This window comes from Pan troglodytes, chromosome 23 (assembly GCF_028858775.2).
Source record: "Pan troglodytes isolate AG18354 chromosome 23, NHGRI_mPanTro3-v2.0_pri, whole genome shotgun sequence".
In the NCBI taxonomy this organism is placed as follows: Eukaryota; Metazoa; Chordata; class Mammalia; order Primates; family Hominidae; genus Pan; species Pan troglodytes.
Genome location: NC_086016.1, coordinates 7,455,557 through 7,527,645, shown reverse-complemented (window position 1 = coordinate 7,527,645; position 72,089 = coordinate 7,455,557). Strand labels below are relative to the sequence as shown.

Below are 72,089 nucleotides of genomic sequence, written 5' to 3'. Positions count from 1 at the left end.
GGCCCTGATGGGGTTGCCCTCTGTGGTCACGGAGGTGATCAGAAAAGATGCAGAATGGAATTGCTGCGAGGATGAATGAGATGACTGTCAGCACATAACAGGCAGCTGGTGAGTGTTCAGCGATTACCCTCAGTAGCTGCCCAGAGGCCAAAACCACCCACCTGATAGTGACTTTTCCCAAGCCAGGAGGAAGAGAAAAGAGCAGGTCCCACTCACCTGAATCTGATCAGTGAGCTGTGTTGAGATGTGCCTCTCATCTAGAAAATGGTCCTTCACGCAGAGCTACTCACAGACACTGCTGTGTGTCTCTAACTGCTCCACAACACAGAGGCAATGGGGACTCAGCAACAGTGACACTGTGGGGTGACACAACCCACCACCATGGGAGTCTGCTTGGGTCAACAGGGCCCAGAGTCAGTGTCCTCTATCCCCTGAACTGACATGTGTGTATGCAATGTATTTGTGTATGCATGTGTGCCTGTGTGTGTGTGTGTGTATGTGTGTGTTTGTCTTGCTTCTCTGGACAGGCCTAGCTTCTCCACTCATGGGTGCACCCAAGTCCTCATCACTGTCACCTTAGAGCATTAGAGCCTCTATAGGTGCTCCCCAATCTCTGCCCACTCCACCCATGGTGGTCCTGGGGATGCAGACAGAGGAGGGGCACTGCATAATGCTGAGAGGGCTGGCACCCTCTCTAGGTGGAACACAGGTCATTTGTAAAGTTGTAGGTCTGCCAAGCAGTATTGGATTCAACACATCTTCTCACCTTCTCTTTCCAGCCACCCTCCAGGGTGCCCTGACTCACTTTCCCTGCAGATGGAGGCAAGGAGGCTCCACAGACAACCCCCCGCCTGAGGTCACATAGTGGCCAGCAGGCTAGGTACTGACCAACTGCCCCTGACCAGGTTCCCAGTGATGAGTGATGAGGCCCCTAATGACCACTCCTCCATTGACCAGGTCCCACTGATCAAGTCCCCACTGACCATGTCTTCCTAACCAGGCCCACACTTAATAGGCCTCATGGGCCAGACCCCACTGACCAATTTTCCACTGACCTGGTCCCCATTGACAAGACCGGGTTCCCACTGACAAGACCACAATTTACCAGGTTGCTGCCCACCCGACCCCCCACTGAACAATTCTCCATGAACGAGTACCCAGCTGACCGAGCCCTCTCTGACCAGGCCCTCACTGACCAGGCTCCAAGCCACTAAGTCCCCACACTGACCAGGCCCGTGATATATTGTGTATGCCCCACCAACCAGTTTTTCATTGTTTATGTTCCAACAGATCAGACCCCACTAAAAAAGCCACCACTGACTAGGTCCCCCCACTGACTAGGCTTCCAATGACTAGGTCACCAGGTCCCCACTGATGAGGCCTTTACTGAGGAGGCCGCCACTAACCAGGCCCCTGCTGATCAGGTCCCAAATGACTAGGTCCTGATGACCAGGTCATTTCTGACCATGGTCCACTGACCAGGCCCCGGAGCAACGGGGTTCAAAGTCTCATTACAGTGTCCCCCTCAGCTCATAGACCCTCCCTCCCTGCATGTGTGCCCAGAGGTCAGGCCCTGGGGTTTTTTTTGGGACATGGCCTTTCCTCCAAGATACAGGGAGAGACAGTTGGTCTCAGGCTCCAGGTTCCCAGCTCCACACTCACCCCAAAGGCCCTCTGGGCCCGTCTCAAAGGAGAAAGTGAGGTGGCCTGACACTGCCTGGACACACCATCTACCCTATTCCTGAGTGTCAGAGTGTGAAGAAGGGAGGGACATTTGGCAGATAAGGCACGCTGTGCTGTTGGGTCTCTCAGGGCCCTTCCCACAGAGCCCCGATCTAAAGACACAACACAGAGGCTACAGGAAGACTAATCCAGAACCTCTGAGACAGCCAGGGTCCACATGAGGACTCTCCCCAGACAGCCAGAAGGCCCTTTGCTAGTTTCTTGGTACCTCAGTGGATGTGGCAGTGGTTCTTCTGTTGGGGACCAGTGAGTACACACTGGGGAGGGCTCACCTGTGCTTCCTCAGTGGCTCCACCTCTGCTTCTAAAAAAAATTACTCATTCCAGAGCTGGAGCAGAGAAAATACAAGCTGAGCTTAGAACATCTTCTGCCAGAAAGTAAAAAAGTGCCGACAGAGTAATGGAGACAAATCAAAGAGACATAAAGTCAGCTTGGAATGTCTACTACTGGCCTAATCTTGGGGAATTGGAGCATCAGAATCATGAGCTTTCCTTCTCCCTTATTTATTGGTTTTATTTCTCCATGTAGAACAAAGAAGAGAATAAGAAAATAATCATCTGGTAACCATCATAGTAATAATTGTTCAAACACAAGTCATCCATGAAATGCTAAATCTAGTGGGTTCTGAGGAGTAACCAGATATTTACAGAGCCTCAAAGTATCTCCATACAAAATACAGTTGAACTACAGAAAGAAAATTGTAACATTAGCACGGACAAACCTGGCAGGTACTCCTTAACTCTCCTAAGTAATAAAAACTGTAAAATGCAAATAAGCCTTCGATGACCTTTACTAACCTTTACTAAAGTATCAATGATGACTTAGTTGTTTAAACAGCTGACATTTGGGCAATTTGAGTATGTCAAACTCAATAATACTGGTTTTCATTTGCAAGATCCACTTAAAACTTAAGGAGGCCAAAAAACATCATTTAAAATACCCTATAAATTATAATCATACATATGATACAAAAATATCCTACTTCAGTAAATATTGGAATGTTATATATTTTATGAGAAACAATTAAAATGTGTAAATAGCCCAGTAATAAAATTTTATAATCTTTTAAATCATCATACAATTTTTCCTTAAGACTTTATGGTTAAATATTCTCTTCATTAGATGTGGCTTACCCGTGGATTCTAGAGAAGAAAGTAGATGGGAGCAAGTGTCCAATACAGCAACAGCTGGAAAGAAAAATAAAGAATTTTGTTCTTTACCTAAAACACTTCAGTTAACTAAGTGTGAGTTTAAAAACTAAAGACTTGAGAACTTTATCAGAGTTAATAAGAATGAGAAATATGTATGTACATTTACAATACAAAATTACTATTTAATAATTTACACATGGCATTAATTCTAATTGTGTTTAAATATCAGAGCTTTTTCAGTCTTCATTCATGTAATCAACAGCCACATGCTAAGGTACTAGAACCAGCACTGGAATTACAAGATGAAGATGGCATGGTCCACCTCTCAACAGTCATAAGCTATAACCTAAAAAACAGACAGGCAGGCAATGTCCATATAGAGTCATAGATACCATGACAGGTATACAGCAGGGCACTACTGGAACACAGAGAAGGGACATCTACCCACTTTTATGTCAATATCATGGGCTTTCTGGTGGAGGAGATAACATAGGTTGATACCTGAAGGACAAGGAAAAGCTTCCCAGATAGAGGGAAGAGGTAAAGGCAAAGAGCCTGAGGTGAGGAAGAGCCCTGCAGAGTTCCACTCCATCCAGTTTGGTGCTAGAGCAAAGGGCAGAGTGCAGTAAGTGGTGAGAAACAAGGCTGAGTAACTTGACAAGAATTACATTGACATGGGTGTTTTTATTTCATGGTGAAAAATTTGGAACTTTTCCTGAGAACAAGTGTAAGCCAATGACACAGTAAATTAGAGGAGATTTAAAATGTCACCTGTCAAGTGACTGCTTATGAAGGGTTATTGCTCAGCTAAGTATTTCTGAATGAGTCTTAGGTCTGTTGGCCTTCAATCTCTACTGAAACCCTGAGAACGTGATGATACATTTGTTTTCTGAGAATCGTTTCAGTGTGCAGGCTGACAGTTCCATGAGGATGGCAAAACTTAAGAAAGTGTAGAGCCAGTGAAAAAGAGATGCACAGACTTCTTGGGAACTGTTTAAGCTTTGGAACATGATGAATTTATGGTGCATAAGTACAGTCTCTGTGAAAGTTTTTGTTTTCACATCTTTCATTAGATGTGTGTAAGAAAAAAAATTGATGTAGTATCTACTAACCCAAGAATGAAAAGGAATGCCATTTGCTATTTACACTTTATTTCTAAAATAAACCTAAATTTAATTAATAAATTTTGTCAACGTACTTCTCTTTGTTTCTCTAATTATTTATTCTACACAGTCCGGCCCCATCTAAAATAAGTAAAAAAAAAAAAAAATGTCTAAATTAAACAAGAAACATTATCATGAAAATCATGTATCACTTACAAAATGTGGCCTTTAGTATTTTTAGTGACTAGACATAACTTGAAGTTTGCTTAAATAGAAAAATAATCACATAAATAAAATAAAATTTCTACTCATTTTAAGTTTAGATAACAGAGGATGTATATGTGTAATGCTGTTTAGAGTAATCTGACAAAAATGCAGTTAATATTGATCTATTGCATATACATGATTTTAGAAAGGTAGTGTTTTATTAGTACAAAGGTTAAACAATGGCCAGACATGGTGGTTCATACCTGTAATCCCAGCACTTGGGGAGGCCAAAGCAAGCAGATCACAAGGTCAGGAGATCGTGACCATCCTGGCCAACATGGGGAAACCCCATCTCTACTAAAAATACAAAAATTAGCTGGGCGTAGTGATGTGCACCTGTAGTCCCAGCTACTTGGGATACTAAGGCAGGAGAATTGCTTGAAGCCAGGAGGTGGAGGTTGCAGTGAGCCAAGACTGCACCACTGCACTCCAGCCTGGTGACAGAGTGAGACCCTGTCTCACAAAAAAAAAAAAAAAAAAAAAAAAAAAAAAAAAAGATTAAGTAATTAAAGCCATCTTTTGCAATGAATGCATTGCTTTGAAATTCTTAGAAAACTCTGCCTTTATAAAAGTTTAATCCATTTTTTAGTTCAATAAATTTTATCTTAAAAAGAAATTTCTGTTCTCTACTTATAGTAAACTTTTCTTTTTTTTTCTAGTTTGTATTCTAAATTAACGTGGTACCTCTGTAAGTTTCTTCCAAAGGCATATTGAGGGATACCGAGGTTTGCAGTACAATTAAACCCATCACACAGGTTGTGAGCATAGGACCCAAGAAGTAGTTTTTCAACCCTGGCCCACTCTGTCCCTCCCCGTTCTTATTTCCCAGTGTCTATTATTCCCATCTTTATGACAATGTGCACCCAATATGTAGCTCCCACATGAGTGAAAACATGAGATATTTGGTTTCTGTTTCTGCGTTGGTTTGCTTAGGAGAGTGGATTCCAGCTGTATTCATGTTGCTGCAAATGACGTGATTTTGTTCTTTTCATGGCTGCATAGTATTCCATGGTATATATGGAATTTTCCAATCTACCTTGGATTTTCAATCTACCTTGGATGTACCTGGATTGACTCCACGTCTTTGCTATTGTGAATAGTGCTGCAATGAACATACATGTGTATACATCTTTTTGTTACAATGATTTATTGTCCTTTCGGTATACCCCTAGTATAGTAATGGGGTTGCTGCATCCAACAGTCATTCTTAGTTCTTAATTTCCAAACTGCTTTCCATAGTAGCTGAATTAATTTACATTGCCACAAACGGTTTGTGTTCCCTTTTCTCCACAGCCTCCCCAACATCCTTTTTAAAGTTTTAATTTATTATTTGTTTTTAACAAAAGTCATTGTGACTGGTGTGAAATGGTATCTCATTGATGTTTTGTTTGGCATTTTTCTGATGATTAGCAATGGTAAGCATTTGTTAATGTTTGTTGGCCACTTACGTGTGTTGTTTTGAGAACTGTCTGTTCATGTCCTTTGCCCATTTTTAATGGTCTTATATATTTTTCGCTTGTTGATTTGTTTAGGTCTCTTATGGATTCTGGATAATAGGCGTTTGCTATATCCATACTTTGTGAATATTTTCTTCCATTCTTTTAGGCTGTCTGTTTAATCCCGTGATAGTTTCTCATGCTGTGCAGAAGCTATTTAGCTAAATTAGATCACACTTGTCAATTTTTGTTATTCTTGCAATTGCTTTTGAGGACTTAGCCATAAATTAATTGACAAATATGATAGCCAGAAGAGTATTTCCTAGGTTTTCTTCCAGGATTTTTATAGTCAGATGATGTACTCTTATGTAAGGAAAGCACAAACCTTTTTTTTGTTTTGTTTTGAGACAGAGTCTGCATCACCAAGTCTATAGTGCAGTGGTATCATCTTGGCTTACTGCAACCTCTGTCTCCTGGGTTCAAGTGATTCTCCTGCCTCAGGCTCCTGAGTATCTGAGATTACACCTGCCTGCCAACATGCCTTGCTAATTTTTGTAATTTTACTAGAGACAGGTTTCATCATGTTGGCCAGGCTGGTCTCAAACTCCTGACGTCAGGTGATTCACCTGCCTCGGCCTCCCCAAATTTTGGGATTACAAGTGTGAGCCACCATGCCTGGCCAAGCACAAAGCTTTTAACATAAAAATGGAAATGAATATTTTAGTGTTTTGTTTAATTCATAAAATGCAATTATTTTGGATTCTACTAAATAATAAACATCCATATGTGGCAAAGTGTTTGGATGCCAATCATTCAGTTGTGATTATGAGTGGGAAGAATTGAGATGGTGCAAATAAACTTTTTAAAATTTTTTTTAATTTTCAAGATGGAGTCTTGCCCTGTCACCCAGGCTGGAGTGCAGTGGTGCAATCTCAGCTCCTGCAACCTCCGTCTCCCAGGTTCGAGCAATTCTCTGCCTCAGCCTTCCTAGTAGCTGGGATTACAGGTGCCCACGACCACACCAGGCTAATATTTTTTTTTGTACTTTTAGTAGAGATGGGGTTTCACCATCTTGGCCAGGCTGGTCTTGAACTCCTGACCTCATGATACACCTGCCTCAGCCTCCCAAAGTGCTGGGATTACAGGCATGAGCCACCACACCTGGCTGGTGCAAATAAACTTTAAAAGTGGCATGGGCCGGGTGCGGTGGCTCATGCCTGTAATCCCAGCACTTTGAGAGGCTCAGGCAGGCAGATCGCAAGGTCAGGAGTTCAAGAAGAGCCTGGCCAATATGGTGACACCCTGTCTCTACTAAAAATGCAAACATTAGCTGGGTGTAATGGTGGGTGCTTGTAGTCTCAGCTACTCAGGAGGCTGAGGCAGGAGAATCACTTGAACCCGGGAGGTGGAGGTTGCAGTGAGTGGAGATGACACCAAGACACTCCAGCCTGGGTGACAGAGTGAGACACTGCCTCAAAAAAAAGAAAAAAAAAATGTGATATGAACCACAGCTAAACTACAATCAATTAGAGAGTAAGCCAAAGCATCTCAAAGTATATCATCAGTTATCAGGCAATAACATGCAATTTTTCTAAAACCTAACTTAAATGCAGCTTTTAAAGACATTTCAAACGTGTCAATTTAGTCACATTTATTGAATAAAGTTAGCAAATGGATATCTCTTGAAAATGAGAGCTCCAGGGAATTAAAAAATGTAAAGTTCCCATTTCCTTTCTGTGTTAACACAGCTAATTATGATCTTTACTTCACATGCAAAAGTTAACAGAACAACTCAGTATTTCTCCAAATTATAAACAAGAATTACGCTAGAGAAATGAAACCCTAAAGAGAAACGGTCATATAACTAACCTCAGTCAAGTAGTTCTGGCAGTTATTTGATGTCTGAGGTTTGAAGTAGGAATTCTTACGGGCATTTGGGGAATATATTTTCTCTTGAGTCCTATACTAGTAAGATTTTCAACACAAGGTGACTCTCGACCTCGCCTTGTAGGAAGAGTGCTGAGAAAATATTTCACCTGCTCTTTCTCCATAAAGAGCTGATACTGATCATTGCTATTTTCTTATTCGATCTGTAAAGATAGCAAAGACAAATGCTTAATATTTCATTTTTCCTTAAATGATTCTTAATGACTTGCAGTTTTTAAAAACTTACCCTGAGAGTAAACCAAATTACCCACTAAATAGTGTTTTCACACAGAAGATGTGTGTAAGAGCATACCTGTTGTAAGGAATTATAATTTTAAAATCGTTCTAAAGAAGCACCATTGTTTCTAAGGTGATTTCTACTGAACAAGCAGTTCAAACAAAGTAGACAGGGAAGAGAAATGGCTATCAGTGATGTATGGCTCAACAGGTAAAACTTCCTGCCTTCTAAAATGGCTCTACTTGTAAGATTCTGAAGATTCCATTAGAAATACTTGTATTTAAAGGGTAATAATGTGGGAAAATGAATATGTTGATTTGCTTCATTATAAGAACCACTTCACTAGAAATAATTATATCAAAACATCATGTTGTACTCCTTAATGTAGGTTAAGAAAACTAAAATGAAAGAAAAAAAAAATCTAGGAATACTTGTGTTTAGTAAACCAGTTTTAGATTTCACTCTTGTACATTTCACCCATTATCTAGGACCAATTAAACATTTGGCACTGAGGAATAATTCAGAGCAACAACTCCTAGGGGAGAACTAGATTGTCTGGTTGGTGATCAAAAAGAACAAAAGCATCTCTGAAGGCAATTAGCCCCCAACACTGTGACCAAGGCCCTGGAGGTGGGGCATGTTCTTTCTGCCTTCCACACACCGCTTCAGGCTGAACAAGGTGTTATTTTTTAACCGCTTTGTGAATTACACTTCTTTAAATTCCTGTGATATTTATTCCCTATTTCACAAGGGTGCCTTTCTGCAACATCTTGAATATGTTACACAAATAGTCTTTCTTGAGGCACCCTCTGGTGATGATACTAAAGATCACAATCAAAAACAATTGTGCCCAGAGTAGCAGTACCACTTTGCATTTAGGTTGTGATCCACTGAAAAGTAAATTAAACACATTAATATTTCTATTTAGGGAAATTCTGACAAGTAATTTTATAACAAGATCACTTCATTAATTATAAAGCTTCAAAAATACTTAGTGAAAAAAACTAACAGATCAGGTTAATTACATGAGACTTTTCAGGAAAAAAAGCCATACAAAAGCAAAAAAAAAAAAAAATGAGAGGAGAGACAAAAACTATCTTTGACTAACATTTTAAAGGTAAAATTATTTACTAACATTATTTTTCAAAATTACATTGTCAAATTAGCATTCACTTCCTTCTAATCTCCTGAAGCCATCTCACTAAAAATTATGCTTTTGAAACAAATTAATGAGCTTAATTCATTTTCTATGAGTGTATGTTTTGACTTACTTAGTTAATTTTTTTGACATGGAACTGTTAGCTTTCAATGCTGCTGCAAAGGCTTCCTTATATTCTTCTAACTCAGTTGTAACCTCTTCATAAGCAGTTTTCATTTTGTAGAATTTACATTCCACATCTTTAAGTGTGAGTTCCTTCTTATTTAGTGAAGCTGTATTATATCCTTGTTTAACTGCTCTAATTGTTTTTTATATTGTGCTTGTTCCTAAAACAGAGGAAAAGAATACACTTTTAAAACAATTATAACCTAATTATTATGTTTGTTGCCTTTCATTTTGAGTCAGTGATTCAAAGAGTATTTTTGAATATGTTAAAAAAGAGGATGAAGTTTAAAATATTTCAGCAATATCAAAACTAATAACTGAATTCAGAATTAAGTCTGATTTGTAAAAATTTGAAATCGTAATTATGCTAGTATTAATGTAATCTGGTCATATAAAAAGTAATAGAATCCATTCATAGTTTTAAAAAGTGATCAATGAACACTGTAGCTTAAGACCAATTCATAATTATCACATAATTTCTAAATCACAATTTTTTCCTATGCCAACTGGTCTTAATCATCAAGTGACTCCATAATGAGAATCATTACTCTGAAAGATTGATTTTGTTATAATAATAATAATGGAAATTTAAATATTTAAAAGAAAAAACAGATATCTTTTTTTCTAGAACTCTACAAAGCAGATTGCTACAAGAGAGGCAGAGGAAACTATATATATATATATATATATATATATATATATATATATATATAATCTCCAAAATATAATTTGCAGTGAAATAAATGAAAGCACATTACAAGTAAACTTACCTGATTTAAACAACTTACCTGTAAATGGATTTCTTCTAATTTTTCTACTGCCTGCATTGCCCTTTCATCTAGCTCTGATTTATATTCTTGTAGTTTACTAAGTTCTACCATACTGTTTTCCATATGTGTCTTAAGATTTAATATTTCTTCTTCCAACATCTTTTTATCCTCCTCAAGTTTTTCACATTCCTGTTGTACTTTTTTCATAGATAATAACTCCTGTTGAAAAACTTGATTCTCTTTAGCCAAATTGACACATTTTGAAGATACAGCTTCCTTCTCCGCCATAAGATCATCAAACTGCATGAATAAAATAGTATAGCTTGATAACGAAGTAGGCTGAGAATAATCTAATACAAAATCAATAGCAAATTTTGAAATGCATTTACTTGCAATAAAATGTTATCTGTAATGCAGCAGATTCTTCAAATGTGAACCCTTAAATTACTCAGAATTTTAAGAACAAAGTTAAAGCTACCATGAGTCATAAAAATATATTCTTTACTATCATCATCTTTGCCACAGAATTTTTGTACTTCATTTTACTTTTATTTTTCTGATAATTCATTTTTGTTCCTCCTTAAATGGCACAAAGTTATCTCCTAGTAAAAAGTGTCTAACCCCCTTCCTTCATTATCATTCCCCACAGTATGTCAAAAAAAGTTTCAGAGATATCATATTGAGTTATTTAGGCCAAAGTCAATAAATGGGTCTAGGAATAAGACTTTGAAAATGATATTACACTCTATACTAGGCATGGTGGCTCATGCCTGTAATCCTAGCACTTTAAAAAGCTGTGGCAGAAAGATCACTTGAGGCCAGGAATTTGAGATCAGCCAGAGCAACATAGTGAGACCCCCATCTCTAGAAAAAAAAATTTTTTTTAATTACCCGGGCATGGTGGTTCATGCCTGTAGACCCAGCTAGTTGGGATACTGAGGTGAAAGGATGGATTGTACCCAGAGTTCAGGGCTGCAGTGAATTATTATCACTGCACTTCTGCCTGGATGACAGACAAAGACCCTATCTCAAAAAAAAAACCACAAAATAATGAAATCTATGATTAAGGACTCTGATGCTATAAGCCTTTCCTTAAACTGCAAATGTTTCATGCTAATTTGAATTGCATTTTAAGAAGTAATGATTCTTGGGGTAAAGACCATAGAATACGGCACCCAGAAATAAATCCACATATTTTCAGCCAACTGATTTTGGATGAACATGCCAAGAATATACGCTGGGGAAAGGACAGCCTCTTCAAATGAATGACACTGGGAAAACTAAATATCCATATGGAGAAGAATGATATTAGCTTCCTATGTAACACCATATAACAACATAAACTCAGAATCGATTGAAGACTGAAATATAAGGCCCAAAATTATCAAACTACTCTAAGTAAATATAGGGAAAATGCTTGAGGACATTAGTCTGCACAAAGATTTTTATGGGTAAGACATGAGAAGCATAGGCAAACAACAAATCATAGACAAAAGACACTACATTAAGCTAAAGAGCTTCTGTCCAGCAAACAACTGAGTGAAGAGAAAACCTGTAGAATAGGAGAAAATATTGTCAAGCTATTCACCTAATAAGGGACTAATATACAAAATATACAAAAAAACTCAAACAACTTCACAGTAAAAAAAATCTGAGTTTAAAATTGGGTAAAATATCTAACTATACTTTTTTTTAGAAAAAGAAATACAAATATCCAATAAATAAATTTTAAAATGCTCAGTATCACTAATCCTCAGGGAAATACAAATCAAATCTACAATGTGATATAATCTTGCTTCAATTTGAATAAATTGCTGTCATTGAAAAGACAAAAAAATAACAAATGCTGGTGAGGCTCCAGAGAACAGTAAACTCTTACATGCTGTTGGTGGGAAGGTAAATTAGTGCAGCCACAATAGAGAACAACAGGAGGTTTTCTCAAAAAAACTAATAATGGGACTGCCGAGGGATCCAGCAACCCCACTACTGGATATTCAGGCAATAGAAAAGAAAACAATAGATCAAAAGGATATCTGTCCTCATATGTTTACTGTAGCTCTATCCACAACAGCTTGTGTATGGAATCAACCAACATGTCCATCACCAAATGAATGGACGAAAAACTGTGGCACACAAACACAGTGGAATACTATTCACCATATAAAGGAATTAAATCCTGTTATTCGTGGCCACGTGGATCAGTCTGACGGATGTTATGTTAAGTGCAGACACAGAAAGATAAATACTGCACATTCTTACTCATGTAAGGGAGCTAAAGGAAAATTGAAGGCTGGGCAATATGGCTGATGCCTGTAATTTCCTAGCTCTTTGTAAGACCAAGGCAAGAGAATCATTTGAGGCCAAAAGTTCCAGAGCTCCCTGGGCAACATAGGGAGATATCTCTACAAAGTCAAAAATCAGACATGTGCAATGGTGCATGCCCATAATGCCAGCTGCTTAGGAGGCTGAGGTGTGAGGATCAGATGGGCCCAAGAGTTTGAAGCTGCAGTGAACTATGATCAAACCACTGTCTCCAGTCTGGGTGACTACAGTTGCCCAGAGCCCAGACTACACTAGCAAGACCCTGTCTCTTAACAAAAAAAAAGCTCACAGAAGTAGGGGAGGGGAGGCTGGTTAATGGATACAGAATTACAGTTAGATAAGAGGAGTGAGTTCTGGTGTTCTGTGGCATTTTAGGGTGAATATGGTTAACTATGACTTATTGTATATTTTTAAAAAGCCAGAAAATTTTGAATGTCCACAATTCAAAGAAATGAAAAATGGTTGAAGTAGTAAATGTGCTAGTTAGCTTGATCATTACACACTATAAACGTGTATAAAAATATCACTCTATAGCCCATAATTATGTATATATGTGTCAATTAAAACAAAAGAGAAGCTACATTCATCCCATTTAAAAAACAGAATATGGGCCAGCCTTACTGACTTCCTTCTAATGAGTAGAATGTAGTGAAAGGGATACCATGTGGCTTCCCTATCTCAGACTGTTTTCCCTTGGAACCCAGCCCCAATTGTGAGAGCCATCAGGCCACAAAGAGAGCCTGAAAGTGCCTGTTTCAGTTTTCTTGCTGCCTGTCCCAACCAAGTTTACAGCCGATGGGCAGCATCAACCATCAAACAAGTGGGTGACCAAAGCTTCAGAGGATTCCATTTCCCCAACTGATCAGCTGTTCCTAGGGATGCTGAAGGGAGCAGAGACAAGCTGTCCTGGCCAAGTTTTTCCCAAACCACAGGTTCATGAGCAAAATAAATGTTTTTCTTTCAAGCCACAAGACTCTGGGTAATTGTTAGGAAAATAAGTTTTAAAAAGAGACAACAGGAAACATAACTTATGCAGCAGAAAAGAGTCTCCTTTAAAGCAGGATCTAATAAATGTTGATATTTATTTATTGATGTCAAACATTATTGAGAAGCAGTAGATAACCAGGAGAGAGACATAAGCTGCTGAGGAGGAATTTTCCTAAAACTCCTTCAATTATGAACTCTGATAACAAGGCAAGGGTGTCTTCTTACAATTTCCCCTCAAGTTAGGAAGTAAGACTGGGAAGCAAGAAGATGTATGATTTGAAAAACACCTAGAAATACTGGGTGACATAGGCAAAATCAGACATTTACCTGATTTCAATTAACTAAAATTCTAAAAGAAGAAGTTTTGAGTATTTATTAATCAACCTAGTATTCAATTTTCATTTTCTTTTCTAAATGAGGAAATAAGGAGAATATTATGGAATGATTTTTATTCTTCACAGAAGTAAAATAAGCATAGTGTGTTTTTGAGTGTTAAGACACAAATGCAATTTCTCCTTTACCTTACTCCAAGCTTGTTTGTATGGAGAAGTTAAGACCATCCCATCTCTATGTTATGCCACAATGCTTCTCTATAGCACACAACTTGGCTCTGAAATTTTGAAAGTCAAAATACTAATCTACTATGTGTCTCTGATAAATTGCCTGAACGTTATCTGATTTTGAAGTGCTGCACTCCTAAGACTTTTTCTTGGAATGAGTTAAACGTTTTATTCCAAGAATCCTCTACTGAGCTAGAAAGCAGAGCTGTGCATCTCTGTTTCAGTAAAGGGAGGTCAATACAGGGAACTGTGGTTTCTGAGAATGCAAGATCTGCACTAAGAAAAGGATTAGCCACAGTGCTACCCAAGAGAACCAGCTACCAAGAGGAAAGAGGGTCTGTAAACTGCAAGATGATGACTTCACTTGATTTCCACTGAGAAAAGCTGGTGGCTCAGACTTAAACTTCTCCTTCCTAGATGGTAAACATCTATGGAAGGTTCTATGAATTATAATGAGTTAGTAAAACATAATGCACTGAATATTAGACTATGTCAGCAGATCCTGTAACCAAAACTTACTGAAAATATAACTATAGTGGGAGGCAATGGAAAAGAGACTAAAGGCTTGAATGGAGAAAAAAAGAAATTAAGTGTGTCTTGTAAGCCTGGCGTCTGATCATGTCTTAGAGGAAGTAAGGTATAAGCTGGCCAGAGACTCCTTTGTGACACAAAAGGTGAAGTTACAGACATTCCACTAAATTTAATTTTTATTATGACATAAGACAACTGGTAATATGCAACATGATTGAAAAAAACTTCTCATTCAATTCGATTGGGCCTTGACATAAGAATAGACATAAACAAGCTAAGAATAGACAATCTAAAAATAAGCCTGCACTTTTACAGTCAATTGATTTTATACAAGCTTAACAAAAGAACAAAATGGGAAAAGAATAGTCTTTTCAACAAATGGTGCTGGGACAACTGGGTATCCATAAGCAAAAAATAAATAAAGTTCGATCAAATATCTTATTTAATAATTAACTCAAAATAAAATAGTTAACTGTAAAAGCTAAAACTATAAAACCCTCAGAAGAAAACACTGGCATAAATCTTCGTGACTGCATTTGCCAGTGTTTTCTTAGCTATGACTCCAAAGGAAAAATGGATTCAATGGACTTCAAAATTGAAAACTGCTGTGCCTCAGAAGACAGTATGAAGAAGTGAAAAGGTAAGACGCCAAGTAGAAGAAAGTATTTGAAAAGCGTGTATCTGATAAGGGACTTCCATATATAGGAAATATAAATAACTCTTGCAATTAATAAATAACAAGATAAGCCAATTTTAAAAAATGGGCAAAGATTTTGAATAGATATATCTGCAAAGAAGATATAAAGATGGATAAGCACATTAATAGATGCCTAATGTAATTAGTCATTAGGAAAATGTAAATCAAAACCACATGTGGTATCACTTCACACCACAGGATAAAATCTTTGTTCAAGAGAAAAGAGTATTAGGAAAAATGTAAAGAAATTAAAACCCTTATCTAATGCTGCTGGGAATGTAAAGTGATGCAGCCACTTTGGAAAACAAACTGGCAGCTCCTTAAAGGGTTAAGCATGAAGTTACCATATGACACAGAAATTCCAGTCATAAGTATATGTTCCAGAAAAGTAAAAACATACGCATGCACAAAAACTCATACATAAATGTTTACAGCAGCATTATTAATAGGAGTCAAAAAGTGGAAAGAACCAGAACGTCTGTCACCTTTGGGTGGGAGAGAACCCAAAGGTCCATCACCTGGTGAATGGATAAATGAAATGTTTGATGTATACATACAGTGGAATATTACTCAGCAATAAGAAGAAATTAAGTACAGATACCGTATGAGGAGGAGACAGCAAAATGCCTAGGCAGATATGGAAGGGTCCCCGGAGAATCTCCAACCAGCCCCACAAGTGTTTACACCAGATATTATGTGGAGATAAGGGAACCTGGACTTGTCTTGCCTGGACATGCCCACAGCAGACCGGAGGCCCACATGCAGTGGGGGGATGGGGTGGAGTCACCAGGAATTTACGCCTTATGCAGAGGAGGAGCCTGGCCGCTTCAGCTCATGTGATCCTGGTATTCAATTGTGAGGTGGAAACCTCTTTGCAGGACCCCTCTCTTTGCTGAGAGCTGTCCTTTCACATAATAAATTCTGCCCTCCTCAATGTGTCGGCATGCTTAATTTTTCCTGGTCACGAGAGAAGAACCCAGATGTAGCTGAACTAAGGAGCAAAAACCCGGCATGAATACCTGCTACAGCACAGATGCAGCATGAAAAATTATGCTAAGTGAAATAAGCCAGTCCCAGCAGACCACTTGCTTTTTATTTCAGAGACTTATAGGCAAATGTATACAAAGAAGGTGGGTGGTTCCCTAGGGCTGACGGAGGATGAGAAAACTGGTGAAGATGGCTAAATGATGTGGGGTTTGTTTTTCGGGTGATGAAAATGTTCTAAAATTAATTGTAATAATGACGGCATAACTCTCTGAAAATACTAAAGTCAATGAATTCTATACTTTAAATGAGTGAATTGCATAGCGTGTTCATTATTTCTCAATAAAACTGTTACCCCCCCACCCCAAATTAATTTGGTACTAGAGATCTGGAGATAGGTACTACTTGGTTTCAAATCACTGGCCAGGGTTCAAGGTCTAAGAGAATCAACAGCGTGTCCTTTTTATAGAAAAAGAGATTTATATTTTACAAGCTATCCTTTTCATTAGTATCAAGTCTGTAAAATTAAATGAAAAATCTTTCTTTCACTGCTTAAAGCACTGACAGATTTATATAGAGGAATAAGACCTTGTTTTCTTTGGCCCCAATTTCTATCTAAAGGGTCTGGGAAACACACCCTTCAAACTATCAAATCTCATCAGATGGGTTTTATTAACACTTATAATGTGGCTTCCTTTCTAATCTGATTCTGGTGCAGCATCACAGAGAGAAGAAGCTGAAGGAAATCAAAATATTTTACCCCCAATATATTTTTTGACGTATTTTGAAATGGCTGCTGCAGGGCCAAGAGATTGAAATGGCCCTCATTAAGGTAGCCCAATCTCTCCCCTTCTAGGTCTTCCCAGATCTGGGGAAGATTAACTAAGAGCCTGAGGCATTTAAAGTTTGAAAAGATATATTTATCCTCTATTTTCTCAACATATTTTGGCAGAATTTGGATTTTTCCATTATCAATATTTTCCAAAATGCATGATTTTTAATACCAAAACTGATTTAAAATTACCATACGTTGGAATATAAATTATTCTATTATAAAGATACATGCATTTGCATGTTCACTGCAGCACTATTCACAATAGTAAAGACATGGAATCAACCCAGATAGACATTATCAGTGATAATGGGATAAAGAAAATGTGGTATATATACACCATGGAATACTATGGAGCCATAAAAATGAATGAGATCATGCTATTTGCAGGGATATGGATGAACCCGAAGCTGATATCTTCAGCAAACTAATGCAGGAAGAAAAAACCAAACACTGCATCTTCTCACTTATAAGTGGGAGCTGAACGATAAGAACACATGGACTCGGGGAGGGGAACAACAAACACTGGGGCCTGTTGGGGTCAGGAGGGAAAGCATCAAGATCAATAACTAATGCCCACAGGGCTTAATATCTAGGTGATGGATTGATAGGTGCAGCAAACCATCATGGAACACGTTTACCTATATAAGAAACTTGTTGGCCAGACTGGTCTTGAACTCCTGACCTCATGATCTTCCTGCCTTGGCCTCCCAAAGTGCTGGGATTACAGGTGTGGCCACCATGCATGGTGGCTATTTCTCTTTTTAAATTCTCTCAGGACTCCTAAAATCTCAAAACTTTGACCTAGATTCCCTAATCTACATTTCCAGCTCTGACCATTTTCTTGAGGTCTCTTCCTTCTAGTACACATGTTATACAAAATATTCTCAACCACATACTCATACATTGCTAATTGGTGCAGATTACTTTTGTAGATAGTGAATGTTGTCTATTTTATGTTGGTTCTCATTAATGTTACTTTGAGTATACTGTTATTTTCTAATCTCAAAGGGGGACTATCTCACTGTTATGATAGTAACCAGTATACTTTGTCCTTTTTTTCTTGCTTTCTTCTTTTTTGGACCAGTATATTTTGTCCCTTTTTTGCTTTTCTTTTTTTCTTTTTTTTGAGATGGAGTCACACTGTGTCATCCAGGCTGGAGTGCAGTGGCACCATCTCGGCTTACTGCAACTTCCACCTCCTGGGTTCAAGTGATTCTCCTGCCTCGGCCTCCCAAGTAGCTGGGACTACAGGTGCACACCACCACACCTGGCTGATTTTTGTATTTTCAGTAGAGACAGGGTTTCACCATGTTGGCCAGGCTGTTTTTGAACTGCTGACCTCAGGTAATCCACGCACCTCAGCCTCCCAAAGTGTTGGGATTACAGACGTGAGCCACGGCACCCAGCCCTCTTTTTCTTTTATGATGAAAACTTTCCCATGAGAATCATATTATCAATTGTTTGCCTTTGTTTTCTTTTAAAGAAATTCCTTTTCCATAGAGATGTGGCATGATGAAAGTCTTGTTCTAAAGTTTCTTTTGGGGGACACTTAACTATGTCATTGGGAAGCTTCAGTAAGTAGAGATCTCCCTTCTTCTCACTCAAGATTCTTCATCTCCAAATGGTGTCCACCAAATGTCTTAATCCAGGTAGTCGCTTGTTTAGAAATTCATGAAATAAGAACCTTCTCGAGAAGTTGGAGGCTATTGATTGAGATGGTTTAACGCTGCCCCTTATTATATGTTTTACTCCCAAGGTAGACATCAAAGTAGCTAATAATTCTATGACTGATGTCTAACTCACTTCTATGGGAATCTATACAAAACGTTTTATTTATGAGACAGAGTCTCCCTCTGTTACCCAGCCTGGAGCGCAGTGGCTTGATCACTGTTCACTACAGCCTCAATATTCCAAGCTCAAACGACCCTCCTACCACAGCCTCCCAATGTAGCTGGGACTACAGGCGTGCACCACCATGCCTCAGATAAGTGTTTAATTTTTTTTTTTTTTTGAGACAGGGTCTCACTATATTTCTCTGGCTGGTCTCAAACTCATGGGCTCAAACGATCCTCCTGCTTCAGCCTTCCAAAACCAGGTGTTTAACTGGGGACTAACATGAAACACTTAGAAGACTACATGGAACATAGTGAGCTACATAAAATATTTGCTATTAGCATAATAATTTTATTGTATATCTTAATAAAATTGTGTATTTTAGGCAGGTGGCATGCCAATGGAAGTACTCTCCTATAGCTGCACTGAATCATTCTTACCACTGAGAGTTGCAGCAAATGGGGGACATAATTTATAACTTACTTTTCTCTCTGTATGACTCATTAGGCAATGACTATGTATGTACTACAATGTAAACAGCACCTCCTGGATTGAATAGTACATAACTGACATGACCAGCAGAGACAGGCTAAAGACACTGAGCTGAAAACCCTGGACTCTATTGCTAAATCAAGGCTCCTGAATCCGTTCCCTCTGAGCAACTGTTGCTGTGGTGCTGCCTTCACAAGCACTCTGCTGAGCACTCAGATTGAGGTGCTGTGCTATCCGTCATCGGACAAGCTGCACCCAGAACTGTTCAGCTGACAAACTGGTAGCAGTCCAGAAATACAGTTCTGCTGCATAGTGAAAAAAGGCCAATTTAGATTCTTTTTCATAGAGAGAAAAACATAAATATGTGATTTAACAAGTTCCTGTATTAAACTAATTGGTTTAGATTTGATATATAATTGCTAAAAACACACTTAGAATATAAACCTTACTGTGTCAAGGTCTCAGAGAAGAAATAATTGGTATGGTATAAAGTATTGAATTGTATGCTACAAACTTCTAAGCTAAAATATTTTCAATGTATGCAAGGATAGGTGGCATACATATTATATATTATTCCCCCATTAAGCAAATTTATAATGAAAGAAAATTATCTTCCACAAACAAAAGCCATGTAAAATTAAGAACTAAGTTTTTCTGCACAGACTAGACAATGATTGCTAACACATAAGGTCAATGAGAGAACAGTCAGAGAAAACTTCATGAAAACAATAAATTGTCTGCCACGTCTGAGTGAATGAGGCTAGATGAACAGAAACTGAGAAGGTAGAAAGAATAGCATTAGCAAGACAAGTGCTGAAATCTGCCCAATTAACTCTGAGGATAAAGTCCAATGGCAGAGAAATAAAAACCCGTGTCCACATAATAACCTGTAAGAGAATGTTCACAGCAGCATTTTTCATAAGAGCTAAAAAGTGGAAACTAACCTAAAGGTCCATCAACGGATGAATGAATGGAAAACCAGTGTAGCCATGGAATAGAATATCATTTAACTATAAGAAGAAATAAACTACCAATGTGTGCTAAAACATTATGCTAAGTGAATTCTGAAAACATTATGCTAAGTGAAAAAGCCAGTCACAAAGGACTACGTATTGTATAATTAATTCTATGTATATGAAATAAGCAGAACAGGCAAACATATGGAGACAAAAGGAGATAGATGGTGGTTGCCTACAACAGAGGTAGGTGGAGGGACATGAAGGAAGGCTGCAGTCATGCCTAAGAGATGTGGGGTTGCTTTTCAGGGTGATGAAAATGCTGTGAATATACTAATAGATACTGAGTTGTACATTTTAAATAGTTGAACTCTCTGAAATGTGAATGATATCTCAGTGAAACAGTTTTTAAAATCCAAAGGCAGGATCAAGATAATTTTCTCAACTCTCAATTTTTGATGTACATGTTATCTCAAATTTAAATATTTCCACAGTTTTATAGTATATTTTAAATAAAAGATAAAGAAAATGCCTAACTTTTCAAATAGTTTGTAAATTAACCTAAAACATGCACTTTTAAAAGAATAGTATAATGGCCTTTCTGTACAAGTTAACCTAGAATCTGTGAAATAAATAGACACAGATTCTGTGTCCACTCACAAAAGTGAAGAAATAAGACAATTTTCTGGAACATTCCATGAAACATTCTTCTCTGATTTAATCTGGCCTGCCTCATCAGAGCAATACAAAAATTACTTAAAAATACTGTTTTAACGGACAAAAGTCAGTTTTCTATGAGGAATGATGTAAATTCTCAACTTTTCCAAGGGTACATATTGTAAGAGAAAAGGTATGCAATGGTTTTTCAAAATGGTAGAATGAAAGTCACTATATAAAAAAATAAGTACATTATAGAGATAGTAAAATGGAAATAATTCATTGTAATGAAAATAAAAAATCAAGCTTCTGCCATAATTAGTATCCTAAAACATGTTATGTAATTCAACTAGCTACAGAATAACAGTTGACATGCTAAGTTCCATACATACTTGACTTTCCACTTGAAATAATTTCTTCTTTGGGACCTGTGTCTCATCCAAATTAATGTGATAATGTGATATACCTTCCAGTGGAGACTCTAACATAGTTAATTTTTTTAGGCTGTGAGCCGCTTCTTGTTGAAGTTGTCTCACAACCTCCTGAGAAAATATTTTTGTTACTGATTTTATAAATTGCCTTATTATTAAATTATGTTAATAATATTTAACTCTAACATACCTACTTTGAAAATTATCACCACACATATCAATTCACCTTCTTTTAATCACATGTACACATTTGTATTTATTACTGAATTCAGTGAGGGATGCACAATATGTTCTCTTCCTGCCAAGTTGGTATTCTCTTACTTACATAACAGATTCATCCCACCATTCAATCATCTTAGAAGCTCAACTCAACCTCAAAGTTCCTGACATATTCAATCACCTGTTCAAATCCTTCCAACAGATTCCTATCTCAGAATAAAAGTAAAATTCCAATGGCCTTTGAGGTCCTAGGTAAACAGGTCTCTACCTCCTTCTCTGACTTCAAAGCTCCCACAACTCCCTCCTGTAATTACTCCATTCCCACTGTACGTGAAGCCTGCCACCCCTCAGTCTGAAGATAGGGATCTAATGCCTTACTCATAAATCACAGGCCGCTACAAGTATCTTTGTACTGAACAAAATTATATTCCAATGATAGTCATTGAGCCTTGAAATAAAAATTAGGAGCTAATTATTAATATAAATATTCAAAGTAAATGATAAATACCAGTGGGAAGACTAAACCAAATACAGTTTTGCTAAATATTACCACATGTATCCTAAATTATGATTTTATAACAAGTAGGTGCCTTTAAAACATTACATAGTCATAAAAATATGTAATTTGACATATTTTCAGATTTGTTAAATTAATATGATTAATAACAAAGATATACCAACTAAAATACATAAAAAGCTACTTAAAGCAAGGTATTACAAGACACAGCAATACACTTCAGTTCATCTGGGAAATCTAGAATTAAGTGTCAAAGAAAATCAATTAAATTTTAATTTGAAAATACTCATTTCAGGTGTAAACATTTCCATTTATACTTACATTATGGTCTTAACATGTGGCAACATAAAGTCATTAAAATTATTATTTCAGCAGTACAGAACTATCTACCTTAAAATATGACTCTGTGCCTAATAAAATTTCATAGGTGACACAATGTCTTTTCTCAAAGTAAATCATCTCTCACCTCTACCTTTTATTTCCTAGAAATGAGGCACGTTTCTAAGCTGGTATAGTAAACATGGTTTTCCTTTTTTTTATTAAAACAGCTTTGTTGAAATATAATTTACATACTATAGAATGTATCTGTTTTAACTTAAAGTTAAAAGATTTTTTAGTCCATTTACTGAGTTGTGCAGCCATCTCTACAATCCAACTTTACAGCATTTCCATCACTGCAAGATCCCTCAGGCCCATTAGCAGTCACTACCAGCTTTCAGCCCCAGCCCTTTGCAAACATTAGTCTACTTTTTGTCCCTATACGTTTATCTTTTCTGAATGCTTCATGTAAATGGAATTATACAGTATGGTAAACACACTTTTTATCCATTGATTTTTATATTCAACTAAGTTCAACATGTATCCAGAACCAAATGTTTCAATTTTCTTTCTAAAAGTTTGAAAATATTTACCTTCCTTGATACTTACTACTCTTTCTGCTTTCTCTCTCTCATATTGAAAGAGACTTTCTTTTAAATGATCACATTCATTCATTAGCTTCTTATTTTTCTCTTCTAGCATGAGGTCTTTCTTTCCACTCTCAATAAAGCCTCTTTGGATATTAGTTACTATCTCTTTATGATCCTCTTTCTGATGAACATCATCTAGTTGCTGTTCAATGCACGGATTTTCATGTTGGAGTTGACATGTCCTCTCTTCTACACAGCTCCACTTTCCAGTGGAATTATTCACTTTAGCTTCTGCATTTTCATACATCTCTTTCATTTCCTTTATTTGCTGCTGTGTTTGGCTTAGGTCGTTTGGAGAGTTTCTAAAGCCAATGACTTTTTTCTGAGAGTATCTCTTTTCTTACGGAACTTATCTTTTAAGGTATTGAATTTAATTTGCGTTTTAGAAAGTTGTTCAGTAAGAAACTCATTCTTATCTTCTACTTTGGAAATATCAGAACTCATTTTTACTTGTACAGAAACATCTTGTGTTCACTCTAATGCAAGTTTTAGGTTTCTTTCTGTTTTCACACTTTCACTGTGTTTACTTATAGCAGCAGTCCGTCTAGACTGATGATTCAATTTCAGCTTCCAGTCTTTTGTTGCTTTCTTCTTCCTTCAACAGTTCGGAATTGAGCCTTGTATTCTCAGCTTTGAGATCATTAAGCTCTTGTTGATACCGGAATGCTGTTTTTATTATCAATTCCTCATTGAGTTTTATATACTTTTCAAGGGCAGCATTTGTTTTTTTTAACAATTTTAACGTCCTTAAGATATTTATTTTCTTTTTCCAGGTTGTCATTTTTCATTGTGCATATTTCCTGTCTGAGTATAGCAATATCTGTCTTCAAAATGCAATTTTCATCCATCAGATCTTTCATTTCTTCGTGATTATGAAAATCCTAAATAAAACAAAAGAAAGTTTTAGCTAGTACTCAATAAAATAACATATCATGATTACCGCTGAAGTTAAAGAATAACCTGCACATTCATATACTAAAAAGGTTACTGTAAGTGGATATCCAACTGGAGAAAAGGTTGAAACAAAACTTTGAACCTTATAGAGCATAAGTTCCAAAAAGTTCAGAAATTTATTTAAAGTCAATGAATTTATAAAAGTAAACACACACACACACACACACACACGCACACCAGAGAATTTTTAAGAATTTCAGAATTGGAAAAGCCTTTCCCTGAATTACAACAAACTCAAAAGCATAAATTAAAGAATTAACAAATTTGACTAAATTAAAATATATCAAAAAATTGCATTTACACTTTGATATCTAACCCATACACCACCCTATAGTAAGAACCTCACTTCACACGTATTTGGACAGATAAAATTTCCCAGAGCTACTACAGTTCTGTTTCGCTGATAACATTCTATTTCAATTTGACTCTTTTAATATTTTTATAGTCAGTTGCAAGAATTACATTTACTAAATAATAAATCTAGACATTATACGAGTCACTCCTATATACATTCATTGATGAACTCATCTAGTTACCACAATTTTGAAAAAGAAATGTTAAAAATATAAGCAAGCTACAGGATTTTCCCCAGGACTTCTGACTCTACTTCTAGTTCTCTGACAGATCACAGTTACTTCTGTGGTGTAAATGTATCAATACGAAAGAAAACTTTTATTTCAAAACACCAATGGTAAATAAGATAAAATTTATAGAGCTCTTCTTAGAATATCATGAGATTATTTGTGATTGCAATAATTTGTTTCCTCTTTATAGTATTAGATACAGTAATCAATATGAAATAGCGGGAAGTACAAGGAACAATTTTACTGGGAAAAAATCTTTATCAATAGGTTATCACTAAGTATATATTATGGCATATTATTGTTTTCAAAAGCTCTTTGTAATAAAATAATATCCTATGTGGATGCCAAGATTTATAATAAATATTAATAATTGTACCTGTAAGTGTCATCATTCATTTTTTGAAAATGAGATAACATTTCTGGTTTGTTTTAGACCAAAATATTATATATTAAATTAAGAGGATATTATAAGTAACATTGATAAAATAAAGTTTAAAATATAGAATTTTTACCAAAGATTGATTTATCTGATTTGGAGTATTTCTTGTAGTCTTCAGTTTCATCTCTAGTGATTGAACAGTTGGTTCAAGTTGTTTTGCTTCAACTTCTTTCTTATATTGTTTCTCTTTCCTTTCTAATTCTTCTCTATTTTTTTGTACAGCATATTAACATTTGTTTTTTCTTCACTTCTTGTCTTAAGATGCATCTGCAGATGAAGACATTTATCTTAAAATTCATTTTGTTAAAAAACAAAGAGATCATCCTGTGATCTACCTCTGCAGATGCTCTTTATCATCCTAATAAAATTTCTATGTTCTGGATTATTTTTCCTTTGTAGTTCTCAGATATTTAATTTCTCACTTCAACATATTCAAACGAATGTATATACTTGAAAAGTAGTAAGGAAAGAATATTCTGCTAAAGTTTTTGTTACTAGTCACTCTAGTATGTATTATAAAAAAGGATACTGGAAATAATTCAGTATAGTTAGAAGTTCAAAATTACCTTTTCAAATCACACAGTCATAATTACTCTCCGATTAGAAAAGATCATTTACAATCAACTAAATTTTTAAAGTTACTATTTATTGACAAGCGTATAAGTTCACTAGAAATAAATTTTCATCTCTATGAAATATTGTAGGTGTCTCTCCAAATGATTTACAGAGTAAGATGTCTCTCTCACAAATTATATCTGCAGATGATTGTCATCTAAAACTAGGCTAAAGAGTCTAACATCTGTTACCCCACACTTTTTATAATTCTTTCTTAATACTTCCAATTCATCTTCTTATTACATATATTTTATATATTTATTAAGCTATTGTTCATTATGTGTAATATATAATTAATGCCCTTAATAAGTGTGTGTATGTTTACACAAGTTATGTTTTCCTGTGAAATCTAGTCCCAGAAGTGGAGTTGTTGAGTTAAAGGGATGTCAGGTTATTTGAAATTTTGATACACAGCACTAAGTTACCCTTCAGAAATAATTTACCAATTTCATATACCAACAGTGTATGAGAATGCCTTTTTCCTCACATTTTCAATGGTAGTAATTACTTTTTCAATATCAGCATGACTTTACAAAATATACCTTATTTTATGTTAATTTGCATTTTTCTGATTACCAGGCAGGGCTAAATATCCCTGGTAAAACTATAAAACTTGTTAATCATAAGGAACATTAGTCCAATTTTGAATTAGTTTATAGCACAATGACAATTATCTGCTGAGAAATACTGCTATAGGTGGCCAGGCACGGTGGCTCACTCCTGTAAACCCAGCACTTTGGGAGGCCGAGGTGGGCAGAACACCGGAGGTCAGGAGTTCGAGACAAGCCTGGATAACATGGTGAAACCTCATTTCTACTAAAAATACAAAAAATTAGTTGGGCATGGTGGCACATGTCTGTAATCTCAGCTACTAGGGAGGCTGAGTCAGGAGAATCACTTGAACCCAGTATGCATAGGTGGCAGTGAGGTGAGAACACACCATTGCACTCCAGCTTGGGCAACAAGAGAGAAACTCCATCTCAGAAAAAACCAAAAAGAAAAACAAAAACAAAAACACACTGCTGTAGGCTTACTTACCTATCATGCTCTTCCTTCAGTTTCTTGGGAAATTGCTGAGGATACTTTTTCCCAACCTTTCTTTGTTTGGTTAATCTGTCAGCAGCAGCAGAAGATGTACTATGACATACATTTTCTGATAGATGTATTTTTTCACTTTTGTTTGTATTATTTCCTTCTTTGACCTTTAATAAAAGTAATATGAATAATAATTATTTTATTCAATAAAAAAACATTTTCCCTGATTTTTTCACTTGATTCAGGTTAACTATCACCATTTTAATGATAAAAGTATTTTGTGCTTACTTTAATTTTATCATTATACATAATAATTATAAGATACTTATCATTTTATCATTGAAATTTTTGTCAAGTCTGCTCATTTCTGTTTGAGTGAATGGAATAATTTTCCAAAATTTCAAAAAGGACTCTTCTCCATTTTGTGCTTTTATTCGCATCCACTCTTTGCTATCTGATATAAATGTTTATGCTATCTGACTGGCAGAAACAGAGAAATAAAAAGACACAGGCATAACATATATCTTCTGTCATTGCCACCTGGATTTTACATGAAATAGCCAGATTAAGAGGATGTGACCTTGTAGGCCTTCAGGAAGAGTAAAGAAGTTTTCCCTTTTCTGCACTGAGCTATTCTTTTCCCCACTGCCTTTTATCTCTCTTGTGTTTTTTTTTTTTTGGATCCTGGGATATCAAAAAAGTGAAAGTTCTCCCTGAACTATGGGAACCAATGTTTGCCACAACACAAGAAGCAGAGTGAAACTGCTGAGTTTCTAGTGCAGAATTCTGGAAAACGAGATGCTTCCCAGATTTCACATTCAATTACCACAAACGTTTATAGGTGGAAAACATACGGTACAGTTATCTACTTTACCCCATTATCTACTGAAAATGGGAGTCAAACCAACCAAGACATATGAAATGTTTCATCCAGAGCTCTTGAGGTGGCATTCCCTAGCATTTCACGGCACCAAATAACATGATACAATTCCATATTGCTGAATTATATAAATTACCAGATAAATTTATCAAATTAGTCAGATATATTAAAAGTCTAACTTGAGCAAAGCAATTTAACACCTCAGAAGGTGGAAAAAGGCCTCATCTGCTTTTACTTTGAAAGAAGAAAATCTCTAGATTTTTGTCTATCTTTAGAACACAATGTACAGAACTCAACTTTCTACTAAAGAGTCAAAGGCTAAATTTTTAGCTAAGAAATTATGCTTCTTTCTTACATGATAAAAATCAGACATGTCAAAACTTACCATACTTCATTAAACAACATAATGCAAGGTCTGATTTAACAGAAATATTGGAGTGGCGATTTTTTAAAATATGTGGAAGTATATATTTGTTTTCAAAATATTGGAAATAACCATGATGGAACTATAAATTCAAACAGTTTGAGCTAAGCAGATAAACTAGCATGCATGAAAACACATTAAACAGACTCATTTGGCTGGGAATATTCATTGCAACTCTCAAGGCTAGACGTGTTTTTGTGGCTCATCTCAGTCATTGCTTCCCTCCCATTGTATTCCCATTCTATCATTAAATAAATGTAATTCATCCCTAAATGAATACAGAAAAAAGAATCTAGAATCTAAAGCTTATTTCTTTAGCAATTTCTTTATGTTGATCTGGTTCAGAAGGTCACATGGTATATGGCTGAATTCGTTTCCCAGCTCATATGCCACTTGGAAGACTGAGAGTGAGATTTAGGTTGATTAATGAAGAAACATTATGAGAACATTCTCCAGAGCCGTTGTTTAGATAGCAGGACTAATCTACTTTGACACATAATTACACATTTAGAAAACCCTGCTGTAACTGTACACATGAGATTTTCTTGAATAGAAAATTTGACTAAATCAAATAATTGATAAAGAGAAAAAAGAAGCAGCAAGTGAAGCTCTGTCTTTTTGAAGTTGGACTTTCTCTTTCTCCAAAGCCAGGAACTCTACTTGTAACATGCCTACCTCATTCTTTTTACTATTATTATACTTTAAGTTCTGGTACATGTGCACAATGTGCAGGTTTGTTACATATGTATACATGTGCTATGTTAGTGACCTTGGAATATCTTGCTGTAAGTCTTCTAGCTATATTTTTGATGTTCTCTCACTATGTGGCAAAGAATAACCCGCATTTTATAATTCAAGATTCATGCTTTTGTAGTTATTAACACTGGGATTGTCATACAGCGGCTTCTGGAATAAGCACTGTGTTGGTTTTCTGTTTTTATAAGTATCTGTAGCAGCAGAAATACTGTGGCTTTCTATCTGAATCATGTGCTTCATTTCTTTGGGGTGGGTAAACCACAAATCAAAAAGACTTTCTGGATCTCTAGACTGAGACCAATGCCTAATGTCTAATTTCCAATTAGTGGTATTTGGGTTTATATATTTTTCCTTTTGCATGTCAAACTCTTAATCATCTTTCATTTCAATCATAATTACTGGGTTCCTTACTTTTTCAGTTTCTATATCATAACAAAAATTTCCATCATCTGTGTTAGAAACAAGCTGTGTGTCTGGTTTGTTATCATTTTTATAGTCTGATTTATTTTAATTTAAATGAACCTTAGAAGATGACTGGTAAGTGTATTTCAGGGACCTGGAGTGTGAATGGAATAAAAAGACATTTGACATGGGCTTCCTCTGTTCAGGCGCTGCCTGGACTGCCACAGAGCTAGACACTCCAGATACATTTTTCTCCTCACAATCAGGGACACGATTCATCAGACTAGAGGGCACTCCTTTTTTGTTCATCCCTCTTTAGAGTTACCATGTAGGAGCTCTTCCTCAGGGCAAGCAGTAATTTTGGAGTTTTCAGAACTTTTACCAATATTCAGCTTGAACTTGTTTGTAATGAATATTAAAGAAAGTCATGAATATATAGATTGATTCCCTTTATCACTGTTCTTACCCAGTTCTGGTTCTTGAGACTTTTTTTGGGGGGGGGGGCAGGTGCAAAATGGAAAACAAATTTGCTTATTTTGTTTCTCAGATGTCTTTTCTGTCAGAGTGCATGTTTTAAACTTAGCTTTAATCAAGTATAAACAAAGAAATATTATAAAATAGTTAAAATTTAACTGTGAAACTTAATCTATGTGTTGCTACTCTTAAATTATGGGATTGTGACTAAAAAGTGAAAAATAATTTGCCTTGGCTTAACATAGAACAGAAACATGAACCAGCAAGCTGAACTCTCAGTGTCTGTTTGGACTAAACTTAATGCATTTGTGTAAAATCTACCAGAAATGAATTCAAAGATGATAGGTAGTATTATAAAAGCTTCCTGTCTTACAAAGACTTTACCTCAGCATACCAGAAAGAGTGAGCCCCTACAGTGCATGTTTATTTCTGAAGAGTAACTAGAGCACTAGGCAAACACTAAATTATTAAGAGCTAAACTGAACACCAATAAGAAAGAGAAGCAAAATTTTAAATTCTAATTCAAATGATATACTATGATAGTGTTATGTATCTAGATAGAATTTCTGCTTATATTCACTTCTAATATATTTTAAGTTCCAGTAGTGATAGGGTTTGGATTTTTTAAATTTTAGTAATGTTTACTATGTATTTGTGTTGAAATAAAGTTATTGTTCACACCCTGACACCAAAGGTCCCATTCTGCAAGGTAGGATTCTCTTAATAGGCAACTGGGTTGACTTTTATGACCCCATTCACTCCCTGAACACAGACACAGAAGTCAACTGGTGACCACAAAACAGAATAAATCTTTAACCTCGGCACTGGTGACCAGCAATATAAAACTGCAACATCTGAAGCACTGGCAATGATGACTCCTTTAACAATAGTTTAACTCAGTGGCCATTGTTGTTAAACTGTTCATAATTTCTATTCCTCAGTAATATGACCCAATACTTCATGTTACCTTGTGTATTATGAGTAAGGTTTTATAAATAAAACAGCAAGATAATTCTGAAAATTTCTTGCCTCAATTCCAAGGGTAAAGACAGCTATGAGTTACTAGAGATACTAAGAATTACTGGAGTAACTAATAGTTACTAGAGATAGTAAGAATATCTTAAGTTTCATAACTGGTTAAGATGTTTTAAAAATTAAATATAAAATTATGATTTATTGGATTCTAAAGGTATACTCTGAAAGGGCATGTCATTTGGACTATGCTTTGTTAGTAAAGCAAAAAAAGCCTAATATTAAACAAGAACTTAAATTTTCATATACCTGTGATTGCTTCTTTTCACTTCTTTCACACCTTTCTTGCTCTTCCTCTAAAGCCACTGGTAAGGTTTGTTCTGTTGATAAATTCATTGATTTAGTTCAAATGAACTAAGAAGAGTTAGATAAAGACTATAATCTTTATAAAAATAAATAGAGAATAACATTTCTTTGTATTTTATATTTTGAGAGTTTGAATGAAACAAAGTTTACTGAAATATTTACTTCTGTAAGAAATACTTCTAATTATCCAAAACTTCAACAAACCACTTGGGGAGACACCAGATATCACCAGATTCAAGCCATGCAAAATCTCAGGGTCACTCACAAATTGTTCCACCCAACATAAGTCAACAAAACTGTTGGAAACAAAACAGAAATTTGAAATACAGTCAAAATATACAATGTAATGCTTTACTATACTTTGTAACACTATCTTTTTAACAAGACACTAATTGAGTTGGCAGTTACTAATAATTTGCAAAATTATTGTTCTTTATACCTCAATTAGTGTGCACCCCATTTTTTACATCACAAATGTTTCCCCTGCTATTCTGAAAAATTTATTTTCATCTTTTAAGACTCAGAAAGTAGGCTGGGCATAATAGCTCACATCTGTAATCCCAGCACTTTGGAAGGCCAAAATGGGAGAATTGCTCAAGGCCAAGAGTTTAAGACCAGCCTGGGAACCATAGGTAACCTTGACTCTACAAAAAATTAGACAGGTATGGTGATATGTTCCTGTTGTCCCCGCTACTCAAGAAGCTTAGATGAGAAGATCCCTCGAGCCCAGGAGTCTGAGGTTTCAGTGAGTCTCAATCATGCCATTGCACTCCAATCCTGGGTGATAGAGTAAGAACTTGTCTCCAAAAAGAGGGAAAAAAAGGCTCAGAATGCTATGTGAAATCTTCCTTGATTCTAGCTATCTTTCTCCACACACACAGGTGTCTGCCTCGTTGGGGTCCCTTAGTACCTTGTCAATTTTTCTAGTGTCACTTTACCACCTGACCTGCACATCATGTCTTTACATGTTGACCCCCTTTGCTGCTAGACTGTAGAGGACAATCTTTTGAATCATCTTTGTATAAACAGTCTTAATTTTGCTAAATAATTACTTATTGAGTTCCTGCTAAGTGTTAGGCACTGGGGAATAAGGAAGGAAAATAGAAGCTGTCAGGGATGGCTTTCCTAAAGATCATCCATGAGCTGAGACTTAGAGAGTGAGGTTAGCCAGATTAAGTGAGGCAGAGGGCAGGAAAGGGTGAGCACATGCCAGGCAGCAACAAGAGAGGAAGAGAAGCCTCCAAGAGAGTATGCATTTCTCTACAGAAGAGGAATGGTGAGGGGACCATTACCAGCAGCTCTGTAATTCCAGAGAAAAAGGCAGATGGGGAAAGGGATACAGATGGAGATTTGGGCAGAAATCAGTTTCCTTTTCTTTTCTTTTTTGGGACAAGGTTATACTCTGTCTCCCAGACTGGAGGGCAGTGGCATGATCTCAGCTCACTGCAACCCGGCCTCCCAGGTTCAAGTAATTCTCCTGCCTCAGCCTCCTGAGTAGCTGAGATTACAGGCGCGTGCCACTACCACCTGCTAATTTTTGTATTTTATTAGAGATGGGGTTTCACCTTGTTGGCCAGGCTGGTCTTGAACTTCTGACCTCAAATGATCCACTTGCCTCAGCCTCCCAAAGTGCTGGGATCACAGACATGAGCCACCGTGCCCAACCCAGAAGTCAGTTTCTGAAATCCTTATATAAACCTTTAAGATGCTTGGACATTAGGTATTCAGGAGTGGTTCACGGATCTATTTGCATTAGGGTTAATTCACTCTAAATACTGCGAGGAGCATAAAATTCTGAGGCATATAAATCAATGAACAAAGATAAAATATAAGGCAATGTTGCAAAGATGATGCAGGCCTGAGGAGATGTTTTCAGAAATATTTAGGATATAGGTATCAGTGGCCATTATAAGAATGAATTTCTATTGAATAAATAAATGTATATATCTGGGTCCCTGGAGAAATACACTCTGCTCATTACTTTACAAATTTTATCAAATGAAAAGTAAAATAATATACATAAACTCTTTCAGTTACTTGTATTTACTTTACCCTTTTTCTGTTTCAGTTTTACTGTGCCAAGGAAATGCATTTGGGTTTTGTGGTGGTTGTTGTGGTTGTGGTTGTTTTTGTTTATTGAGATGGAATTTCACTCTTCCTGCCCAGTCTGAAGTGCAGTGGTGTGATCTCAGCTCATGGCAACCTCTGCCTCCTGGGTTCAAGAGATTCTCCTGCCTCAGCCTCCCAAGTAGCTGGAATTACAGGCATGTGCCACCAAGAACAGCTAATTTTGTGTTTTTAGTAGAGATGGGTTTCTCCATGTTGGTCAGGCTGGTCTCAAACTCCCAACCTCAGGTTATCTGCCCACCTCAGCCTCCCAAAGTGCTGGGATTACAGGCACTAGCCACCGCACCCAGCAAAATATGGGGATTTTGTTTTAAAAGTTCTGTTTCCTGGATCTACCAAGCTCATGAGAAAATAGAGCAAACAAGTCATTTGCATAGGTAAGAAACTTTGGATTTATAGCTTGTCCTCACTACTCTAGAAGATTATTATCATGTTTTGCAAAGCAAAATGTTAAACACAGACATAAGGGGAAAAAGAAATTAAAACTATAGGGGTGGGTGAAAAAATATTGCATAATTTATTACTGTTGACCTCATCATATGACTGATTAAGGGCACTGAATTTAACTTGGATGTGAAGTAGACCTCATATTAGCTGCAGTTAATCAGTAGACCAGGCATCCTAGCAGAATTAAATTTGATGCTCCTGTGTTATCTTTAAATGACACAGCTTTTCTGAAAACCCTTACTCATAGTGCATGATTATCCATTAAGAAAAGGTGATGGAATATGTGAATACAGCTGAGGAGACACCACAAGGCAAATGCTCAGTGGTTCCCATTAATATTGGGAAAATCAACACTATAAAACAGAAAGCCATAGACATTATTTAATATTTGGTTTTGGGGGGTATTTTTAGTGACACTGCATACAGTTGTACCTAATAATTGCTAAATCAGAGACGTAAAAGTAAAACAAAGGCACATTGTGTTTGAGTAGGAAATCTATAGACATCTAGCTGGTTTTCCCATCCAGCCACAAAATTCTAAATATAATCATGGTACCTGCACTCAAATTTATGTTAAATACCAACCTCAATGAACTCACTCTTTCTTCTCATTCTCTTTGTTATTTATATGTTGCTTTCCTTAAGGGAAGAATACAAATGCCTTGCTAAGAACCATTCTGTTTGGTTGTAGGCTGCATAAGGGGAGTAAACATAAAGTACATTTGACAACAAAATGACTTGTTAAAAGTCAGAACTATGGTAGCATGAAGCCAAACGAGGTAATCTAGAATTAAATTTTCTATGCTTCTTTCCCTTCTTTGCTCTCTTTCTACTCTAATAACTGCGATTCACACAGGTAATGAAGAGTGTAATTCCTTGATAGAAACACAGCTCCAAGATTAATCCTTTCTTTAACTATGAAGTTCGCGTGTCCAAAATCTGTGGTAGTTGCTGTCGATTTTGGATCACTGATGGTGATACAGATATTTATCATCAACTCGCAACTTCCCAAATCTTTGAAAAGTCTTACTATTGATGGTGCAACTAGTAGAAACACGATGTAAAATATCTGAAAATAAAGTTTTTATTTATTAGAATGTAAATAATAATACAAATTGTAACAAGGTGTAAAAGTTCTTTCTTCACTGAAGCAGTACCATGTTGTCCTCTACCCCACAAATGCACTACTCCCCCATGGTCTAATGTATTTTAAAAGTCCTGTAATTGCTATTAACTCAGACAAGTTTACTTAACTTGTTCTAAGCTTCTGGTATTTACTACAGTTTACTTTCAATCACTCAACCATCTCTGTTATATATGTTGTTTTCCATGAGAAATTTGTTTATTAGTAATTAAGATTCTTCAGGGATAAGAAAATATTTGAATAACTAAGTTTGTGCATAAACACATTAAGGTCAAATACCCATGACATTATTGTGTGTTTTTGTGTACTAGAGACAAAAACTTCAAAAAAATTTTTAATGAATATACATTAAATTAAAAACTGCTTTCATTAAACTGAGATAATCTTCCCTCAATGCATGAATACCTTCAGAATTCACATAGACCAAAGAATTGTATAAAATATGATAGCCTTAAAAATCTTATTTGTAGCTGGCACAGTGGCTCCCACCTGTAATCCCAGCACATTGGCAAGCCGAGGTGGGCAGATCACCTGAGGTCAGGAGTTCAAGAGCAGCCTGGCCAACCTGGTGAAACCCCATCTCTACTAAAAATAGAAAAATTAGCAGGGTATGGTAGCACGTGCATGTAGTATCAGCTACTCGAGGGGCTGAGGCAGGAGAATTGCTTGAACCCAAGAGGCAGAGGTGGTAATGAGCCAAGACTGAGCCACTGCACTCCAGCCTTGGTGACAGAGCAAGACTTTGTCTCAAAAACACAAACAAACAAACAAAAAACCTAATTGTTCCCATATAAGTCTATGTTCATACAAGATCTGACGAGTACACAACACCGTGAGACAGGACAGACATATATTTTAAAGGTTATATTCCTGGTTTCTGTAAAAATAAAATAGTTGAATTCAAGCTTTCAAGACAAGTCAACAAAAAGAGCAAAAAATGCAAAAGTGAAACTCGAAAGGTCATTTCCCCATCAAGGGCTCATGATCACTGGACATTCACAAACTATACTGTTCAAAACATTAGATCTGAATTTTGATCCGAGTATCCCTTTAGTAGCAGTTTCATTCAAGGATGTCCAAGCGGTAAAATAAGATAATATCATTTGCTATTTTCAGTTTTCTTTTCTGAGAACAGCCCAGCATTCTTCTTCAGAGAAATGAATTGTCCTAACTTCATAGGCTAAAGGCTCATGAGTCATAGTTCTAAGGGCATTAATAAAATATGGTGGTGCATGCTTGTATTCTGAACTTTTCAGGTTTAAACTCTCATATAGTAAATGCTAATAGGTACAAACCGATTAAAGAAAAGCCTTCTTAATCTGACATTATTTTTCTTTTTATTTCTTCATTTATCAGCAACAGGAGAGTCTAACTAAATGTGGTAAAGTGGTATGAGGGAATACAATGAACAGTGTAAAATGAATTAAACCAGAGATAATCACACCAATGTGGGTACGAGTGGAAAATATAATACAAAACACACCAAAGAAAGTGGCAGAAAGGTATATAAAGTGTATAACCACTCACATACCATTTTAGGACCCAAAAAATTCTGCATATTATTTCTGAGCATCACAATGTATTTAAAGATTTCAAAAGGGCATTGAAATGAAAAACAACCAACTTATGATGTTGGTAGCCTCTATGCAATCATGTTTTAAAAACTTTAACACCAAAAAGGCTCAAAATCACCATTTTAAAAGACTGTGTCTACCAGACATAAATGAATCATTACTTTCGTCATTTGTAATAGTCAAAGATGCCACAAGTGCACGCATACACACATCTATATATACACCTACACACACAGTCTTGCTCATTAGAACATCTGATAGGCTTCAGATCATCAGTGTAATAACACTAGCAGCAAGCCTCTGAAGTTAAAACAGAAACTGACACTTTAATAAGTAAAGCTTTCCTCTAGGTAAAGATCAGAACTCCAACTAGCACTTAACTCACTGGAAATATCTTAAGAGTCTCAAAATTCACTGCTTTGAATCCCTGACAAGTATAAAAATTTTATACTGAAAACTTCATGCTATTCAAAACATTAAAACAGAAACATCTGACTTAAAGCTTACATTTTTAAAATCTTTTTTATGCTTCTAAATTTGTTTTTATTCAAATATGGATACCAGCAATAACATTTATGCCAATGCCTTCTGTTCAATATTGAACAAATAGAATTAGGAATAAGAATAATATGAGTACATCCAATCATTGAATGTACTTTATTTCCAGTATTCCATTAAATGTACCTGCTCTCAATGTCTGTACATTCTTTCTTTGTACTGCTCCTTTCACAGCAGGATCTTCCACTTCAGTGCTAGGCTGAATGGGTTTTAAAAGAAAACGATTCATAAATCATATATATTTTATACAACATGGAGTTTGTGATTCAAAAATATACATAATTAATTACCTTCAAGGAAGGATGTTTTGCAGGAGGCCCTACAGAGCAAAGGGGATATGTCATCAATTATATGTAAGTATGACAGGGCCAACCAAACATTCATGCAGTGTTACTGTCGAGCTGAATTCTCAGGCCTGGCTATAAAAATAATTACTTAAGGTTTTGAGGGTTCTTCTTGGCTTCTTCTTTTCATTGCCTAGGACAGCAACATGACAGAAACACAATGAGGAAAATAGGAATATAGGATTCCCAAAATGCACAGTTTACATTTCAGTAGTGAGATTATCTTTCAAATGCCTATACTTAAAATAGAAAAGCATTGATATAACCGTGAACACGTGGACTGATGAGGAGAAAAGGGACCATTAAACAGAGGGGCAAATCAAACCTGAGAGAATCAATGTCAAAGCTGATGGTGAATGTACAGAGAATTTTAACTCCACACACCAGAGGCATTGCTGCCAGCACAGCACAAATAAATTCCCCTTGTCTTGTCACTGAGGAAATACGCAGTTGGGATGACAGTTCAGGTGAATGTGTGATTCACCTCTCATCAAAGAAAGGATTCTACATTGATCAGCTAGGATACACACTTATGAAATAACAGCTAATCAAACTACTCATTTTTCCCATGATCACATGGGCTACTGCAGCACCTACATTTCTCCTATCCCCTCATTTGGCCTTGAATTAGAGCTCCTTGATCCACTCATGCAAGGTGGTCCATAAAACACATCAAATAAACCATGTCGAATAAGCTTCTGATATCAAAATATTTATCAAAAAAGAAAACATTGAATGACCACAGACTTGCTGGATATTAATACATATTTATATTTCAAAATCAGTGCAGTATTTATTGAAAATGAGAATTTTGGTTTTCATGGAATGAATTTTATGATTACTTCTAAAATTAACTAAGTTTGGTATATTATCTTACACTGTAAAGGACTTTTATAAAACAGCTATCATATCAAAGAACTGGCTGTCTCAAAAAAATTTCGCCAAAGCATCTATATGCAAATTAATCATATCTTATTCACTCATGTCAGTGAAACTTCTCTCCCTGAGGCCTGAGAGTTATCAAGTGAAATGAGCTGCTGTGGTTTACCCCAACTCTAGCACTCCCTCCTGTCTCCAGTACTCTCCACAGCAATAACCTCTTTTGTGAGACTGGGCATATGCTGAAGCAACTGGAAGTGAGTTGTCTCAAGCTTACTTGGCTTTAACTCCCAAGACCCCAGAAAATGTCTTTCTTTCCTCCTTTTGTGCCCTTTCACCATCCCTCTTCCTTTGAAAAAATGATTATCAGAACTGTCATCCTGATGCTTCCCTTCCTAACTGCTTTTTATGGATGATTGTGACCACTTTTTTCATCTGTATTCAGCAGTAGTATACACCTGTCATCTCTCTTTTTTCATCTCATTTTCCTTCCCCTGTGGCTAGAATCATGCTCAGAAATAAAAGGAAATTAAAGCTTTCCCTGGATTCTGTTATTTTTTAAATTGCTCTCCAGTGGTTCTTTTTCCAGATTTCTCTAAAGGAAGGCTATTCCCTTGCTATTCAGAGCTGTGTCCAAGGACCAGCACAAACATCACCTGAGTGCTCATGAGAAATGCAGACTCCAATACCTGCTGAGTCAGAATGTGCACTTTCCAGAAGCTCCTCAACGAATTCATGACAATTTGAATGCCCTGTTCTACACTGGTGTACTTCCATATTGGTTTACCCTAATTGGCCTTTTTGGCCTAGCCTCAACTTCTTTCCTATTATGTCCCTGAATTTAATACTATGTTATAAGCCATAATGTTTCTAATGAACTTTTAATCAGGCAAAACTTCTCTAATTAATTTCTTCCCAATAAATCACCCAACACTATTCTTTTCAATTATGTTAATATGATACTATCCTGTGAAGTTACAACATTTTCTATAAAAACAAATTATAGCCATACATGGCTGACCATTTACGGTGATGTTCATCTATGGTAGATAAAACACAGGTCTGCATGGTAAAGTACCTCAATCCTTAATGCCTCCCCAGTAGCGAGAATGACAGCAAGAGAAGGAAAATGTTACTGTAATTATATGACACATTTTGGTACTGGAAGCTCACTTTATCTTCCTTCCTATTTCTAACACCCTGTTCTTCCTTCTTCTACAGCTCAATTTGACTTTACTACCCTCCATTACATACATCCACTTTTTAAAATTTATTCCATGTACACTCTGCCCTCCTCATTCTTTCTTTCTCTTTTATTCATTTCCTCTTCCCTCTCTCCTGACTTGCCTCAGGTCTTAGAGTATGTTAAAATGGAACTCATAACTCAGCTCCTTTAGTGGTACTTCCAATAGAATCAACTGCTGACCCTTGGTTAGAGACACCACTTATCACCATTTCATTTCTCTTTTACTTATGATACAGTTAATAGGACATTTTCTTTAGCTATTAAACTCTATTACTGCTCATATTTTAAAAGAAACATTCCATCAATGCTTTTTTTTTTTTTTTTTTTGAGATGGAGTCTCACTCTGTCACCCAGGCTGGAGTGCAGTGGCACGATCTCCGCTCACTGCAAGCTCCACCTCCCAGGTTCACACCATCCTCCTGCCTCAGCCTCCTGAGTTGCTGGGACTACAGGCACCCGCCACCATGCCCAGCTAATTTTTTGTGTTTTTAGTAGAGATGGGGTTTCACCATGTTAGCCAGGATGGTCTTGATCTCCTGACCTCATTACCCGCCCACCTCGGGCTCCCAAAGTGCTGGAATTACAGGCGTGAGCCACCGCGCCTGGTCTCCATCAAATGACTTTTTAAATAAAATACGGTTCTCACCTTTTCCTTTTCCATTGACTATTCTGTTTCCTTTTTCATGAGAAAGTCCACGTAAAGGCTCTGACACTTTCTCGGGGACACACTGCTAAGGTAATATCAAGAATTAGTTTCCATTTAAAATTATAATGAGTTGCATCAAGAGTTTCTTATCAATCTCTTTTTATGAAACTGGGTCTCACTCTGTCAACCCAGGGCTAGAATGCAGGGGCCTGATTAAGGCTCACTGTGGTCTCAAACTCCTGACCTCAAGCAATCTTCCCACCTCAACTTCCTGAATAGCTGGAACTACAGGTGCATACCATCATGTCATGCTAATGTTTTTATTGTTATCTTTGTAGAGACAAGGCCTCATTATACCTCCCAGGCTGGTCTCAAGCTCCTGGGCTCAAGCGAATCTTCCACTTCTGCCTCCCAAAATGTTGAGATAAGCAGTGTGCACCACCACACCCAACCCTAATCAATTTCTTTAAATCAATCTCAATGTTGCCAAGGCATGGTGGCTCACACCTGTAATCTCAGCCCTTTGCAAGGCCAAGGTGGGTGGATTGCTTGAGTTCAGGAGTTGGAGACGAGCCTGGGCAACATAATGAGAACACATCTCTACACAAAAAATACCAAAAGGAGTCAGGCATGATGGTGTGTGCCTGTAGTCCCAGCTGCTTGGGAAGCTGATGTGGGAGAATCACTTGAGCCTGAGAGGTGGATACAGCAGTGAGCCAAGATCATGCCACTACACTGCAGCATGGACAACAGAGCAAGACCCTGCCTCCCCAAAAATTTCCATTTAAAATGTGAGAACAAAGAGAGATACAAACAAAAAACAAGCCTAATTAGTCAATGAAATATGAGCTTAAGCCAAGAAAGAAAACGAAAAACATGAAGTACAATAAAGTACATGGGGAAATAGATCTATAACAGAGCCTTCGGTCTTTCATAACTCTGATAATACTAATTAATATTTATGCTGCAATTAGTTTTTTGTAAGTACTTCTGTGATAGTGTTTCTTACTACAAGACATTCAATTAGCTAAATATGGTCATCTCCCATTACCTGAAAGAACATTATTATAACAGAGAGAGAAAACTGGAACTTTCCATCAACTTTCCACCCAGAAAAAGAATTGGTCACCAGAATTCTAAAGAGTAATGTATGGCAGACACATGAAAAAATGCTCATCATCACTGGCCATCAGAGAAATGCAAATCGAAACCACTGTGAGATATCATTTCACACCAGTTAGAATGGCAATCATTAAAAAGTCAGGAAACAACAGGTGCTGGAGAGGATGTGGAGAAATAGGAACACTTTTACACTGTTGGTGGGACTGTAAACTAGTTCAACCATTGTGGAAGACAGTGTGGAGATTCCTCAAGGATCAAGAATTAGAAATACCATTTGATCCAGCCATCCCATTACTGGATATATATGCAAAGGATTATAAATCATGCTGCTATAAAGACACATGCACATGTATGTTTATTGTGGCACTATTCACAATAGCAAAGACTTGGAACCAACCCATATGCCCATCAATGATAGACTGGATTAAGAAAATGTGGCACTTACACACCATGGAATACTATGCAGCATAAAAACTGATGAGTTCATGTCCTTTGTAGGGACACGGATGAAGCTGGAAACCATCATTCTGAGCAAACTGTTGCAACGACAGAAAACCAAACACCACATGTTCTCACTCATAGGTGGGAACTGAACAATGAGAACACTTGGACACAGGATGGGGAACATCACACACCAGGGCCTGTCATGGGGTGGGGGGAGAGGGGAGGAATAGCATTAGGAGATATACCTAATATAAATGACGAGTTAATGGGTGCAGCACACCAACATGGCACATGTATACATATTTAACAAACCTGCACGTTGTGCACATGTACCCTAGAACTTAAAGTATAATAATAATAATAAAGAGTAATGTATGGCTTGAAACGGTATATTTAATGGAACATGAGTTGGGTCTAATAAAAAGCTTAAGAAATGTTAATCTAAAATCTCAATGTTAAGATTCCAGTTGAATGATACTAGAAAATATATTGTAACCCTCTTTGCTACCGATGACCTATTTCTATTTTATTTCCTTTTTAATTATGGCATAATTTCTCAACATAACATGTCAAAACTTATACACCCTTAAATATTAAAAAATAATACAATGTAAGCAATATTTTAAATACAATATTTAATGATTAGATACATTAGGTTTATTATATTACTTATAACATTCCATTATATAAAAATTCATTTGTTTATTTATTCAGATTAAACAACTATTAAGGCTGAATGTCTCATGTCTGTAATCCCAGCACTTTGAGAGGCTGAGGCGAGCAGAACACTTGAGCCCAACAGTTAAAGAAGAGCCTGGGCAACAAAGCAAAACCCTATCTCTACAAAACTCAGCCCAGCATGGTGACACAGGTCTATGGTGACATAGCTCTATTGTTTCAACTACTTGGATGGCTGAGGTGTGAGGATCACCTGAGCCTAGGAAATGGAGATCAGAGTGAGCCAAGATCTCACCAGTGCCCTCCAGCCTGGGTGACAGAGTGAAACCCCATCTCAAAAAACAACAAGTAAAATGCTTCTTACATGGAAGACTGTATTCTAGGTACTCCAGGATACACACAAATATGTTTACTGACCTCCAGTAGCTTATGGTATGCAGGAGCTTCCAATGATCATTTAAAAAACTAAATAGAAAACCTTCTAACATTCAAACTTTCAGAATATGATATAAGGACTTTGAGTGGTTATTTTATTTTATTTTATTTTTTAAGATGTAGTCTTGCTCTGTCACCCAGCCTAAGCCTACAGTGCAATGATGCGATCTTGGCTTACTGCTATCTTTGCCTCCTGGGTTCAAGCGATTCTCCTGCCTTGGCCTCCTGAGCAACTGGGATTACAGGCATGCACTATCATGCCTGGATAATTTTTGTGCTTTTTTTTTTTTTTTTTTTTTTTAGAGACAGGGTTTCACCATGTTGGCCAGGCTGATCTTGAACTCCTGACCTCAGGTGATCTACCCACCTCGGCCTCCAAAAGTGCTGGGATTACAGGTGTGAGCCACCATGCCTGGCCAAGTAAATATTTTAAATAAACTACAATGACAAAATTATGATGATAAAGACTTACCATATTGGTATTAAGAGTCTCTGCTTCTAGAACTGGTTATTTGCAGGAAAATACATGTTATTCAATTAGATGAAGTGTTTTATATAAACTCTTCATGGACAACTCATAAATCACATAAAAATCCCTTTGCAATACAAATCTTGAGAACATAAATTTAAATTTCTACATTTCCACAATTTATATTTTTAAATCAGATGTAATGTTGCCCAGGCTGTTCTCAAACTCCTGTGTTCAAGCAATCTTACTGTCTCAAACTCCCAAGTAGCAGGGACTACAGGTGTACACCACCAAACTCAGCTATTTTTCTACAATTTTTAATATTTTTAGTCTCACTACAGAACCAATAATATAAGTAGAGAAACAATCTCTCCTAAAAACTATATGACACCAAAATGATAAGTTTCCAAGAACAAAAGCTATATGCTATGTGCTGAACATTTCTGCCACTAAAAATTACCAGGAGGATTCCATGATTACTGCAAACAATTTGATCCACTGAAGATTTATACAGGAATAAATATTAAGAAAGTCACACTCATATGATTTAAAAGTCAAAGTATTAGTATTTATCCAAATAAACTTTAACCAAATTTCATATTTCCTCTATTGGAGAAAGCATTTCCTAATGTGATTTTCCTGTGACTACTTATTTTCCAGTTCATTTATTTTTCAGCTCCCACCCTGTCACAGTACTTACCAATCTTTATTAGTTACCAAAGTTAAACACATTTTTTGAATCAACTAGCCATGTGTATGTTTTTCTCTGACCAGCTTTCCATTACCACCATAAAACAATGATAGGTAAACCACGGCTAAATTTGAAAAGTAAATACTATGCAAAACTACACTCAGAGTGAGAAAATTAATTTTACAAGAGACCACTTTACCTTAGTAGCAACACTCAAGTCTTCATCATCCAATGTAGGCAATGAATCCACACACAGTTCATGCAAAATGCTTGAGAGCAAAAATACACAATGAAAATGAGCAAGTTGATTTCTTTACAATTTTTTAAACTGCCAGTTTATATCCAGCTTCCCCCTCAAAAAAAGGAAAACATAATCTGGGGAAAGGTCAGTGATCTATATATTAAATTATGATTCTTGATATAATTAAAATATGTCCCCTGTTCTAAAAATAGATTTTAGTTACCTATTTCTGCCTCCACCTGTCTAAATCTATAAAATATTCAATGAAAACTAACCTTGAGGTTTATAACAAATAGTGACAGTCAATATATTGGCAGAGCCTGACAATAATGTGCCCTCACAAATTATCTGTCCTGAAGCTGAACTTCAAATTCAATTAATGGATGACATAAATTTTGTTCCCTAAACTGGAATAAAACTGATGACCTAAAACAAGGTAGAAAGATCCACTGTCTCTTTTCCGTGATCTGTCTCTGGATAAAAGACTAATCTACATCACTTCAAAATGGTAGTCTTGATTCCTCAGCATGGATCCAACTTAGGAAGGTCCTATTGCTTTCCTTTACCCTAAATTGGTACAGGAAAGCCCCCACAATATTTGAAATGTATGAAAGCTAAATGTACAGAAGTCAAATAGCAAAGGTGTATGTTCTTATTGAGAATACTTTTCCCAGAAAGATTAAAATATTAACAATTATAAAATCCCATTATTTTCACTCTATAGGTCCCACCTTATTCAGGTCCACATAAACTAGCAAGCCCTTAAAAATTTTCATAGGCACTCAGACACCCAAGGAGAGAGACTGCCAGAAAAGAAACAGGGTCATGATAGTTGTACCTCTATTTCCCTAAGTACTATCTAAGTATATTTCTTCCTATGGACACCCACTTCCAGATTCTACTTCTGCAGGGTTCCACAGAAGTCTCCAATCTTCAAATCTTCAGTGTATGAAAGCACAGATTCCTGAAAGAATGGCCTCAAATGACCAGGAGTAGGAGCTCTCTATATCCCTGCTCCTGAAAAACAAGCTAACTGGAGTCTCCATCACCTGCCACCAGCTATACACACTATCAACTACCCAACTGAACTCCATGACTGATTTGCCAGCTAATCATGTCCCTGACCCAGCCCACATGGACATGGGAAGGACATCAGTGAACTGTGAAAAGAGGCAGAGGTGAGGAGACACCTGTCCTGTGCCACACATCTATGTAGTTCAACAATTTCCAGCCCCTTAGTACTCCAGGGGCTCTAAGCCACCCCTTTGTAAGTCAGGATGGAAGTAGATGACACCACATTTCTATCTGCTGTAGACATTCTTCCCAGTGTCTCAAAATGTTTTGGCATCTTTCAGTAAAAATCTTCAAGTTTGTCAGTCCTTGATTTAAAAAAAAAAAGCAGCAAAATTTTTAGAGCTCCCTTGAACCTTCTATTTTAATGTGCCTTTGTAGATAATTCCCAACATCTTGTGTCCTTCATTTTTATAATTTATCTTTATCAAACTTGTCATAAACCCCAATACTTTGATCTCTTGTAGAAGAGTCCATACTCCTATCCAATCCAGTGTTGTTTATCTTCAAACTTGGACTTCCCCTGCTCATTCCATTCTTATCTACTTCCATTGGGTTCACCAGCTAATTCCATTCTCATTCTATCCACAGACTCACTCCCCTTTGCATTATTAAAACACACGCCAATAGGACATAAAAAGAAGCAAGAGTACTGGGCTTTACCATGAGTTCAAATCTCATTTCTGCCAATTCCTATGTCTAAAAAAAAAAGCTTCCTAATCTCTTTGAGCCTCACATTCTCTATCTAGAGAATCACTTGACCAGAATGTTCAACGCAGATAAAAATACTAGAAGGTATTTTAATTCATTCCAAGATTCCTTAAAATTCTGTAATTCTATGTCCTCTTGATTCTGTCAATAGAAAAACTTGGAATGCATAGGCAGCAGAGTTTGAAAAAATAATAGAACAAAAGAAACACCAAGAAAAACAGAGAAGAAAGTTTTAAAAAATGAAGACAAGATTATATGAAAGTCATGGAAAAAGCAACAAGACTAAAAAAAGTATTATGGAAATAAGCAGAAATACTTGCCTAAATGGAAAACCAAACTGGGAAGTCAAATAATTTGTCTCTAAGACTTGCCTAAACTTGCTTTGGTAAAACTTACAGTCCTATGGCCAAAGCTAAGTCAGATCTGCCCTAGAGCCTTTGAAGGTAAAAATAAGATACTGGCTACCACCGAAATCGTCAAATTTATTAGTACTAACAACATTCTAACAATAAACTTAAATGAGAGTTCAAGGTATTTAAACTCTCATTAATTTAGAAGTTAATCAAATTAATGAATCCGATTGATCTGATTCAGACCTATACTTTGATCCAAGGGCTGCACAGATATCTATCAATCTATTTTGAGGAGCAAGAGAAAGGATTTGGAAGGCAGGCAGGCTGATGGTCAAACTGTAGGCCAGCTACTTTGTTAACTATGGGATCATGAGGCAATTAACCAGCTCTAATCCATAGTTGTTTATTTAACAGTAGGTTATAGGAACACAGATGTTATGATGGCTTTACGAGATGATAAATGCATAGAACATATTAGGATGTCTAGCCCAGAATACAACACTCAACAGATATTAGTTTCTTCCATCTATATTTTCTTAGTTAACATAATTTTTTAAATCTATGAAATCTTACCTGACTGCAGATTCATCAGAAATTCCAACATCTATTAAAGAAAAAGGTAAAATGCATTTTAAATCAATAATAAATATACAGAATATTAAAATCATAAGAATGCACAGTGATGCATGCCTCTAATCCAGACTACTTGGGAGGATGAGGCAGGAGGATCACTTGAGGAGCCCAGAAGTTTGAGACCAGCTTGGGAAACATAGTAAGACTCTACCTTCATAAAAAAATTGTGCACACTTGTGTGTATGCTTTAGATCCTGTTTTTTGTTGTTGTTGTTGTTTTGGTTTGGTTTGGTTTTTTAAAGCATAAGACTGACGCTTTGTTACAAAGCATTCCTTTGGGAGCATGCCTGGGACCTTATTAGAATTAACATTCATTATATGTATTGGTAGGTAATTAATGCAGTAAGAACTCTTCCCTCTGTATTTATTAGATGAAAAGAGGAATAAATTTATTAAAATTTGGTATCTACAAGTGAACTGCAGTATACAAGTCATCCTAGCCAAAGCCTATGAGATTGAGTAAAGATGGTATTGTTAGCAGAACAGGTGTGATGAGTCAACAGTGTCAAAGAGCATGATTTCTGGACTGAAATATGAGGGGCCATTACAACAGAGTATACACTAGTACCCCTTATCCACTATATGCGCAGAAAGACATACTTGACACGTTTTTCTCTGCTGTCACACCACAGCAACAATCATCAACAAAGAAGGCTTCTGTGACCAAATGTGTGGAGAGTTTTTCCCCCCAACAAACAAGCAATCATTCCTGCTGATGACACAGTTCAATTCTCACACCCTATCTACAGATAACACCAGATTTAATTTAATTTATAAATTAAACTTTGTCATAGATATGTATGTATAGGGAAAAACAGCTTGTGATTCAGTACTATTCATGGTTTCATGCATGCACTGTGGGTCTTGGAATGTATCTCCCACAGTTAAGGTGTAGTTACTGCACTTATTTTGTTATAACACAACACAGCTTCTCTAGCTCTTCAGTTCAAACTGTTTAGTTTAGAATAAAACATGCTATCGCCAGAAACCAACAAAACACAGGAAGCAGACCAGAAACAGGAATCCTTGAAAAGACTTTCGAGCCACCAGTGGAGAAGATCTCAAGAGAGATCAGTGTGTTACTCTGGCTAATACTTTTCTGGGTAAGGTGCTGGGTGGTTTCCTTAGTTGTGGCTATTTGCTCTGGCCTACGTATAACAAGGCCCAAATTCACCTGCCATTTTACCTCCCACAGAAAGAACCACTGGAAAGATCACTCCTTTAAGAGCTTATCCACATTCAGAGAGAAGCTGAATAAACACTGGGGAGGTATGGCAGGCTGCCGGGCAATATTATCTGATGTGAAAAAATATATAGAAAGAAAACTATCAATGCCCTTTTACTACCAGAATGTTCTAATGCTTGCCCATCTCCCTAGTAGGAGAAAAAAATTTTTTCACCTCGCATAAAGCAAAACTCCCTTGTCATCTCTCATGACAGAATCTAGTTGTAGGTGAGTCGTGTCATCATAATACAGGCTGTTGTCAACCTCATCCCTCAAAGGAAGAGGATCAGTGAGGAACTTATGTATTTACCTAATAGCATTCACTGCCTGGTCTTATTTCCAAAAGAAGTTAAGTATGAAAGACTTTGTGATTCCAGTTTTATAAAGCACAACCCTTTGCACTTGTCCCCTTCCATTGCTAAAGAGTCTATCTGGACCCACCTCACAGAGCAAGATGCTCCAGGTTGTGCTGTGTAGTACGGCGTGGTGTCCTTTTCCTCAACCCTTTCTATTATGTGCCACATATCTATACAAATCATGTTTTCTAAGTATGTAAATCATATCTCATCAGAATACATCATTCTTTACAAAGATAAAGAAGCAAAAGAAAAACGAAAGGACAAAGAACATCTTAAATGACAACATTCAACTGCCATGGAGCTTTAATTTTTTAACTACTCAAAAAGATATCCACTCTTCTTATTCCAACTATATGACTCTTCTGAAAAAAGTAAAACTATGAAGACAGAGTAAACATCAATGGTTGTCACGAGTTGCTAGGAAGAAAGGGAGAGATGAACAGGCATAGCACAGAGAATTTTTAGGGCAGTGAAACTGTTCTGTCGATAATATTACAGTAATAGATACATGTTATGTCATTATACATTTGTCCAAATTCACAGAATGTACAGCATCAAGAGTGAGGCCTTATGTAAACTATGAACTTCAAGTGATTATAATGTGTCAATGTAAGTTCATCAGTTGTAACAAATGGACCACTCTCTGGTGGAAAATACTAATAATGGGGGAGGTTATGCGTGTGTGGGAGGCATGGGATATATGAGAAATCTCTGTACCTTCCTCTCAATTTTGCTGTGAACCTAAAACTACTCTAAGAAATAAGGTTATTGATTTAAAAAAAATATTCAGTTGGGCTCAGTGGCTCATGCCTGTAATCTCAGCACTTTGGGAGGCAAAGGTGGGTGGATCACCTGAGGCCAGGAGTTCAAGACCAGCCTGGCCAACATGGCAAAACCTCATCTCTAATAAAAATACAAAAATTAGCTGGGCATGGTAGCTGGCACCTGTAATTTCAGCTACCCGGGAGGCTGAGGCAGGAGAATCGCTTGAGCCTAGAAAGCAGAGGTTGCAGTTAACCAAGATCGCACCACTCCACTGCAGCCTGGGAGACAGAGTGAGATTCTGTCTCAAAAAACAAAAAAGATATTCACTGTCTATGCATCCCAGGATCTCCAGAACAACAATTAAAATAAATAAATAAAAAAGATGGCTGGGGGCAGTGGCTCATGTCTGTAATCCCAGCACTTTGAGAGGCTGAGGTGGGTGGATCACCTGAGGTCAGGAGTTCGAGACCAGCCTGACTAACATGGTAAAACCTCATCTCTACTGAATATAAAAAATTAGCTGGGCATGATGGTGCATGCCTGTAGTTCCAGGTACCTGGGAGGCTGAGGCAGGAGAATCATTTGAATCTGGGAGGTGGAGGTTGCAATGATCCAAGATTGTGTCATTGCACTGCAGCCTGGTCAACAAGAGCAAAACTCTGTCTCAAAAAAAAATAAGTAAATAAAATTAAAAATAAAGATATTCACTGAACCTGTTACTATGATATATTTAAGCAAGACACGGCGACCCTAAAAATTAGAGATCATTGAAGACCAAAGTAACAACATGTGGTCATTATTTCTCAAATTGAAGTATATAAAATATATAAAATAAATAAATTTATTTGCATGCTTAGGTAAGAAAATATTGATAAAAATGATTGAATATTTTATCTTATTTCATAATTCTAAGCAGGGCTTTAGCACAATATGAAAACTAGATTATTCATGTAATCCAAATAAAAGACAATTTTTATTCTAATTTTAACTCAGAAATTATTTTGCTTATTTAACAATTTTACTGAAAGGTAAATGAGATAAATAGGACAGATTATAATTACCTAACATTGCTATGGTAACTTATGTACAAATAGCTGTTTGTCACCGAAAGTCAAAAAAGTAACCAGTGCTGCAACTTAAGATGGATCATACAACAGAAATTAGTACCAAGTTACCTTATCTTATAATATTATGTTATTAAAATGAAATTTTAAAACAACACCAAAAATTAAGTTGGGGCTATACAAAGTGTGCAGAAAAGATTTCATATAACAGGCAAGAGACTGCCATCCTTAGAAAGGCCTGCATGCAAGGCTGGCCCTTGGCTGGTGTTTAGGAAATTGGAATTGGGAGGGTTTCCACCATTCCCTGAGAAGAGTGGCTCACTGTGTCTAAAGTTTTTATAGAAACCGCCAATGGGTGAAATCCAAAGCAGCAGCTGGTGTATCCATTAACATTCTCAAAACAGGATGCATCTGGACCCCTGTGTACAATCTTCATAGCACACAGACACTAAACAGAAAGGCAGTCATTGCTGCCAAACAGGACCCAAGTGCCACACACAGTGCAATGAAGCTATAAGCTCCCTATGGAGAGAAAAGTAGGCAAATCAAAAATATTCAATATCCAATCCAAGTCCACATTAAATCTTGATTCCAGAAACGTGCATTAACCACTTCAAAGACTAAAATTTAAACCATCTTTTCTATAGCGATTTCCCATTTGGTTGGCAGGCATACAGGAGTAGAGAATGATTTAATTTACTTACAAGTATTCAGAAAAGATAGTGACCTCTACATTCAACCAGCTACAGCAGCTTAGCACCCAGCCAAAGCCTGCATCTCTCCCACCTTAAGATTTAGTGGTTGGCTAGAGTTAGCAGCATCCAGGCCACATCTATCTCTGCATTCTAAGTTTGCTTCCAAGATAAAGATACAAATGCAGGCTGGCTCCAACCTAGTCAGAGATCCCAGCCCCACTCTCTGCATCCCAAAATCCCTCAAAGACCCAAGAGACTTTCCAGATTTCTACAGTCTCCTCACAGGTTCCCTTGACAGTTAAATGCCCTCTCTTTACCTCAACTAGCTGCAGGTAGAATATAATGGGTATAACAGAAAATCACTGTAAGTGTAATATGAAGATACACAGCCCTTTTAAGCATTTCATTATATTACATCTAGCTTACTTCTAAGTGATTTATTCAGATGTGACTGAAGAAAGTCTAAAGGGAAAAAAAGCAATTTAATTTGATAAATTAAATTATCAATTATAGCCAAATTATTTGGCTATAACAAATTAAACATTTTAAGCAGACAGAAGATGTAAACATTTTAAGTTGACAGAAGATATAAAATGTTCACTATCAAAATGTCACAACTGATAAAAATGTTCTCAAATATTTCTGTCTCAAACTTGCACTGTTCATTAAGGAAGCAAAATAGGTGGGACATACACAGCAACAACATCCCTCAAAAAACAACTTGGCTCATTCCTATAAGCCAGGCAGCAAATACATCATCCTTACATATGTTAATTACCTTCCAATTTCAAATTCTCAACTGTGAAATAAAGGGCCATTTTATTTGGCTGCTTCCAGTTCAATATGACTGTTTTTATTAAAACATCTCTAACTTGAAAAATATTTGGTGTTTTCTAAAAAACTGCAAATTGCCACAAATGGCCAGATAATTTGGAATAAACACCCTACAGAAAAAAATATATATTCAAGTTGCATAAGTCACTTTGAGCAATCCTTTGAGGATATTTCATTTATATCTAAATGAACCACAGGTTTAGCTGGCTTTTCCGGAAAACCAGAAGCAAATAATGTATGATTATAATGAAAACCATCTCAAGCAATTTGGAAATGAAGTACCACATGTCTTATGCTGTCCCTTCCATACTTGACAAAACAACCTATAACAAATTGTTTACTTTGAGATTTAGCAGGAAAATTCCATGAGATTTAAATGAGATGACAACTAATAAGCCATCTACCTTTGACTCTACTCCTATTAAAAATGGGTTAGGAAAGTGCTTTGAAAATCAAGTGTGTTCATCAGGGAATCATTTACCTAAGTCTTCTTAACACTGCTTAGTGAATATTAAGCCTGATGTAGTAAATACATGCTAACCACTAAATTGAAGGGGAAAGAGGGAGAACAAAGAGGCATGTAAAGTACACTTACTTTTTCTAGTAGGAAAAAGCCAATTAAAACTATCACCTATTAGTTTTATTGGAATCAGTCTTACAGGAGGACAAACTTCCTACTGTCGCTACCTATTCTCAATATTTTTCTTATTTCTTCCTAAACTTCTAGAGCCGTGCTGTCCAATAAATATGTGAGCCACGTACGTAATTTTAAATGTACTGGTAAGCCCCATTAAAAGAAAAGGTGAAATTAATTTTAAATATACTTAACTCAGTATGTCCCAAATAGTAATCATAGTAATAATTTTAACATATAATCAATATAAAAAATTATCAAGCAGATATTCTACGCTGTTCTTCCCACTCCAATGACAAAATCCAGTATATTTAACACAACACATCTCAATTAGGACTAGCCAGGATTTCAAGTGCTCAACAGTTACAGGTGGCTAGCGCCTACTGAATTGGACACTGCAGTTTCAGTGCATTGAATTTCTATCCCACTTAGCGCTAATTAAAACTTCACCCTCTCACCTGATAATTATGCTAAAATCTCAGAAAGTAACCCACTACAGGCAGTTTCAAGCCCTAATTTACCTCTAATTACTCTTACAGCAATGCAATGAATCATGATTTAAAATTTAAAAAAAAATTGCTGTTAAATTATTAGTCAAGCGCCCAGGGCAATGGACAGTAAAGAAATAATGTAGGCCATGGGCCGAGATGACAAAACGGTCCTTTTATTTAAAGCTATAATAATAATCTGAAGCCAGCCCTGTAAAATAGACATCCATTGAAAAAGGCATGCTAGTTCTTTTGCTTTTTTGTGTACTTGGCCTCCTGTGTCCCTAAACAGATCTCTTCTCAGCTGGGTTTGCTCAGCAAGTCACTTGTTGAGTCTTGCGGTCAACAGAGGGGGTAGGGAATGGCAGGGGCTGCCATAGGAGTGAGGCGGAGGAGGCAAGGTGAGGGGGGCCAGGTGAGGAGGGGGGCACTTGAAGGGGAGTTCAAGACCAGCCTGGGCAACATGGTGAGACCACCGCCCCTCACCGCCGCCATCTCTGGTCTCACTCTGGTCTCACACACATGCACAAATTAAATTTAATTTAAAAATTAAAAAATTGTTTTAAAATAAGTGAAATATTTACATGGATTATGTATACATTCATTTTGTAGAACTATAGATCCCATGTAACTGGGAACTCTTTACTCTTCTAACACAACATTTATTTAGCCACAAATAAAAGACCAGTGATGTAGCCTGTACACAAAAAAGTAAGAAAACACTGGTTAGGCTGGGGCAGGGGTGGGGGGAAGAGATCTACAAAATTAAAATTTTATTGGGAAGGATCACTAATTAGAATCAGAACAATTACTGCTTTAAAGTAGTCAAGAACAGAGCACAAGGAACCCAGAGAAGAAGCAGATATGATTCAGAGCAGAGCTTACAGAGCAGATGGTATCTGAGCCGAGACTGATAGAATAACATTAATAAGGGCATTCACGGCCATTTATTATCACTTAACTGCAATGCATTTTGTATAAGTTATTTCTACTCTTCATATCAACCATGGAAAATAATACTTATTCTTCTCTTTTGAAGTTAAAGAAGTGGTAAGTGGTCTAAGAAGATAAATTAACATACCAACACCAAATAGCTCAAGTTCAGTGACTCAAGAGGGCCTGCGTCTCCCCAAGAGGTTGCTCAGCAGGCAGACGAGGTAGAGAGCCCTTCCAAGAAGTGACAGTGAGATGTGAAAGGTCTCAGTGTGTCTCTGAGAACAACAGAAACCAGTATGTAGACCAAGTGGGAAAAGCCACGGAAGAGGCAGGGATTTCCTCTTAAGATAGCAAGAATAAACAGAGCAGGGCTGAGGGAAGCCATGGAAAACGGGAAGAATACCATGGATTTAGTGAGAAAAAAACAACTTTTACTTTAGAAAGGGGGAAAGAATGGTGGTGGTCTAGGTAAGCCTAGAAGCAGAGGAAAGGGCAGTGGAGAAAAAATAAACAAAATGTATGAGTCAGGGTTCTCCAGAGGGACAGATCCAACAAGATACACGTATATGTATAAGGGAGTTTACGAGAGAGAATTGGTTCACACGGTTAGAAGGCAGTCCCACAATAGGCTGTCTGCCAGGTAGGGAAAGAGAGAAGCTAGTAGTGGCTCAGTCCAAGTCCAAAAGCCTCAAAACCAGGAAATCCCGCAGTGCAGTCTTCAGTCTGAGGCCGAGGGCCTGAGAGCCTCGGGGAAGCCACTGGTGCAAGTCCCAGAGTCCAAAGGCATAAGAACCTGGAGTCTCATGTCCGAGGGCAGGAAGAAGGGAAGCAAGTGTCCTGCACGGGAAGAAGAAAAAAAGAGAGCCAGAAGCTTCAGCTAGCAAGGTTATCCCATCTTCCTCCGCCTGCTTTATTCTATACAGGCAGCGTGTGTACACCACTTCTGTGATATTGTTCCTAATATCCATGGGAAGAAAGAGTGATGTTACTCCCAATAGCTTATGGGGGTGTACATCCCCTGTGATATTATTCCTAGTATGCAGGGGCAGGGAAAGGATGACATTACTCCCAATATCGCAGAGGGTGTACTCCCCGCCTTGTGATATTGTTCCTAATATTTAGGGGATAGTGGGTGATATTACTCCCAATATCACAGGGGGTGTGCACCCCCCGTGGTATTCTTCCTAATATCTGGGGTGGGGGGAGAGGTTGATATTACTGTCAATGTCACAGGGGGTGTACATCCTCCCGTTGTATTGTTCCTAATATCTGGGGGTGGTATTACTGTCACTATCACAGAGGGTGTAGACCCCTTCAGTGATATTGTTACTAATATCTGGGGGGGAGAGGATGATATTACTGTCAATATCGCAGGGGGTGTACACCCCCCGTGATATCGTTCCTAATATCCGGGGGGGAAGAGGAAATTACTGTCAATATCACAGTGGGTGTACACCTCTTCTGTGATATTGTTCCTAATATCCGGGGGGGAGAGGATATTACTGTCAATATCGCAGGGAGTGTACAACCCTTCTGTGATATTGCTCCTAATATCCGGGGGTGGGAGAGGATATTACTGTCAATATCGCAGGGGGTGTACACCCTTTCTGTGATATTGTTCCTAATATCCAGGTGGGGAGAGGATCATATCACTTTCAATATCGCCAAGTGTGTACATCCCCATTGTGATATTGTTCCTATATTTAGGGGATAGTGGATTACATTACTGTCAATATCGCAGGGGGTGTGCACCCCCCCATGGTATTGTTCCTAATGTCCAGCAAGGGAGAAAACACTACTACTTCCAATATGGCAGGGGGTGTACACGTCCTATGCGATACTGTTCCTATATCCATGGGGGAAAAGGATATTGGGAACAATATTACAAACAATATCACAGGGGGGTGTACATGTCCTGAGATATGAGGAGTAATATAACCCTCTCCCCCTCTAGATATTACAAACTGTATCACAGAGAGGTGTAAACCCCCTGCGATGTGGAAAGTAATATCATCCTCTCCCCCACTGGATATTACAAATAATATCACAGGTGGTGTACATGTGAGGTGTTTACGATATTGGGAGTAATATCATATCCCCCAGTGGATATTATGAACAATATCACAGAGGGGTGTATATACACTCTGCCTTATAGGGAGTAATATACTCCTCTCCCACCCTGGATATTACAAACAATATCACAGAGGGTGTACACACAGGGTGTTTATGGTATTGGAAGTAGTATTATCTCCCCCATGGATATTACTAATAATATCACAGGGGTGTGTACATCCCCTGTGATACAGGGAGTAATATCATCCTTTCCCAGCCTGGATATTACAAACAATATGGCAGGGGGAAGTACAACCTGGCAATATGGGTAGTAACATCATCTCCTCCCCGCGTGGATATTATGAACAATATTCTAGGGGGTTGTACACCCCCTGCAATATGGGGAGTAGCATCATCCTCTCCCCCACTAGATATTATAAACAATATCACAAGGGGGTGTACACTTCCTGCGATTAAAGGAGAAATATAATTCTTTCCCCCCAGAGATATTATGAACAATATCGCAGGGAATTGTTCTCCCATGCTATATGGGGAGTAACATCTTCATCTTTCCCCTGGATATTACGAAAAATAATGCAGGGGAATGTAAATCCCCTGCGATATGGGGAGTAAAATCATTCTCTCTGGCCAGGAGCGGTGGCTCACACCTGTAATCCCAGCACTTTGGGAAGCCGAGGCGGGCGGATCACGAGGTCAGGAGATCGAGACCATCCTGGCTAACATGGTGAAACCCTGTCTCTACTAAAAATACAAAAAATTAGCCGGGCGCGGTGGCGGGCGCCTGTAGTCCCAGCTACTAGGGAGTCTGAGGCAGGAGAATGGTGTGAACCTGGGAGGCGGTGCTTGCAGTGTGCCAAGATCAGGCCACTGCACTCCAACCCGGGCGACAGAGCAAGGCTCTGTCTCAAAAAAAAAAAAATCAATCATTCTCTCCCTCCCTGGATATTATGGACAATATCACAGGGGGGTGTACAATGAGTTTCTAGAATATATTTGAGGAGGGTGACGGGCGGTGTGTGCATGCTTCATGGCCTTTTTCAATTAAACACTCTGCTGTCAATTTATTGCTAAATCCTCCTTGAGCCCTTAGATTTCATAACGGTTGTCGCGGCATTTTTCTGGATGTAGAAAACATTCCCATTTCTTGCCACCTCATGGGCTACACCTTGACCTAAAGTTTTTATGTAGATACTTGTGCTTACTCTGCGGCCTTTCCAGGGTTTGCTGAAGATGGAGGTATTTAGGCTGGGCAAGAGGTGGTGAGGTAAATTGGGGTTTATCGATTATAGAACAGGCTCCTTTAGAGGGATATAAAGCACCGCCAAGTCCTTTGAGTTTTAAGCTGTTGCTTGTAGTGTTCTGGCGAACAGTTTTGTTGATCTAACTATTCGAGTTTAGAGTTAAGCATAGCGGGGTATCTACTCCCAGTTTGGATCTTAGCTATTTTGTCTTCAGAATATTAAAGGCACCTTCGTAGTTATTTCAGCTGGGGTTTTTTTTACAACATTTTTACAACTTATTTAGAAACTTTCAGGTTTCTAAATATATGAATGAACCATAATATAAGCCTCAGCCAATACAATGCCGGTTAGGCCTCCTACTGTAAAAAGGAAAATAAATCCCCGGGCTCACAGCATTGCGGGGGATCATTTGATATTACCGCCGTGAAGTGTAGCTAGCTAGTCAGCTAAAAACTTTGACGCTAGTAGGAATAGCAATAATTATAACAGCAGAGGTGAAGCAGGCTCATGTATCCACATCTAACCCTACCGTAAATATATGGTGGGCCCATACAATAAACCGTAAGGACCCAACTGATCCTATAGCTCACACTAGGCCCATATACCTGAATGGTTCTTTTTTTTCCAGAATAGTATGTTACGACGTGGGAAATTATCCCAAAGCCCAGTGGGATGAGGATGTAGACTTCAGGGTGACCAAATAATCTGAATAAATGCTGAAATAAGATAGGATCACCTCCGCCAGGAAGGTAGAAAAAAGTAGTATTAAGATTGCAGTCAGTTAACAATATAGTGATGCCGGCGGCTAGGACTCGGAGACAAAGGAGTAGAAGAACTGCTGTAATTAGGACTAATCAGATGAAGAGGGGTGTGTGATATTGGGACATGTCTGGGGGTTTTATATTAACAATTGTGGTAATAAAGTTAATAGCCCCTGAAGTAGAAGAAACACCTGTCAAGTGGAGTGAAAAGATAGTGAAATCTACAGAGGCGCCTGCATGTGTTAGGTTTCCTGCTAAGGGAGGAGAGACTGTTCAGCCGGTTCCAGTGCCGGCTTCTACTATAGTGGATGCAAGTAATAAAAGGAAGGAGGGTAGGAGGAGTCAGAAGCTCATATTATTTATGCAGAGAAATGCTATATCGGGGGCGCCAATTATCGGGGGACTAATCAGTTGCCAAGACCTCCAATTATAGTATTACTATAAAGAAAATTATGACAAATGCATAGGCTATAACAATGACATAAATTTGATCATCTAGTAGAGTTCAGCTCGAATAAGGCTTAAAGCTGTACTGACTATCCCTGCTCATGTGCCAAATAATAAATATAATGTCCCGATATCTTTATGGTTGGTTGAGAATAGTCAACTGTCAGCCAACATAAATGAAGTGAGAAAAAAGGGTAAAATGACTGAGTAGGGCATTAGACTGTACATCTAAAAACAGAGGTCAACGCCTGTTTTTACCAGTCCCAAGGTGATTTTCATGTTGAATTGTAAATTCAAAGAAGCAGCTTCAATCCTGCTTCTCTCACCTATTTTCCCCCAGCGGCTGGAGAAGTAGATTCAAACCAGTTGACTAGGGAGTTTAGCTGTTAAGTTTTCATGGGTTTAAGTCTCATCAACTTAGTAAGGACTTAGCTTACTTAAAGTGATTGATCTGTATTCAATTGACCAAGGGTGTTCTGTATCTGAGAAAGTACATTTCAGGATCACCATACAACAACTGTTCAAAAAGGCCTCCAATATGGGACAGTCCTATTTATTATCTCAGAAATATTCCTCTTCGCTGGATTCTTTTGAGCATTCTACCATTCTAGCCTAGCCCCTACTCCAGAATTAGGAGGGCATTGACCCCCAACAGGTATTTCTCCCCTTGACCCCCTGGAAGTACCTCTCCTGAATCCATCTGTATTACTTGCATCAGGAGTTTCAATTACTTGAGCCCATCACAGCCTAACAAAAAATAATCAAAAACATACAATCCAAGCGCTACTTGTTACAATTATATTAGATATTTACTTCACCCTCCTACAAGTCTCAGAATACTTCAAAGCTCCCTTTGCTATTTCTGATGGTATTTATGGCTAATCATTTTTTTATAGCTACAGGCTTTCACAGAATTCACGTCATTATTGGATCAACATTCCTCAGTCTGCCTTCTCCGCCAATTAAAATACCACTTTACATCTAGTCATCACTTTGCCTTTGAAGCCGCTGCCTGATATCGACACTTTGTAGATGTAGTATGACTATTCTTGTATGTTTCTATTTATTGATGAGGATCTTACTCTTTTAGTATAAATAGTACCATGATTTCCAAAGTTTTGATAGCATCTGAAAAACAGTAATTCACCTAACATTAACCCTAGTAATCAACACCCTATTAGCCCTGTTACTAATAATTATTACATTTTGGCTCCCACAACTTAATATATATATATGTAGAGAGGGAGAAAAAAATATATATATATATGTATAAAATAAATATATATAGAAAAATCTAGCCCTTATGAATGCAGATTTGACCCTCTATCCTCTGCCCACATTCCCTTCTCCATAAAATTCTTTCTAGTAGCCATCACATTTCCCCTATTTGAGTTAGAACTCCCCCTACTACTACCCTTACTGTGAGCCCTTCAAACAATCTGATACTAATAATCCCTGCGATATGTGTAGTGACTTCATACTTCACCCCCACGGACATTACGGCCAATATCAGAGTGGAGTGTGCACCCCCTGCAATATGGGGAGTGATATCATCCTCTCCCCACTGGATGTTATGGACAATATCACAGGAGGTTTACTTTCTCTGGGTTATGGGGAAAAATATCCTCCTGTCCCCGCCTGGATGTCAGACATATTTAGAGGGGGGTGTCCACCCCCTGTGATATGGGGAGTAGTAATATCCTCTCCTGCCCTGGATGTTATGGACAATATATAGGGATATGTACAATCCCTTCGATATGGGGAGTAATATCATCCTCTTCCCCCTAAACGTTACGAACAGTATCACAGGGGGGTGTACACCCCCTGCAATATCTGGAGTAGTATCATCCCCTTCTTCCCTAAATGTTACAGAGACTATCACAGGGGTGTGTACACCTTCTGAAACATGGGAATAATATTCTCTTCCCCTCTGGATGTTATTATGGACAACATTACAGCCGTGTGCACCCTCTATGATATGCAGAGTAATATCATCCTCTCCCCCCCGCATGTAAGTGACAATACCACAAACGGGTTTACATCCCCCATGATATGGGGAGTAATATCATCCTCTTTCCCACTGGATATTAACAATATCACTTGGGGATGTACAACCCCTGTGATATTCGGAATAATATCTTCTAATCCACTGAAAATTATAAACAATATCACCACTGTACACTCCCTGTGATATTGGAAGTAATATCATCCTCTAATCCCCTAAAAATTATGAACAGTATCACAGGGGAGTGTATACTTCCTACTATATTGGGAGTAATATCATCCTGTCGTCTTCTAAATATTATGAACAATATTACAGGGGATGTAACACTCCCTGCGATATGTGGAGTAATATCATCCTCTCCTTCCCTAAATATTGTGAACAATATCACAGGAGGTTGTACACAATCTGCGATATTGTTTGTAGTATCCAGTGGGAAAGTGGATGCTATTACTCCCCATATCACAGGGGGTGTACACCCCCACTGTGATATATTCAATAACATCCAGAAGTAATATTACTGACAAAATTGCAGGGGGTGTAAACCCCACCTGTGATACCGTTCCTAATATCCCGGGGAAGGGAGGATGATATTATTCCCAATATTGCAGGGGGTGTACACCCACCCTATGATATTGTTATTAATACCCAGGAGGGGAGACAATGGTATTACTCACAGTATCAAAGAGGTTGTACTGCCCCCCTGTGATAGTTTCTAATATCCAGGGGTGTATATCACCCTTGTGATATTGTTTCTAATATGTAGGGGGAAGGACAATGATATTACTGTCCGTATCACAGGGGGTGTACAACAAGCCCCCCGGGATATCATTCCTAATATCCATGGGAAGAAAGAATATTATAATATCACAGAAGTTGTACACCCCCTCTGTGATATTGTTCCTAATATCAAAGACAGAAGGGTATGATGTTCTTCCCAAAATCACAGGAAGTGTATACACACCCTGTGCTATTTTTCCTAATATCGAGAGTGAGAGACAATGATACTTCCAATATCGTAAGGAGTGTACACTCTCCCCGTGATACCAGGTGGGGAAATGTTGATATTACTCCAAATGTCACAGTGGGTGTACACACGTTTTGCGATATTGTTCCTAATATCAAGTGGGGAGGAGGATTGTATTACTCCCACCATATTACTCCCCACACCCCATTATACTGTTCTTAATATCCAGATTTGGAGAGGATGATATTACTCCCAAAATCTCAGGATGTGTATACCCCTTCTGTGATACTGCTTCTTATATCCAGGGGAAGACTAGATGATAGTACTCCCAACAGTGCAGGGTGTTACACGCCACCCCCCATGATATTGTCTCTAATATCAAGTTGGGGAGAGGGTGATATTGCTCCAAATAGTGTAAAGGGTGCACACCAGCACTGTGATATTATTCGTAGTATCCAGAGAAGGAGAGAATGGTATTATTTTTAATATCACAGAGGGTGTACACCCCCCTTGTGATACTGCTCCTAACATCCAAGGGGTAGAGGATGAAATTACTCCCAATATCACAGTGGGTATACACCCCCCCGTGGTATTGTTCCTAATATCCAGGGGGTATAGGATGATAGTACTATAAATATCGCAAGGGGTGTACACCCCTTCTGATATTGTTACTAATATCTGTGGGGGGAGTCGATGATATTACTTCCAATATCACAGGGCATGTACACCCCCCTTGTGATATTGTTCCTAATATCCTGGGAGGAGACTACGATATTACTGGCAATATCGCAGGGTGTGTGCATTCCCGTGATATTGTTCCTAATGTCCAGCAAGGGAGAAAATATTACTCCCAATATGGCGGGGGTGTACACTTCCCATGCGATATCGTTCCTAATATCCATGGGGGAAAAGGATGATATTACTCTAAATGTCGCAGGAGGTGTAAACTGCCCCTGTGATATTGTTCTCAATATCCATGGGGGGAGAGAATGATATTACTCCCAATATCACAGGTGGTGTACACCCCTCCTGTTATATTATTCCTAATATCCAGGTTGGGAGAGAATAATATTACAGGTAAAATAGCAGGGGGTGTACACTCCGCCTGTGATATTGTTCCTAATATCCAGGGTAAGAGTGGACAATATTACTCTCAATATCGCAGGATGTGTACACCCCCTTTGTGATATTGTTCCTAATATCCATAGGGGGCGAGGGTGATACCACTCCCAATAGGGCAGAAAAGGTACAGCCCCGCTGTGATATCATTCCTAATATCCAGAGGGGACAGGATGGTATTACTCCCAATATCACAGAAGGCATACACCCCCTCCCCATGATATTGTTCATAACACCCAGGGGGTAGAGGATGATATTACTCCCAATATCACAGTGGGTGTACACCCACCCTGTGATATTGTTCCTAATATCCATGTGGAAAGGGTATAAAGTTACTCCCAATATCACAGGGGTTGTACAACCCCCTTGTGATATTGTTCCTTATATTCGGGGCAGAGACAATGATATAGCTGTCCATATTGCAGGTGGTGTACAACCCCCTGGGAATTTGTTCCTAATATTCAGTGGGGAAGATGATATTAATTAAAATGTCACGGGGGGTATACAACCCCTTTGTGATATTATTCCTAATATCCAGGGAAAGAAAGAATATTATTCCCAATATCGCAGGGGATGTACACCCCTCTCTGATACTCTTTCTAATATCCCTGGGGGGAGTCTATAATATTACTGGCAATATCATAAGGAGTGTATACCCCCCGTTATATTGTTCCTTATGTCCAGCAAGGGAGAAAATATTAATCCCAATATGGAACAGGGTGTACACACCCATGAGGTATATTGTTCCTAATATCCAGGGAGGGAAAGGATGATATTACTCCCAATGTTGCAGTGGTGTATAACCCCCGTGATATTGTTCCTAATATCTAGGTGGGGAAAGTACAGTATTACTCTCAATATAGCAGGGGTTGTACACCACCTTTGTGATATTGTTCTACATATCCATGGGGAAAGAAAATGATAGTACTCCACAATATCACATGTGGTGTACAACCCCTTGTGATACTGTTTCTAATATCCATGTTGGGGGAGGATATTACTCCCAATATTGCACGTGTTGCACAGACCCCCTTTGATATTGCTTGTACTATGCAGGGTGTGGGGGGAGAGGATGATATTGGGAGTAATATCATCCTCTCTCCCCGGATATTAAAAGCAATATTCGGGGTGGTCAACACTTCCTGCAATATTGAGTATAATATCCTCTCCCAACCTGGATATTAGGAACAATATCACAGGGGCATGTACACTCCCTTCCTTTCACCATATACAAAAATCAACTCAAGATGGATGAAGGACTTATGTAAGACCCAAAACTATATAAAACCTAGAAGAAAACTTAGGAAATATCATTCTGGACATAGAAGCAGGCAAATATTTCATGATGAAGATTCCAAAAGCAATTGCAACAAGAAGAATTGACGAGTGGGACCTCATGAAACTAAAGAGCTTCAGCACAGCAAAAGAAACTATCAACAGAGAACACCCTACAGAACAGAAGAAAATATTTTCAAATTACATATCTGAAAAAGATCTAATACTTAGCATGTATAAAGAATCAATAAGCAAAAATCAAACCCACTACAAATAGGCAAAGAACATGAAACCCCACATTCACCATCCTCAAGTCCATGTGCAACTTCTTTCTGGATGCTGGACAAGGACTTGGGTACCAAGAGGGCACTGAACGGGTTAACACTTAAGCCGTCTGTGGATTCTTTTTTCAAAAGACAACGTATGTATGGCAAACAACCATATGAAAAAATACTCAACATCACTAATCATCAGAAAATCAGAACCATGAGATACCATATCACACCGGTCAGAATGGCTATTATTAAAAAATCAAAACATAACAGACGGTGCCGAGTTTGTGGAAAAAAGGGAATGCTTATACACTGCTGGTGGTGATATAGAAAGGAGACAGGGAAATACTGGGTAGAAGAGAGTGGTTCCCTGGCAAAGCCCTGCCCACAAGCCTGGAAACCCATGGCCCTAAATGGGAACAGGCATTCCTGCTTTTGCACCCAAAAGTTGTCTTTCAGCTCACCATGCACCCCCTGTCCTGTACCCATATATGCCCCAGACCCCAGGCTCCAGAAGCAGACAAGCAGATGAGGAGATGAACAGAAGAGCAGAATTGCAGAATGATGTGGCAGAAAGAAGAGAAGGAGCATCTGAATGCCAAGAGGGGTATGGCTGGCAGTGGTTGGAGAGATCAGCCTCTGGATGGCAAAGCTCCCGGGGAAGATCATCTTCCCATTCCATCCCCTTTCCAGCTCCCCATCCATCCCATTGAGTGCCACCTCCACCACTCAATAAAACCCCAACATTCACCATCCTCAAGTCTGTGTGCAACTTAATTCTTTCTGGATGCTGGACAAGGAACTGGGTACCAAGAGGGCACTGAACAGGTTAACACTTAAGCCGTCTGTGGATGGCAAAGCTAAAAGAGTGCACTGTAACACATGCCCACTTGGGCTGTGGGAGTCGCAGGAACCCACCCCTAGACAGTACCATGGCCACTTGCCCTGCCTTTTGCACCTGGCTGTCTGCATGCTCCCCTGCCCAGTAAGGGGTTTGACAGCACACACGGTGGCCAGACAAGCCACACCCCTATTGCACATCCTGCCAAGGGGAGTCAGGGAAGTCTCCAGTTTCATCAAGAATGTAAATCTGTTCAGCCATTGTGGAAAGCAGTTTGGAGATTTCTGAAATAACTTAAAACAGAACTACCATTCAACCCAGCAATCCCATTATTGGGTATACACCCAAAGGAATATAAATCATTCTGTCATAGACATTTGCACGCATATTTTCATTATAACACTATTCACAATAGCAAAGACACGGAATCAACTTAGATGCCTGTTAAGAGAAGACTGGATTAAAAAAATGCAGCGTACATACACCATGGAATACTACACACCTATAAAATAGGATGAAATAATGTATTTTGCAGCAACATGAATGGAGCTGGATACCATTATTCTAAGTGAATTAATGCAGGAACAGAAAACCAAACAAACACTGCATGTTCTCACTTATAAGTGGGGGCTAAACATTGAGTCCACACGGACACAGAGAAGGGAACAATAGACACAAGGTCTACTGTGGGTGGAGGGTGGGGGGGAGAGTGAGGATCAAAAAACTCCCTATTAGATACTACGTTCACTACCTGGATGACTATGTAATCTGTACACCAAATCCCATTGACACACATTTTACCCATATAATAAACCTGCACATGTACCCGCTGAACCTAAAATAAATGTTGGAAGGAAATAAAGTTACAACCAACTCTTGTACTATTGTGAGGAAACAATCATATGTGTTGACAAAAAATCAGCTACTAATAGATTTATAATAGTATATATGTAGCAGAAAAATATCAGATAAAACTTATATAACGAAAAGTATGACTTAAAAACAGCATGACAATCTTTATGATGGGATATTGTGCAACTACTAGAAGCACATTTTCAGAAATTGTTTATTAACATATGATAATGACTACATTGAGTGGTTTTTAGAAGCATGAATTGAAACCATGTATAAGCATGAGTTTATTGAACTTATATATAACATTACACACACATTTACATAATTATAAAATAAGTATGCTCATGTTCATAATATGTATTTATTTATATTCATATATAAGGCCAATAGGAAGTAATCTCTGTATCTGAGTTATTATTTCATAAATAATTTATGCTTGTTCTGTGAAAATAAAAACACTGCTATGGATCTTCCAAGTATCCTGAAAGGATACAGTTTATAATTAAACAATAACAATTTGAGAAATAATTATTTTAAATAAGGCTATGATAAATCTGGTTTCATTGCACACTTTAACTTTGGAACATTTCATGAAGCATCCCTTGATCACGACTCTCGTATTCAGGAGTTTTTGAGATCAAAATGGGACAATAAGTATGAATCTATTTTTTAGACATGCAAATGATAACTTTAAATAGCAGTAGCGATATAATCAGAGTGCACAGTTGCTCTGGGACAAAACTTGGAAATGAGCATATTTTTAGATTCTTAAAGTTTTACACACTTTAGCATTCCACAGCACCATTACATACTCATTTTTCTACTAGAATACCTTGGTAAAAATTCACAGTAGAGATCAGGCTTGTCCTTCATACATTAACTAATCAAGTAGGAAAGTGCAAATGAGAACACAGTGCCAAACATAGGCACCACATGGAAACAAGCATGGAACTGCCAGGAAGCCATTTTTGTAGCTATGTAGCCCAATTATATTTTTCCCAATGTATTGCACACAAAACTTGGGGAAAAAAAAGAGGCAGAGAGAAAACAGGTTATATCAGCCCTATCTCACAATCCACGTGTTCATCCTATTAGAGGAGTGACTATGTAAAACAAATTTTATCTGTTGAATGTCCTATTTAGTTAATCGTAAAACTGTACAAGAACACACTTGTGACTTATTTAGCAGCTTGTTTGTTCGCTTTCCACTGGCTTCACAAATGTCCTTTGGAAATAGAATGTACATTTGGAACCTTGTACACCTTTTCTTTCTCCAGTACCCTCTTGTCACTTCCATCACTAAGGTGACAGAAGCAACTAGGGGCAATGCATTTGTAGCACACCTGGGTCAGAGGTATCCTCCAGGGGAAGGATCAGACCTGCTTGAAAGCATGTCGTTGGAATTGGGAGGCTTCTAGTAACTATAACATAAGCACTGATGTTTACTGTTCCCTGCCCTCCACTTTGATCACTCTGGGAAACGTTTTTTCTTAAAAAATCAGTTGTATTGAAACATAATTTACATAAAATAAATACTATTTTAAAGTGCACAGTTTGCTGAGTTTTGCCAGATGTAACCATCCAGGTGAATAAAATTGATTAAACTGACCTTTCAAATAATAAATTAACTTTGCAATCTTGCTAGAAATTTAATTTTTTCACAGTTTATTATCCATTCTATGTACTGCTACATTCAATTGGTTATCATGTTTTAAGGACTTTTGAGTCTATGTTTATGAGGGATAAACATCAAAGTTGTATAATGCCTTTGTCTCGATTTGGAATCGGCAATACTGGGTTCATAAAATAAGATAGGAAATGTCCCTTTAAATTTTTTTTTTTTTTTTTTTTTTGAGACGGAGATTCACTCTTGTTGCCCAGGCTGGAGTGCAATGGCACAATTTCGGCTCTCCACAATCTCTGACTCCCAGATTCAAGCTATTCTCCTGCCTCTGTCTCCCGAGGAGCTGGGATTACAGGTAAGCGCCACCAAGCCCTGCTAATTATGTACTTTTAGTAGAGACGGGGGTTTCTCCATGCTGGTCAGGTTGGTCTCAAACTCCTGACCCCAGGTGATCTGCCCGTCTTGGCCTCCCAAAGTGCTGGGATTACAGGTGTGAGCCACTGTGCCCGGCCCTTAAATTCTATTTCTTAAAAAGAGTCCGTTCAAGATTGATATTATAGATACTCCTCAACTTACAATTGTCTTATGTCTTAATGAACTCATCCTAAATTGAAAATATTGTAAGTCTAAAACGCATTTAATATATTTAACCTACTGAATATCATGACTTAGCCTCGCCTACCTTAAACTTGCTCAGAACACTTACATTATCCTACAATTAGGCAAAATCATCTACCACAAAGCCCATTTTAAAATATTGAGTATCTCATGAAATTTATTGAAAACTATACTGATAGTGAAAAACTGGTCATATTGATGCTCATCATTAATGTACACAGATAAAAGCACCATTATCAAGTCAGAAGAGCACAAGTCAAACCACCGTAAGTTGAGGACTCTCTGTACTTTCTTAAATGTTTGATAGAATTCACCTAAGAAAGCATGTAGCCTGTAATTATAGAAATCTTTTTAAATTAAAAAAATTCTTCAATACATAGAGAAGCTATTACTTTTTCTATTTCATTTTGCATCAGTTTTAAGAATTAGTTTTACAAATAATTTCCCATGTTATTTTAATTGTCAAATGTATTGGCCTAAAGTTTTCATAATTATATTGATGCCTGTAGGTTCTCTAGTTACATCTTCTATTTAATTCCCATTATCTACATTATGTAGCTTCTCTAATTTTTTTCAAGATAAATCTTGCTAGCCATTGTTTATTAAAAAAATTTTTTTCAAAGAACCAATTTGTGGGTATATTAATTAGCTCCACCTTTTGTTATTTGCTATGTTGTTGGTTTACATTTTTATCTTTATCATCTTCCTTCTTCTTAATTTGGATATACTTTGCTCATTTTTTAGCCTCTTAAAAAAGAACCTAAAGGTCATTGATTGAAGCCTTTTATTTTCAATATATTACATCTATAAATGTACCTTTAAGAAATGATTTATCTGCATCCCACATTTTATTAAGTTTTTAAAAATTTTTCTTTCAGTTTAAACTATTTTTTCTGTGTGTGAAACTTTTCTTGGCCAATGGGTTTTTCTGAAGTATTTTGTTTAATGTTCAAATGTTGGGGTGTTATTGTATATATCCTACTGTTGTCCATCTCTGGTTCATGATACAATGCATGCTCTCCATTGCACTTAGATAACATGTCTCCATGTCTCTGGAGAATTCCTCAGTCTTTCTAAAATGCTTTTGATGAATACTGGCAGTTATTTTGTAGAATGTCCCTCCTCAATTTCAGTTAGTCTGATGCTTTCTCACGATTAGGACTAAAGTTACACATTTTGTCTAAGAATACCATAGAATTGACGTTTTGTCCTACTCAGTGCATCATATAAGAAGTTACATGAAGTTCATTTATCTTATTATTAGTAATGTTAACTTTGATCACTTGGCTAAGTTGACATCTCCACTTTGAAGTTACTATTCTATAATTATCTTGTGGGAAGATACTTTCATATTATGCAAATATGTTCTTTCCCAACATATATTCACCTCTAATCTTAGCATCCCTCCAAGGTTCTTTCTTGCAACAATTATTACTATAATATTTGCAAAGTGATGATTCTTATATTTTATGTCTCCTACACTTAATGAAATCTTACTGTAATAAAATATTACCCATTCTCAATCTTTGGTTTATTATTTATGTCAATATGGATTTTTTTTTTTTGAGATGGAGTCTTGTTTTGTCATCCAGGCTGGTGTGCAATGGTGCAATTTCCACTCACTGCACTTCCACCTTCCGGGATTCAAGCCATTCTCCTGCCTCAGCCTCCGGAGTAGCTGGGACTACAGGCATGTGCCACCATGCCCGGCTAATTTTTGTATTTTTAGTAGAGGCAGGGATTCACCACATTGGTCAGGCTGGTCTCAAACTCCTGACCTCAAGTGATCTGCCCACCTCTGCCTCCCAAAGTGCTGGGAATACAGGCATGAGCAACCGCACCCGGCCTGGATTAATTGAAAGTTTTCTTCTGTAGATTGTAATATATTACTATTGTTATTTATTTTATTGCCCAAATTTTCTCAAATTTGGCTACGGAAGTTTATTCAAAGTGGATCTGTTTCCCTTTCACATTTTCCCCATTTTGTGAGCATTTCCTTACTTTCTAACATGACAAAATATTTCAAACTAATCTTGTATTTTCCCTGCCCAATCCTGATATCAAATATGTCCCCAAGGAGCCTTGGTTCCTTTAATTGGAGAATGGTGTTCTCATTGTTACTGGGATGATGTTGTTTCTAGGCCCTTTTGTTAGATGAGCTAGAAAATATATGTATGTATACTCACACATTTATACACATCTGTACTTATTTATACAATTATCCATCTGTATGTATACTAAAAACAATGATTTCATGAAACTTTTGATCCCAATCCAACACTAGATAAAGACTATATAGGCCCATTTATTTGCAAATCAGCACATAAACATAGAAGAATTATTAACAATATAAGCTGTAGCTTATGCTAAATGTTGGTTGAAACAGACAATAAGTTATGGAGAACTTCAGAGGACACTAAGGTTGGATGGGATTTTGGAAGTTGTACAGGTCAATGCCACTCCATCTATTGGCTGAGTTTCACTAGGTTAATACATGAACAACAACAAAAATAACCTAGATCAGAAGTTAAAGATCATTTTATTGACTATCTGCCGTGTCTGTGCCATTGCAGTGTACTAGGTGCACTTACAAGTCCTCTACTTACAAACTGCTTTTCACAAAATATGAAACTCCAGGCAAAGGTTCAGACATACAACGTTTGTTTTTAAAATCTTTCTACAGCCTTGTATCCTTTTTCCTTTCCTGCCTTTTACCCTTTTTAAAATGTGTTATGAGTTTTATCTTAGACTAACATCATCTGTAATGTTGCTATACACCAGTATTCAGTTGCTGTGTTTGATGAATCATAAAATGGTGTAAAACTTCAATTAGTGTACTTTTAAAATAAAGTATCTATGAATGCATCCAGCAAAATGTTTATGATTTGAGTATTCACAAAATATTACTTTTCTCTGGATCTAACAATAATGTGAAAACCCAAAATGAATATAAAATATTCGCTAATAATAGATTTCAAAGTATTCTACAAGTATGAAAAATATATGATATTGTTACTTTCATATATGTAAAACATTAATAATTTTTGTCAACGTAAACATCATCTTTACACCTAAACTTGTATTAATTCAATTAAGAGTTAATATAGTATCCTAAAGTCATCAAATATTCAAAAATAGGATGTATTCTGACTTGGAATATACATAAAATTAACTATTTTCAGCTGAGCACAGTGGCTCATGCCTGCAATTCCAGCACTTTGGGAGGCTGAGGTAGGCAGATTGCTTGAGATCAGGAGTTTCAGACCAGCCTGGCCAACATGGTGAAACCCTGTCTCTACCAAAAATACAAGTTAGCCAGGCATGGTGGAACCTGCCTGTAATCCCAACTACTCTGAAGGCTGAGGCAGGAGAATCACTTGAACCCAGGAGGCAGAGGTTGCAGTGAGCCAAGATTGCGCCACTGCACTCCAGCCTGGGTGACAGAGTGAGGCTCCATATCAAAATAATAATAATAATACTAGTAATAATAATAATAACTATTTTCTGTGAGTCCAAAGATAAAATAGCATTACAGAATACCTAATAATCCTGAGTTTGGTTTTCTTGGTTTTATTTTTTCATTTAGTTTTGTTCACTTTGACCAGTGGGCTGGTGGTTCTTAGGTGCACCAAGGTTTTCATTTTTCAGTTCAAGATTTTAAAACCTTAATGTGGTAATTTCTCTAATTTTTTTGACATTTATGTCCCAGGTTGCAAGTTAAAATAAAATTCCCATTTTACTAAAGTCCTTGGTTTATTAATGATTTTATAATGACTTAATATATAATTTAATGAGTAATGAGGGGTACTACATTTCAGAAATCAACACTGAAGAACTTATTCATGGAACCAAACACCACCTGTTTCTCAAACACCTATTAAAATAAAAATACATATGAATAATTTTTAAAAATAAACACTAAAAATAAAGTGAAAATGAAAAAATATATATCCAGGTTTAAAAAAAAAACTACTTCAGTTAAACAAATCCTTTTTGGGGGGACTCAACTCTACTACAAAATTATTCGTTGTTCATTATAATCAATAATACAGGTAAAAGAATAAGTTTTTAAAAATGGAAAAATTGTAAAAAATAAAACGATATTAACAAATATTGGTATACTGGTGAAGGCCGGGCTCAGTGGCTGCTTTCCAAAGTGGTTACACCAGTCGGGCATGGTGGCACACACCTGTAATCTCAGCACTTCTGGAAGCTGAAGCAGGCAGATCACTTGAGCTCAGGAGTTTGACACAAACCTGGGCTACATGACAACACCCCATTTCTACCAAAAACTGTAAAAATCAGCTGCACATGATAGCATGCACCTGTAAGT

At 37.5% G+C, this 72,089-nt stretch overlaps 2 long non-coding RNA genes and 1 pseudogene across 2 annotated transcripts; all 3 read right to left on the bottom strand.

Annotated features, from left to right (window-relative positions):
- LOC129135427 (ankyrin repeat domain-containing protein 18B-like) overlaps positions 1–25,179 on the bottom strand; it is a 27,007-nt pseudogene extending 1,828 nt beyond the window's left edge.
- A 1,404-nt stretch (positions 25,180–26,583) lies between these two features.
- On the bottom strand, positions 26,584–40,184 carry LOC134809716 (uncharacterized). The gene is made up of 5 exons (XR_010156090.1): positions 39,814–40,184; positions 36,989–37,175; positions 36,825–36,897; positions 30,792–30,862; positions 26,584–26,741 (listed from the first exon to the last, which is right to left on the bottom strand). It is a non-coding gene; the product is annotated as an uncharacterized LOC134809716 (long non-coding RNA).
- Positions 40,185–41,379: 1,195 nt separating this feature from the next.
- Positions 41,380–53,960, bottom strand: LOC129138553 (uncharacterized). Its single transcript, XR_008541882.2, has 4 exons — positions 53,807–53,960; positions 46,602–46,632; positions 43,852–43,921; positions 41,380–41,576 (listed from the first exon to the last, which is right to left on the bottom strand). It is a non-coding gene; the product is annotated as an uncharacterized LOC129138553 (long non-coding RNA).
- Between the last annotated feature and the right edge of the window lie 18,129 nt (positions 53,961–72,089).